The sequence below is a fragment of the Pholcus phalangioides genome, unplaced genomic scaffold, assembly GCF_987345545.1.
Source record: "Pholcus phalangioides strain wild (caught in Gottingen) unplaced genomic scaffold, Ppha-v1.0 ptg000040l_1, whole genome shotgun sequence".
Classification (NCBI taxonomy): domain Eukaryota; kingdom Metazoa; phylum Arthropoda; class Arachnida; order Araneae; family Pholcidae; genus Pholcus; species Pholcus phalangioides.
This window is the reverse complement of record NW_028301626.1, coordinates 2,863,743-2,935,831: the sequence shown is the minus strand read 5'-3', so window position 1 is coordinate 2,935,831 and position 72,089 is coordinate 2,863,743. Positions and strand designations below refer to the sequence as shown.

Genomic DNA, 72,089 nt, shown 5'->3' with positions numbered 1-72,089 from the left:
ACGTCGGTAAGTATGCAGTAAATCACTCAAGTGGTCTTGAAGCATGCCTCGACCACTCGAGTGATCTGAGTCCAGTAGAGTCACTGGATATGTTTACAAACACAATTGTGTAGCTCCGCAGTAGATAGGTTATACAAAAAGGAAAAATGTGATTTTAAGTGTCGTGCGATGTTTCCAGTTTGTGAATGTGCACTGTTTTAATGATTGAGTATTCTGATGGTATTGTCAAGTGAATCGGTCCAGAAATCGAAACTAACGAGTCGTTGAAGATTTCGAGCAAAACTACGAGCTTCCCTATGGGTAAATAATATTATAACGAAACTTTTTTTTGACTGGAGTGATCTGGAAATATGCCAGGCAGCTCTCTAAGAATACTGCCAATGTACCACGTGCCACTTGAGTGAACTAAAGGTGCGCCGCGGATCACTCAAGTGATTATGAAATGCGCTTGGAGGTCACCGTATTGATCTTGTTCTGTGCCGTTGGCAGCTTAAATGACCTGGGAAATATGCCTTGAGCAAACTAATGTAATCTGGAAGGGTGCCACAAAAGTCACTCAAAGGATTTGATCATTTGTCGTGGGCCGAGATTGCCATTTGGCCCGAGGGCGATGGATTGAGCATACATTCGTTAAACGGTAAAAACAATGCAAAAAAGATAATCGAAACTTGGATAGATTCAGAGATAATATCAAAACGGCAAGTAAATCAATTTACAAATGACTGTAACCTAGAAACTCCACACTTAATGATATCCTTAGCTATTAAGACTTCTTTCTCAATCCCTCTGGTGTCAGGGCGAGAATAATTAAGAACGTTAATGACCGAATATTTTTAACAAATGTCAAAAAAGCAAGTTGAAAGCATAATACAGATTTCGAGCATAAATTGCATTTTTTTTTTGTCAGGTTCCTTCACTAACTACCCAGTACAAGTCGAATGTCTTTTTACTGCGTGAACCTGACAAGTTGCCCTCGACGATATCCTCATATTTTTCTTATTACTTAACGTCTCTCCTCGCACGTTACATATAAATATATATTTCCTTGCTCTTCGCATTTAACGCGGCACTGGGAAACCTCATACAACAGAAAATTATTATTATTATATATATTTTTTTTTTTATAGTCTCTAGAGATGTACAAAGAGGAAGGAAAAAAAAGTGTCTGACGGTAAACGCTCGAGGCGAAAAGACTGTGGAAAAATAACTGCTGCTTTCATTACTGATGGGCTCCTCGGGAGCCATTGCGAGTTTTCCACGCAGTCGTTTATATTTATCTCTGTACTCTCTGGCTCTAGCGGTACTTTGTTATTATTATTTTTCTGTTTCGAGAATCCCTGATAATGATTAACATCTTTCTTCTTTTTTCTTTCACCCCTCATAAATGCATGTGCCGACATGTACAAGCATATTATTATCGTTATTGGAGAAACTCGAAAATTATGCAGTTACATACATACGTTCTTTGGTATATGGTCTGAGTAGAATGAATAGTGGGTTGAATTATGTGGTTTGATGTAAAATTGGGAAATTTATGAAGGCAAAAAACCTTTTCTCAGGTGCAAATATTTACCTTCTTTCAAATAATCGTACTTTTCCACAGAAAGTATATCAGTTTTGCTGTTTTCAAACTATGTTATGGATAAAAATAGTTTTAATAATGTACCGGAAAACATTATTTTAACACTGGAAAGACAAACGGAATGTGTGTGTGACCCCACGCGCTCTTTCTGCTCCCATATCTCATGTAAGAATGAACCAATAAGATATAAAATTTCTCGACTTTCTCCGGATTATCATGTTCTTGTTGTATATTACAGCTTTTTAGATTATCTTCTTTAGCGCGACGGAGATATGAACGAATATACCTAGAAACACGGAGGGGAGTCACACTGACGCTCCCATGTACTTTAGAACACATTCACCGTATAATAAATACTGCCAACGTTGTCACAATTGATTTTGCATGACCAAAATTCTTCTGATAGTTTCTTTATGCATCGAATGCGGTGTAAATCCCATTCCTGAGACATTTCTAACCTTCATTCTTTTCTGCAGATGTCGGTAAGCAGGTGTCACAGCTTTTGTTGTCAAGTAATTTTCAGACGAATTGTTTGTTCGGCAAAGTAGAAATATCCCCGTGCTATTACTATGACTATCTCATAATCGTTGTAGAACTGGGAAAAAAAGACGCAGATTCACCGATGGGAACATTTTTCAGAAGTCAACAAAGATTTCGTGAGAAAAATACAGAAGCAGTGGTGCTGGTATTGCCCCCCCCCCCAGAAGGGCTCCAGCAGACAGGGCTCTAGTACTGCGGCACGGGACAATTCTCATAATACTTTTTTGCTTTTTCACGCTATAAATTATAGAAGGGACAGTGAAAAGTGACCGTGAAGGGCCCACAAATGATAACAGCCTATAGGCCCCTGCTCCGGGATTAGGGCTCATGGGTGCTGGTGATGAGAATTTAGAGGACAAGGAAAACTACCCCAGGCAAAACCTTTGTGAAGTAAGTAACAGTATAGAGCAGTGGTTCTCAACCTTTTTTTGTCCATGACCCCCTTTCAACCATTTCTCATTCCTGTGGCCCCCTTGCGAATATGAATAATTTTCTACTTCCCCTTCCTTTCTTCCCCTCCCCCCCCGGGCCCCCGTTTTCCTATTAGAAGATTATTATTAAAAAATTGTCGGAAGTATAAATATTTTTGAATTTAATTAATATTTTTTATTTGATTAATTTTTAATTTATGGAAATAACGAAAAAGCAAAATAAACATAATAGAATAAAGTAAAAATAGAATAAAGCCCTTGGGATCACAAAGTGTCAGTATCATCGTAATGTTACTTTTTGTGAAGTTTATTGTTTTGTGTTTTTCTCAGTTTGATTTGTGTTTTATGTGTTGTGTCAGTCCAATTAAAAAAAAATATTTTTAATCAATGTAAACTCTGCGCTTGAAGACGGCACAATGTCATCAAGTTACTGTACTGGATGAAATTTGTGTTATTTCCAAATTATTATTTTTTGTGTGTAAAAGATTATGGTTTCATTGAGAAATGTTAGTTGTAGATTCCAAAATACGCATTTTTATAATGATAAAAATCGCAAAAAGTGGTAGCAAGCCGTTTTATTAATTTTATTCTCTTCCTGCGGATAAAAGTAGTAACGAGGGAGTAGCCACACAAATAAATAACAATTGAAAAGTTCAACCTTCCACATCGTTGTCAACAATAATACATGTATCAAGGATATATATGTTTATGTTGTAGCCCTACTATGAATTAAAAAAAAGACTAAAATGCGTGTGAAAATTTTTTTAAATATTTGTTTGAACCATTCATTCCAGAGAAACCATGTACGCAGTGACAAAACTGTTCGTGCGAACATAATAATGATTCATTATCAGTATTTCAAGTTCATCGGAAAATATAAATAATCAGATTTTCAAATAAGAAAATTATCAGTTCGTTGAGTTCAATTTCGATACGGTGAAAATCTGATATTTCATTGGATGTGTGACAAGCTACCTTCAAGTAGCTTTTTGGTTCATAATGTGACCGCTCTCTCGCAGACGAACGAAGCAACGTGCGTGTTGGCTTAAACACAGCCCAATATTTCACGTAACAGTCCGTACTATATTTAATATACAGGGCGCTTAGGTAACGGGGCATATGGCATTTTACTGGAGAACCATTGGTCCTAGGGGCATACTTCCAGTTGGAAAAAGTACCCGAATAATGTGTAGTACTCAGATATTTTATTCATGTTGCCAGAGGGTTACAGAGTTATTAAAATAAAAATTTTAACTTTTTATGCGGACACCCCTGTGCCCCAAAACCCAATTGGAAAGTTGTTTCCTGGTATCCGACAAAAAAATTCAACGTGTCTAAGTTCAAATTTTCACTGAGATATTCCAAGAAAGTTGGAAAAAAACCATTAAATGAGGGGAAACCATTTTACCTAATGCGGTTTTTTCCCAAATTTCTTCAAGTATTTGAATTCGCATATCTCGGTGAATGTTGCACTTAGAAACGTGAAATTATTTTAGTTGGCTCCGGCAAAGACAGAGCAACAACTTCTTAATTGGGTTCTTTGGCACACGGAGACGGTATAAAGAGTTGTTTTTTATTTTATTTTATAGCTATACAACCCCTTACAACATGAATGACATATCTGAGTTGGACACGTGATTTGGATACTTTTTCTAGTTGGATATGTCTCTAAGATTAATTATTTACAGGCTCACCAGTAAAGTGCCATACGCCTTGTTACCCATGCAGCCTCCAAATACACGTAAAAAAATTGTTTGAGACGAAATACAGTCAACTCTCATTGTAACAACTACCATTGAAATGGGAAAAATATAATTTTAACGAAAACTTTTCTAATCCCTCGGATAGGTTTACATAGGAACAATATAAATATCTGGAATTCCTTTGTAACGAAATTTCCTTATTACAAAGTGATTTCTCGGGTCTTTTGGAGTTCCTGTCCAATGGGGTTTGACCAAAGCGTATTAATAAAGGGTCTTTAATACGCTTTGGGTTTGACTTTATTTCCCCCAAAAAAAAATCTGACATTTTTCCAGTAAAGTAGTTGAACTTCGGCAATTTGATCCGAAAACAGTCTTTTTTACAATGATTATGTCCTTTTCACTTTTATAAATTTAGGAAGGAAACAAAAGGAAGAAAGGGTGGGGAGAAAAAGAAAAATGGCCAAGACAGGCTCGGTTGTGCGTAAATGCCTCGAAATTCCATTTTTGCGCAAGAGGATTCGTGCCTGACTCTCAGTTTTAAATTCTAAAAATCTCCTTCGACAAAATTTCACGTTTGAGACGTTTGACTACGGTAACGATTAATCTCTATATATAGTTTTCAATATTAAAATATTTCATTTATACGAAGCACAATTTCAATTATTTGACATTTTCATTTTGATTCGAACTCCAAATCTTTGGCATTTAGACATCATTTCTAACTATCAAATCCAAGCAGTTTTTGCAGATTGTGAAAAATGCGTCGCTGAATTGGTTTTGCATGCGTATTATCAACACTAAAAACCATAAATTTTAGGTTGACAGATACAAAGAGACGCATTAAGCGGGTTATGGACATTTCAAAGTGAAGACTTACGTGAGAATTTATTGCACTTTTTTTTAGAAATCAGCAGACGCAGTGAGTCTCTAATAAACGGATTTAAATTGCTTTAAATGTAGTCATACGCCTTTTTAGAATTTTTTTTCTAATGTCCACAACATTGTTCTTGCAGGATAGGAAAATTGCATTGAAATTATTTTGGATGTTGCAGGCCAGTAGTAGAGCAGTTAAAAGGAAGCATTACAGTATCCATTGAAAAAACTTTAAAGATGTGGTGTCAATCGTAATGAAGTCCCAATACAGGGGCGACTCGAGCTTACCTGCCGCCCGGGTGCGAAGCCTCGTGTGCCACCCCTACTGGCGACACTGCCAGGAGGCTGATAGGACTTCGGTGAAGGGCACCTGGAGATAAACTTGATTTTTTTTCAGAGGAAAGCCGCACATCATTGTTTACCATGCAAAATGTGCGTGACCATACGTCCCACTTTTGAAGTAGAAAATGTTTTGTTTTTGTTTTTTGTTCTAGAATTATTTTACCATTCTTAATAAATGCCAGATAACTTAATCCTTGAAAGAGCACTTATTTCTGAGAACCATCATCACTTATCCTGCAAAGATGATATTTAACGGGGTAATTTTTATTAAGAAAATGTTTTCAAAGGTGTTTCTGGTATTGCAGGGGCCGCGGACAAGTGAAAAACCAAATTTTCCCTTTGCCTTCATTTGACTATTGTGGATCAAGTTCTGAGTGAGGTTCCTAGGCTGGGATCTTTTGCAGCCCAACTCCTAGTCAGATTTCTCACGGCCCCTTCTATAGTTAATTTATAGCCTGAAAAAGCCAAAAAATTATGAGAATTATCCCGGGCTCTTGTGGGGGCCATGGGTGAGGGAACCAAAATGCACACATGGCCCTTGTAATAGAGTATAGGGGTTGCGCTTGGCCATGCGACCCATTGCGGCCACACGGGGCACCGCTTAAGAGGATGCTAAATCCGGGCTGAATGGGTAAAAAAAATTCCATTGGCCAAAAAAAATCTGCCAAACTGTCGGTTCTGGAGGGCTCAAAATCCAAAATGAAGGGCCGAAAAAATGTTTTGTTAGGAATTGTTTGGATAAATTGTGAGGGAGGGGCATGACCTTCTAAGGGTAGGGCTGACAGTGCTCCAGTTTGAGGCCCGGGACTAAATCCTTATAACTTTTATTTTTTCACTCTATAAATTAACTGTAGAAGGGGCCCCGTGGAAAATCGGGCATGGGCCACATGAAAGATTCCCTGACGCAGGAGGTAGGGGCTATGGAGGAAGCAATAGGTAGGAGGAGCAAAAAATAAATCCCACACGGGTACAGATTTTGTCTCGAGCCGCTCCCAGATAGCTTACATTCTTGTTTCTGGTACTACGATCAGAGGCCTTGTCTATTTTCTCAACGTTTCCGTTGTCGAGGTATAGTATGACTCAAAAGCGTGATGTCGTGAATTTTTACTGTGTTCAATTTTGTTGTCTTAAGTAAAGTCTACGCTGCCACCCCTTACAACCTGCCGTCCCCCTTGCACCCTCGCTTAAGCCACCCCTGTCCCAATACATTATCACAGCAATGTAGTTTTAAAAAATTAAATTTCGCTGGTATTTTTCCTCATGTATGATTTGGTCTCTTGGAGTTCGTTATAACTGAATTCGACTTTATTTCTTTTCAGCAGAGGTAATGGATTGGCACCCCCTTTCGAAATTCATAAAAAATACTCCAGAGCAATCATTCTATATCTGATTTTTATAAATATATTCCCCATCAGACCACTCAGTGCTGGCTGAAGATAGCTTTGTGGTAAACTAGATGGCTATCCATCTGTAATTGCATGAAAACGATGGGTTTTTTTACAATTTAGCTTTCGTTTTTCATTCATCTACATTTTGGATTACATTTACTACCAGCACTCTAAAGAATGTCAATGAATGGTCAACAGATCTTTGTCTGCTTTCTTTATGGCAGCCCTCTTTGAATGAAAAGTCTGAACGCATACAATTTTCTGTCTTTACAGTTATTCCATTTTGCTTAAATCTCTTCTATAGTTTGTGTCAGGGCCTATACTATCACCCCCAAGTCGTAAAACCACCAAGATTACATGAAGCACTTTTTTTATTTCCTTCCTCATGTTGATGTTACTTGAATGGGGAAAAAAATTTTTAGTCAGTGACTAAAAAAAATTTAATGTCACAAATTTCTTCGAGGCCCACCGTATCAGTAGCCGTGGCTCCCCTTTTGCAAGATTTTCATCCGTGGCCCCCCTGGAATACCCTAGGGCCCCCGGTTGAGAACCACTGGTATAGAGCATTATAGAGAATGGATGTGGAAATCAGAATGAAATTGTACCACCAACAATGCCTCAGTTATTGCAAAATGAAGTGCCACTAAAAAGAATAAATACAAAACACGTTGTAGCCACCAATGTCCAACATTGTCTTACAGCCCAAACGTCAACTGATTTGCATAAAAAAAATAGGAGATTTCAATTATATCCCATCTACAGCTTACAAAGGAACTGCTCCAAATGAAAGCGTATGAAATATTGTGGTCCTTCCTTGTCAATAGGACGTCAAGGATTCCAAAATATTTTACGAGAAACTCCATTGCTTACAGACACTGATCACACATCACTGAAACTACGTGGTTTTTTTTTTCTTTTCAGATCGAAAAATCGACAAGATCGGTTAAAACCCTTCGGAAAGAACGTCGTGAGGTGAGTCTAGCTGCAAAAAAAAAACATAGACAAATCAAGATCACACTCGTTGATCCTATTCAAAATCTAGACGCTATGTAACACTGAAATACATCACTCAAGTTACCCGCGGGACATTCCCAGATTACTTAACTGATCCGTGGCATAATTACGGATCACTTGAGTGATGCGTGGCGTAATTCCAGAGCACTTAAGCGGCCACATTTCCAGAGCACTTCAAAGATTCGTGAAACATTTAGAGATCACTAAAGTGGCTCTGTAGGGGATTTATCAATAGGTAGAATGTTAGTTCAGGTGCCCCATGACTATCGAAAGGTTTTTTTCCCGTTTTTGGTGCACCGAACACAAGATCCCTCTTCCTCCTTGTCATCAAAAGTCAGCCCCCAATCGGAAACCCCCAACCATGATGACGTAATACTTGAATGACCCCCTTAAATGTATTTGATAGTGCATTCTGTTTTAAATTAAAGCTATTCTGGCAGAAACAATTTACACACAACCGTTTCTGCAAAAAGGATACAGTAGAACTTCTCCATAACGGACATCAGTGGGACCAACACTTTTTCTCACCAACGGAGGGTGTACGAGTGGAACCACGTTTATACGACTTTTACATTTATACGACGATTGGCTTCGGTCGCAATGGGTTCCTATATGTTACTGTGTGTGAAAGTGATACACCGGTGGTTATGCATAATCATTAATCGTCTCCGAAAGTTTGATTAAATTTCACTACATTTGTCACTCTTACCAATGATTATGCATCATTCCCAGTTAAAGTTGGAAAGTCTGATTGATGAAATGATATGGAAAAAATGTATAACCTTTCTTCTCTTCATTAAACCAATTAATTATTTTTAGCCGTACATGATGCGTGCATTACACATATTTTGCAATGAAAATTAAATTAAACTAAGTGTGAAGAATAAATAAACTTTCATAACAACATTATCAGTTTTGGCTTTCTTCACTCGTGTCAGCATGTGCAAACAAAACCCACATTACCATTCAGAATCAGCATCCTGGACCATAGTTATGTTCAGTTCATCAAGTAATTAATTGACGGATTATCATATTCATCAATACGATCAATATTTATAATCACCGTTGAATATGATAATTTCTCGATTTATGAACAAAAATTCACAAATTAGAGTATGGGGGAAGAAAATCAGAGTTTACCTATTTTACTGCCCGCTATCTAGAGTGTCCGCTAACTGGGAGTGAAATACATTAAAGCCCTATTGTACGGGATCGAGGATCAGACAAGTGTCCGTTAAGGGAGGTTCTACTGTAATAGTGTTCAATATGCTCCTATGAATGATAGAGGGTTAGAGATTTTTAGTGAAACACATACTATTAGTATCCAATGAAACAGGTATTTTCTGTAGATTATGCTGAGGTTAACTTGGAAAGTAAAGTCATGTTACCTCCATCGGGACTCGCCCCCAAGCTCTCTTGCATACCGTCTACACCACTGTAGACACGATCCTGTCTTCCTTATTTCACGCACCGTGGCGTGAGGCGCTGAAGTATAGAGTCATTAGTAGCCTCTCTTAACTTCAGCAAATGACTCCTTGGTCGGACGGTAGAGAGAGATCGGCGTCTTTTTTTTCAGACCGAGATATACAGATATTTTCGATATTATCATCGTTTTAATTCTTTAATTTTCAATTATCAATTTTCAAATATTAGTACAGTCGAATCCCGTTTTAATGAATACCGTTATAGCGAAAATCTCGTTTCAACCAGAACCTTTCCAATTCTTCAGATAAGTTTTTATAGGAACAATGTAAAAACCTGGAATTTTCCTTTGTAACGAAGTGATTTCTCCAGTCTCTTGGAGTTCGTTATAACGGTCTTCTACTGTACTGTTATATTGAAGCAATATGATTTTCATACATCCCGGAAAAAGAATATATATTTTTCAAAATACTTAACAGAAAATGTTTAGAATTATGGACGTGTTGAAAAGTGCAGAAATGTCCATTATATAAAGTTGTCTGAAACATTTTTCTGAACGATGAATTCCGAAAGTATTTTGATAATAGTAACAGTTTCGTTGAAATTTTAATGAAAGCAACGTAATCGTGTTTCATGTTATTTGAGGAAAATAACGAATTTTCATGTTTTTTCCGAACGAAAGGGACTTTTAACAATCTCTTCAATGAATATGAGTTTATCTGTTACGCAATATTTTACGCAACGATACAGGATTACGTTTTGTAAACCGTTTATTTTACCAAAAAAATAAAAATTTTGAATTTTTTTCATTAATATTTCGTTGCGTAAGTTTCTACTTTCGGCAATAGTTATCATTTCATAGTTTCATCGAAATAGCTCCAAGTTCGAAATTCACTGTAATTCTAGAGTTAGACCAAGAATGGAGCATAAAATAACATTTCAGAAAATGTGAATTATGTTTTTAAAGAATTTGAGTAATATATGGTGAAAAAAAAATTGGAATAAAATAATAGAATTTTTTTTTAGAAAAAACGATAAAAGAAATTAAATGCAATGATGAAAAAAAATTAATGAAGATGACCAAGAAATAAGTGAAATGTAAGATGATAAAAAGAAAAATTATGAAAAAATCCTTAAATTTGAAAAAAATATATATCATCAAGAAAAGATACAGGAGATATATAACAACAAACATTCTCAGACTAAAGAAAATTTCTTGGCCAAGATAAGTATTTCAGTGCAAATCACACCTTTTTATACCAATTGGTTGATTTTTTATGAGTTTTTGAAACATGACCAGAAGTTTGTGTCCACCATATATATCAGTGATTTCCAGATTTCCCAACGTGGGCGTTAACGCCCTCTGGAGGGGGCGATAGAATGTTCCAGGGGGGCCGGTAGAAGCCACGGGTGTAACATAGGATCCTATGGGTTAGATTTCGTTGGAGGGCGATGAGGCAACGAAGGTTGGGAAACTATGATGTATATCATTTTCACCACTTTTTCATCATTAAAAAGTAGTGATACTACTTCGGTTCATTTTATTTTATATATATATCATTTCACACTTTTGCATTTCAATCATTTTGTTTCTAGTTTTTATTTCTATCAATATTATGTTGAACTCGCGTGCGATGCAAATTATTCTGTGTTGATTAGAAACTCGATAACAGATAGCTCTATGATCACTAATCAGAACACACATACTCTGATATCCCCGAAATAAAGAACTTTACCATGATGTATAAAATCAGTCTTCCAAAGAAACAAACGAAAAAATAGAAATAAATTAGAAAAAAGAAAATTCAATCATTTTTCCACGATAGTCAAATCTCATCACCACCGTCATAATCGTGATTATCATAATCATCCTGCCAAGAAGAAATTCTCACTCCCGAGAAAAATCTCACGAGTTTCTTTCCAATGATTACTCCGGGAATTCGCAAACGACCAAACACCTTCTCCTTGGATTATGGCGAACCCCAGAAACTTCGTATAAATAATAATTTTCCCCACACACACACATATACCAAACAATACAGAAAATACCCCACCTCAAATCAAGAAAATAATAATATAATAACAAACAAGAGCAAAATAAAATAAAAAAAGGCAAAATCCCATACTAGATACAAGTTTCGGGAAGAGTTGGATTGACTCATTAGTTGGATAGGAAAAGAAAAAAATAATAATAAGAATGCGTTATCTCTCCCAACGAGATAAATTTATCTTCTTTTATTATACGTTGTCTCTTGTTCTTGGCGATTCTTGGACGTGTTTGTATGTGTTCCGTAGTTAATGAACTGCAATTCCGTGTTTATGAATACGGAGCGAAGAGAAATACGACGTTGTTTTTAGAAATAAAGCCGAAAATTGTAACTCAGACAACTAATAGACGAAAAACTAAAAAAAAACAAAATGGCTGTACGGATACTTCCTTAATGAAACAACAAGGAGGAAGAGAACGACACCCTCTATTTGGGTGTTCTTTTCCTATATTATTAGTATTATATTGTTATTTTTCTTATTTTTAATTTACTTCATTTTCCTGAGTTTTTCGTCTTCGTCCTCCTCCTACTCTTCTTACTCTAATTTGCGTGGAAACAAGGAAATAACTTTTCCTCCTTCTAATGAATTCCAACGGCGATGATTTGGTTAGTTTTAGGTTTCCTCGTCGTTGTTGTGTGTTGTTTTTTTTTTTATCATTTATTTATTTGTATATTTTCTTGAGCAGTTGTTTCTCGGAGGAAATTTATTGATTCGTTAAGAAATATGGTTTTCAGGGGGGTTGGAGGGGGGGATAAGAAAGAACATTTTTACTGCAACCGGAAAATTTAGAGAAGATTCAATTATTTTTAATGAATCGCCTGGATGCTGCTATAACGGTTGAGAGAATAGTTTCGGTTTCGCGATGTTGGGTATTACACTGCGTGTATATATATATATATATATATATATATGTTCAAGGTATTATGAATCCAATTTTACTCAATTATTATTATATTATTTTATTGTTGTGATGAATGGTATTGGATGATGATTTTTCTCACGGCTGGGATTATTTTTGATGGTTTAAATTTTATGATGTATAGATATTGAAATTTTCATTGTGTATACAGTAGGGATTTGAAACTGAAATACCGTAATTTTTCCTGCGTATATTCTGTTGGGAATTAATTGATATACCGGTAATGAAATCCTAAGGAATGGAAAGGGTTGTTGGTTGTGTTTCCGTAGAGAAAATGCCGATTTTTATAATTGAACTGGGTTTTCTAACGCCATCTGTGAATGTTTGAAAAATTGTATTTTTACAAATTTATTTTTCTCTTAATAGTCTTTTTCATTCCTATTGTAATATCTCGGAAAGGCAGCTGCAGGTAATACGGTGAGAATACGTTTCTTCATAACGTATGATTCATGGATTGCATATAAGAAAAATATGGTACATCTATTGATTTAGTAGACTGTCGATTATTTGACACTTGGAAAACAGTAGAATTTTTTTGTATCAACATAAAACTGTAAGTATGAGCACTGTAAATAAAAATGAATGACTCTGCTGTACCATTATAACCATCATAACTAACTCATCACAATTGGACGAGGGTATAGGGCAGTGATTCTCAAGGTGAGCGTTGGGACCTAATTGCCTAACATATCTAATCGCTCAATGTAGAAAAATCAAATAATACTTTAGATCATTGGTTCACAACCTGGACTCCACTTGTGGTCCTGGGATATTCTAGGGAGGGCCACTGGTGAAAATCGGATGAAAGGGGAGCCACGACAAGTGGTGACGTGGATCATAGAGAGCTGTTAAGAAATAAAGCTCTCCGGTGAAATATGGTGGGAAACAATGGGATTACTTTCACAATCCAGCAGAGCTGACTATTTGAACAGGGCCTGGAGCATGACCTGTAGCCCTCATGTTGGTGCTTCCAGTCGTGCATGGGGGTCTAATCAGGAAGCATCACTTTGCCCTGGGACCTATGATTTTCAGGTGACCATGCACACAACTCACACAAGCAGGAAACTCACTGAACTCTAGCCCAGGGTAATGCCCCAGTAGGATCGTTGGACCGTCCCGTATTTTACACAAGCTTTTTCTATAGTTTGTCGCCTGAGAAGGATGATCACCCATCTTCGGGATCCGTGGTGGGCTCAGGGTACCACAGGTCGATATTTTCCATAAAATTTCTGTCATTTAAATTTAGTTGTGATCAAATTCATTCCGATAAATTGTGTCTCGCTCTTCATTGAGGGTGAGGAGCCCCGGGCAAAACAAGGAGAGGGCCCACGAGAAAAAAGTAATCCAAATGTGGGGGGGGGGGGGTTCACGGGAAGAAAAAGGTTGAGAGACACTGCCTTAGACCATGATTTGTATAACAATGCAGTTGCAAATCACGGTAAGCGAAAAATCACGCACTCTGTCACGAACTGAACATATACAATGTATCACCATTTTCCTGCTGCAGTATAGAACTAGTATAATGTATTATCCCTTTGTATAACTTGGCCTTTATCCTTATTTATTCCCTTTCTGCTGATTATGTATTAGAAGAAGAAGGTACATCCAACTTTCCCCTTTTATTTTTTCCTTCTTCTTCTCTTCAGTACAGCCTGTGGGCAATTATTCTTAATGAGTGGAAGGATTTGGGAAAACGCAGAAAAAGGGGGAAAAAACCGGAAAAAAGAAAGACAGTGGGGGTAGGAAACCATTATCCTTTCTTACCCCCCGCCCCCTTCCTTTCCTTTCCCTAAACGACCAGAAATTATCTGTAGTGAAAGTAAGAAATAGTTTTGCGTCTATTAGCTTGACGTTGACTATTGATTTCCTTGCTCTCTTTTTTCCTGGTTCTCTATTTCCTGTATTTTTTTTTCTCCTTATTTTTAGTATTCTGGTAGAAAAAGGGTTATCTGGGATCTTTTAGGAAATGGTAAGAAGAAAAATTCGCTGGGGCCAGGATAAGCGCGCATGGTGTAAGAATAAGAAAGAAAGTAAGAAATTCACGAAAGAAAGATCTTAATGTCTCCCTTGATTGTCGATCACTAGGTGCGTTGCGAGTTAAGTGTCAGGTCAATAAATGGTGACACTTTCACTGACTTAGGTTAAGTTCCCTTGGGATTAGGCTCTCACGGAATGTATATATATATTTATTCACTTTTTTTTTATTCCTTGCGCATTCCTTGCCGTCACATCTTCGAGTCTGGTGTTTTTTTTTTCCAGGTAGTCATATACGTAGGTACTACTTGGTGATAGTTTGGTTAACAAGTGACTCTTTCCCTGGTGGTAATAATTTTGAAAATTCATTTGATGTGAACGTCTTGATGCATCCACTAATAATTCTGATATAAGTATCTGTTTCATCAATGTTTCGTAAATCAGTATATTTACAGTTTTTATTGATTTGTAGCAAGGTGCTAGCTGTTAAGATTTTGTTTCGTTTTTCCGCCAGTGTCCAACAATGAATTTGCTGTTTCTTTTCTTCAAGCCAACATTATTTCATTCATTCCAACAATGAATTTTGCTATCAGTATTCTTTTCATCAATGAATCAACTATCAGTATTTTATTCATGAATGAATCAACTATCAGTATTTTTGTTCATGAATGAATCAACTATCAGTATTTTTATTCATGAATGAATTTTGCTATTAGTATTTTTATTCATGAATGAATTTTGCTATTAGTATTCTTTTCATCAATGAATGAGGTATCAGTATTTTTTGTATCTTTGAATTAGCAATCAGCATTGTTTTCCTCGACGAATTGGCTATCAGCATTATTTTCATCATTAAATTAGCTATCAGTAGTTTATTCATCAATTAATGAGCTATCAGTAGTTTATTCATAAATTAATGAGCTATCAGTAGTTTATTCATAAATTAATGAGCTATCAGTATTCTTTTCATCAATTAATTAGCTATCGGTATTTTATTCATCAATAAATTAAGTACAAATATTCTATTCATTAATGAATTAGCTATCAGTATTCTATTTATCAATGATTTGACAATCAGTATTATTTTCGTCGACGAATTAGCTATCAGTATTATTTTCGTCGACGAATTAGCTATCAGTATTCTTTTCAGCAATGAATTACCTACCAGTATTCTATTTATTAATGAATTAGCTATCTGTATTCTATGCCTCAATGAATTAGCTATCAGTATTATTTTCATCAATGAATTATCTATCAGTATTTCTTTAATCAATTAATTAGCTATCAGTATTTCTTTCATCAATTAATTAGCTATCAGTATTCTATTCATCAATGATTCAGCTATTAGTATTTCTTTCATCAATTAATTAGCCGACAACATTCTTTTTATCAATTAATTAGTATTCTTTCTTAATTTATCAGTATTATTTCTTAATTTATCAGTATTCTTTCTTAATTTATCAGTATTCTTTCTTAATTTATCAGTATTATTTCTTAATTTATCAGTATTATTTCTTAATTTATCAGTATTCTTTTCGTCATTGATGTCGATATTCAACAATAAATCTGTTTCGCATATATGTACTGTGTTCTGCAATGCACAACCGTTGTCAATAATCGTTGGAGAAGTGATTCACTATCATTATCCGTAAAAATAAATAATCACCACCAATGTTCAATTAAAAATTGGATCACTGAATACTCTGTTCTAGAAAAGAACCACTACCGATATTCTGTTCAAAAATGAACCACTCTGTCAATATTCTATACAAAAACGAATCACTTTCAATGTCCAGTTTAAATGAATATTCTGTTCAAAAATGAAATACTATCCATAATCTGTTCAAAAATGAAATACTATCAATAATCTGTTCAAAAATGAAATACTATCAATAATCTGTTCAAAAATGAAATACTATCCATAATCTGTTCAAAAATGAAATACTATCAATAATCTGTTCAAAAATGAAATACTATCAATAATCTGTTCAAAAATGAAATACTATCAATAATCTGTTCAAAAATGAGCTTGCTATCAGTTATTTCAGTAAGCAAAGAGCTCACTGCCGTTTCATGTTGAAATATGGATTTATTGTTTCCTGTGCAACGATGAATCGCTATCACTGTTGTGTTAAAAAAAATGAACTTTCTATCTTTGTTCTGTTCAACAATACATATGTCATCAATGTTCTGTACAACAATACATTTGTCATCAATGCTCTGTTCAACAATACATTTGTCATCAATGCTCTGTTCAACAATTATTTTCCCATCAATATAGTTTTCGACAATGAATTCGCTACCAAGATTGAGTTCAATATGGACTTTCCCGCCAATATTTTCTTGAACAATGAACTCACTGTAATTTTCAATTCAACAATGAATTTGATGTCACTATTCTGTTCAACAATTTCTTTGCTATCAGAATTGTGTTTAGAAATGAACTTGCTATCGATGTTACGCTCATCAATCAAATTTTTCATCAATATTCTTCAACAATGAATCTCGCATATTCATTGTTGAGTTGTTCAACACATTCCTGATAGTTCAAAAATATAAAAAAGCTGTCATGAATATTCTGTTCTATTCCATCCGATGGCAATAAATTTGTCATGAATATCATGCTGAACAATACATTTACTACCCATAAAATTTTGTACTACCGTTTCTCAAAAAAAACAAAAACAAAAAAAGCATGTTTTTCAACAATCATGAAATGTATCACCTCATCATATTTTCAAGTTTATTCATTTATTTATTTCATTTATTTACAACGACACCACAAGGCATGCAATGCACGGTAAAAATAAAAAAGGTAATGATATTTTTTATTGTTACCTTTGACTCTCATTCTCGTCTAAAGACTAAATTTATTTCTGTTAAGATCAATCTATTTTATAGTCATTTTGTAAGTTTAACAAATTTTCGAATTCACAAACAGTTCACTTCAATAATTGTTATTTCATTTTGATCAACCGAACCACGATGAAGTATTTTGTTTTCGAGATGAAATAATATGTATCGAAAATGCACTTCCAGTAACTATTCATATCAGAAATGCAATTAATTAAACAGAATTCCATCGAACAATGTGTATCTCTGGTAATATTAAGTTACGACGGATTTTTTTGTCAATTATTTGTTTATCTCAAAAAATTCGATGCTAATATTTCGTATAATACCCAATAGCAATTAATTTTAAAACAAAAATTAAAATCTTCAGATTGGTATCATATTTTCCATCATTATCATTAATATCCTTTCTTTATACTAAATAAAGAGACTAAATAAACATTATTCGTTAAGATGAAGTTCCGAACATCAAATTTTCACTATTTTTTTCTTTACGAAAGAGAATTTTAGTAAAAGAGATAAAAGCGAATCTAAATCGCAGTTTTGCTCGGAGGAACACGTTTATAGGCCAATTAAATATGCTGTCTTATTTAAAACGAGATTAAATTTTCCTTCATTTCCAATTCTTTCAAATATCCCGAATTTGAAAAAGAAATAAAAATAGTGAATCGACAATAGCCTCAATTTCATGTATGATTACTATTCCTATTTTGAAACACGTTATAAGTTCAAAATAAACTTAATTAAAATTTCTTTTCTCTGAATTTCTTTCAGAATAATAAGAAAATAAGAAATGAAACAAATAAAAAGTGAAATGTTCTTTATTCTCTAAAATCACGGATTTCAAATTTCAAGAGAAAAAAAAATTGAATAAAAAAAATAATAAAACGCCGTTTTAATAACTTTCTGTATATTTTTTTTTATTTCGTATTCTTAAAATGAAATTGGTCGTACTGATGAGAAAATCCATTGAAAATTTTGAGGGAAAAAAATTGAATAATAATAATAATAATAATACTAACAAAGAAAAGAAATTCCATAAAGAAGATGGGATTTTGTATGTACTTTTATATATATAAAAAGATGAGATGAATTTTTGCTTGCGTTGTAAGAAGAAGAAAAGATGTAATAAAGAGAAATTCTAATCACCTTCAGGGGAAGTAATTTCAATCAAAAATAAAATTTTCATCTCCAAATTTCTCCTGTTTTTTTTTTCTTCTTCTCCTGTGAAGTCTATCTTTTGTCGGAATCTCTCTGAGATTTTTTTTTCATTTCCATTTTGCCTCTTTAAATCTTCTCTTAAGCACACACACATTTGGGTTATCAGTTGGTAATCATGATTCTACATTTTTTTTTTTTAAAGATAGATATATTTTCACTTATTTCGAACAAGTCCATTTCATTTTCATATCGAAATTTCTCAGAAGTTTTTTCATTATTTGATTATTATTTATTTTCATGCACAGTCCAAGTTCTGTTATATATTCTGAATATTTTTAAAGACTTTTTTCTTCTTCTTTTGAAATTGAAAGAAAATTATTTTTGTGATATTTGATAAAATGTATGGATTGAAAATTTATTAGATATGATTTTTTATTTAAAATACGTGCATTGTTTAATTGATATTTGAAAGTGAATTTAAAAAAAATAAAATACAGAAATATGAGAAGTTTTGTTTTTTTAAAAAAATAAAACTGTCTATTTCATTGAAGTTTTTGATAAAAAGTTCCCGATTTATTTTGAAGTCGTTTACCATCTTTAGATCTTATTGTGAGCCTTGAAGAATATTGATAAGATTTATATAAGAATAAGATTTTGTGGAGTCTGTACTGTTTAATACTTTGGCGACCGATCATAATTGAAAATAGAGTTTCCATGCGTTAACGTGGCATTATTATGTATAATACAATGAAAGGACAGACACTGAAGGAACGTGCATATTTTTTTAGTTGAAATTGAGTAACGATAAGAAGAAAAACGGATCAAAAGTTTTTCATTTTCCCTTTTGCATCTTCTCTTAAGCACAAACACATACATTAGGGTTATCAGATGGTAATGACGATTCTGAATTTTTTCCCTCTTTTAAAGATAGATATATTTTCACTTATTTCGAACAAGACTATTTCATTTTCGTAGCGAAATTTCTGTTTTTCTCGTTTTGAATATTATTTTTTTTCATGTATAGCTCAAGTTCACATTATGTTCTATGTATTTTTAAAGAATTTTTATTTTCTTCTCTTGAGATTGAAAAATTATTTTTTTGAGATATTTGATAAAATATATGAATTGACAATTTATTAGACATACGTTTTTCGAATTTTGCGTTGGTAGATCGATATTTAAATGCAAATTTAAAAAAGAAAATCTAGCAATATACAGCTCTTTTACTTTATTTCAGTAAAACGTTATATTCCATTCAGAAATCTTGATTTCTTTTGGTCATTTATTATGTTTTAGATCTTTTGATTCTTAAGATCTTGTTGATCTTAAGTCTCATGTAAGACTTTTGTAAGACTTAAGAAATTTTGAAAAGAATATGTGCATTGATATTTGACTGTGAATTTAAAAAATCCAGCAATATGATCATTTTTGCCTTTTTAAAAAATAAAACTTTGTATTTAAACTTTGATGAAAGTTCTCGATTTATTGAGAAACCTTATTGAGAGCATTAAAAAGAATATTCAAGAGATTTATAAGGATAATGTTTTGTGACGTCTGTAGTGTTTTAGACTTTGGTGACCACTCACTATTTGAAATCGTGTTTTTATACATAAACGTGAAATCTTTAGGAAGAACACAATAAGAGAGAAAAATTGAAGGGATGTTCATTGAGTAATGATTGAGGACAATCTTCTTACTTAATCAGGATATTAAATATTCAAAAATTTCATTCTGTGATGCTATTAATATTTTTTCAGAAATTTAATTTCAACTTTACAAACATGCCAAACTCTCGAAAAGATAAAAAAATTGAAACTAGATTTGACTCTTTCTGTTTTGAAATTTCTATTAGTTTCTTATGCAAAACATTTGATGAAAGAAAAGTTTGGATAAAACTCAGAAGTTAGCTTCTCCTTAAAGTGTACTATATTGCAGAAAAACGTATTTACAATGAATTTCTCTTGTTCTTTTATTGCCAAACATTATTGCAAACATAATTTTTTATACGAGAACTGTTAAAATTACCTTTACTTGATTATTATTTTATCTTTATGTTTAGTCCAGGTGCTATTATGTTCCGAATATTTTTTTTTTTTTAATTTTCTTCTCTTGACATTGACAGAAAATTGTTTTTGAAGTATTTGATAAAATATGTATGAATTAAAAAATTTATTAGATAGAATTTTCTTCTCGAGTATGTGCGTTTCTGGATTGATATCTGAAAGTGAATTTTTTAAAAAAATCCAGCGATAAGATCATTTTTACTTTGGTAATTAGGATTTTATGAAAAGCTCCCGATTTCTTTTGAAGTCGTTTACCAACTTTAGATCTTATCGTGGAATATTGATAAGATTTATAAGAGTAATATTTTGCGAAGTCTGTTGTGTTTAACACTATGACGTCCGGTTGCAACTTAAAATAGAGTTTTTATGCTATAAACAGGGCATCCTTAGAGAGAAAACAATGAAATAAAAAAAATGTTTGAAGAATTAGAGAAACAAATTATATGCATAAAATTTTTTTGGTTGGAATTGAGTAGTGATAAGAAGATAAAACGGAATGTTGAATATATATTCTAAAAGGCTTTAAATTTTTTTTGCAAAAACCATTGATTTTTTTCAAAAAAAATTGATTTTGACTGTAGAAAAGTAAGAAAATCTTGAAAAGACACAAAATTAAAATTATGAATTGACTCCTTCGGCTTTAAAGTATTTATTGGTTTCTTTGAGTAAATCTTTGCGGAAGAAAAATTTGGTATAAAGATCGTATATTGCAGTAAAATCTTCTTACTTTTCAACGAATTTCTCTTGTTCCCCCTTTTTTTAAAACAAATATCGAGGCAATTATTATTTTTCATACAAAGGGAATTGTCAGAATAACCTCAAATAATCTTTATTTGAATATTTTCTATCCTCATGTTTAATATTATGTCCAGGTTCTATTATTTCCAAAGATTTTTAAAGATTTTTTTCCCCTTCAGAACTATAGAAAATTATTTTAGAAATATTTGATTTAATATTTCTAATATTCATTAAATATTTATTAGATGTGATTTTTTTTCTATATTGACATTTCAAAGTGAATTTAAAAAAAAAATCAGCAATATAAAGTACTTTCAATTCATTTTAATAAGCTTTCCAATAAAAGTTTTGATAAAAATTTTCTGATTTCAGTCTTTTATCATCTTTAGATCTTATTGTAAGCCTTTAGGTATATCGACAGGATGCATAAGAATACTATTTTTTGGAGCCTGCAGTGCTTACAAGCTACTGACTAGTCACATTTTAAAAAATATTCTTTATTTATTTACAATAACTCCAGAAGGCATGAAATGCACTAATACTGGGAGAAAAAAAAATAGTCAGAACGGGAAGCACTTCGCATACGGAGTCAAGTCGAAATCCTCAATAGCGGAAGCAAATCTTGCGTAGGAGGCACATACAAGTTCCAATGGAAGACTGTTCCATATTCTCGCCACACGGCATCTATATCCGTGGAAAAAGCAATCCCTTCTAGCCGTTGGTATTCTTATTTGGAAGCGATGCCTACGTAGGTTAACACGCCTGTCTATGATCTCAAAGAAAGGCTCTCTCGATGGTAGATAAACAATTTGGTGGACTAGTTTGTAGCACATCTTCAGATCTGCAGCGATTCTACGCCATTCCAGCGAGTGTAAACCCAGAAATTGAAGTCTCTGGCAATAAGATAGACCGCTCATGCCAGGTATTCGTTTAGTAAACGACCTCTGTGGCTTTTCGAGGAGCTTTATGTCCTTGATTTTGTAAGGGCTCCATACTTGCGAACAGAACTCCAGAGACGGGCGAACGTACACACAGGAAACATATGACAACTTATGCGCATCACACTTACGGTATGCCATACATAACATATATGAAATTCTATTAGCTTTGCAGACTATGCTATGATAATGATCAGTGAAATCCAGAATGCGGCTCATTGCAATACCTAAATCCACGCATGTATCCAATTGCTGTAACGTTTCATTACCTAGTTGGTAATATTCAGGATCGGTGCGTCTACGTAAATGCATTGATCCACTTTTTGATGATGAAATAGGTAGCTTATACTGACAACTTCACTGTAAAATTTGTTCGCATGCAATTCTTAGACCCGTAGTGTTTTCCACTGTAGAGAATAATTTCACTTCATCAGCGAATTGCAATAGAGAGATGGGTGACACAGCTTGAGTAATATCGTAAGTGTACAAAGTAAATAAGGTCGGGCCTAACACCGATCCCTGGACAACTTCGCTTGGCACCTGACATTCTCTAGACATCACGCTGGCTACGCGAACCTGATGAACTCTGTCTGATAGTAGTTCTTGAGTTATCCTCACAACTCTATCCGGAACCCCCATGCAAGCTAGCTTCCTCAGTAGTAGCAATCTGTCTACTTTATCAAATGCCTTTTGGAAATCCACGTAAATTACATCAATCTCTTATCCAGAGTCTATAGCACTCTCCCATATATCATGACAAATCAACTGCTGCACTGGTAAGTTATTCATAAACGTTTTATCCTTCGGTAGAATACAACAAGAGAGAAAAATTGAAGGGATTTACATATTTAGAAGAAAAATTAAAATCAAGTAAATATAAAACAAACGTAATCTCAAACTTCCTAAAACATTTTAATTTGTGATGAACAAGCATTAATTTTCATGCCAAAAAATTTGATTTTGACTGATGAAAAATGTTAACCCTCAACTGGCTGGAGGGGCATTTTGACCCCATGCATCACTCAACATGCCACTCCGTTGAGGAAAAAAAATGCATCCAGTGCATCCTGTTATCAGTACCTTTCAAGCATTTTGTTTATAAGTTCTTGACAAATTTATGAGGTTATTCTATTTTTTCTTTCAGTTATTTCATTCGTCAAAGTTTCCGTTACCTCACCATTTGCGTAAGACATTTTTTTGTGTCTAACGGCGATCGAAATGACGTATCGGAAGAGCGCCAGTTTTCTCGATAACGGTTTCAAATTAATGGTGAAGCATCGGATATTCGAGGTGAGCATGAAGATAGTGTTGTTAGTGAATTTCACGTAAGGTCTGTGTGATCAATATTCGAAGGTGTTGTTTGTGTGCAAGTACTGTGCTTCCGACTTAGAATAAGGCTAATTTTGGTGTTTGTGAAATTATAGTAAATATTATTTTAATTTACAAATTTTATTTTCTGAGTATATTTTAATCATATCAGTTCATTTTGTAAATCATGAAAATTGCGTTCAAAAAAATTTAATATATAATTTTAAAAAAAATTATAAAAGTCATGTATTCCTTCATTATTTTCGAATGTGTGTCTTAATAAAAGAAAAGTTTTGAGAAAATACACTGCTCAAAACAATTAGGGGAGCACATAGTTTTAACAAAATTACGCAAAGATGTATACCGATAAGTAACATAAAATGAATCATCCATAATTTAAAGCCTAGCAGGAAACGGAAGAAGAAAACTTCATATGCAAATCAAAGTTCATGACGTCAAAAACCAGAAAAAGGAGATAAGGGCAGAAATCGGGATGTCGCAGAAACGTCTGTTTTACTGCCGTAACTGTGAAATTCGATTGCGCAGTATTTTTTTTGGAGACAAGGTGATTTGAGGATGTCTCAACAACGTGATTTACCGGAATCCATGGCATGGCGTGTTATAGGCAGACTGGAATCCGGGAAAACACAACGTAGTGTCGCGGACGCTGTTGGAGTCTCCAGAAGTGTTGTTGCAAGGCTGTGGAATCGATTTCAAGAAACAGGAAATGTTAGACGTCGACCAGGGCAAGGTCGGCCACTCGCCACTACAGCAACTGATGACCGGTATATACGGTTAACAGTCCGTCGAAACAGAACAGAGAATGCTACGCAGCTACAAAGACGGTTGCTCTTGGCAACAGGAAGAAGGGTGTCCAGACAAACAGTACGTAATCGGTTTCATGAGGGAGGGCTCTATGCACGTAGGCCAATGGTCTGCATTCCGTTGACCCCACGCCACCGTGCGGCCCGAAGAAGATGGGCTGCTGAACATCGAGATTGGGAGCAACATGATTGGAGCCAAGTGCTGTTTACAGACGAGTCCCGATTCAGTCTGGAGTGTGACACCCGACGTGTTCTGGTATGGAGGGACTCGGGCACTCGAAATAACCCCGCATTCGTTCGTGAAAGGTCACAATACAGACGAGCTGGTTGGATGGTATGGGGTGGAATCAGCATAGGCGGACGTACGGACCTGCATATCATTCGGAATGGCACTTTGACGGCCCGAAGGTATGCAGACGAGATACTGCGACCTCATGTCATCCCTTACGCTGGAGCCATTGGAGATTCCTTTGTTTTCCAGGATGATAATGCCCGACCGCATAGAGCTCGTCTGGTGGAGAACATGCTTGAAGCTGAAATAATACAGCGTATGGAATGGCCAGCGTGCTCTCCTGACCTGAATCCAATGCGACGACGCATTGCTGCGCGACCAAGGCCGCCTGTTACTGTCCGAGACTTGCAGATTGCACTTCTTGAGGAGTGGAACCGTATTCCCCAAAGTCTGATCGATAACCTCATCGCATCCATGGCAAACAGGTGTGCAGCAGTCTTAGCTGTTCGAGGAGACCACACGCCCTATTAAAACTCATGCATCATGTCTAAACAGTATTTTTTTTATCGTTTACATGTAACCAAATTGTTGCCCTAAATCATCTTTTCATGTTTTTTCCATATTTTCAAAGAATTAAAGCTTAATTCCAAATTTTTTTACGTCTTTTTTCTGTATTGCGCATTGATACACGTGTACTATCCATTGTACGCCAATACGTGGCTGTCTCGCACGGTTTTCTTCACTTTTTTGCTTGCTCCCCTAATTGTTTTGAGCAGTGTATATTAAAAGAAATTTGAAAAAAATATATATTTCGTGAATTAATTGACAGACAAATGAAGTCATGTAAAAAACTCATTGCTTTCATGAAGATTCTTTTTGTTGATTTTAAAAATGCATTAATACTTGCTGGGGTCAAAATGGCCTTACGACGCTAGTTACGAGCAGCATTTTCACAACGCCAGTTAAGAGTTAAAATCTGAAAAAACACAGTTTAGAATCTGCTCTTTCGGTTTGTTACCGTGTTCAAGAACATAATCAAGGGAAAATTTGCATAAAATTACAGAATTGCCTTCGCTATAAGGGCATGTAAAAACTGTGAATAACTTATGTTTTTTTTTAATACCGAATACCACGGAAGATTCCATTTTTAATACTAGCAGAGAGTTATTGTACCAATTCGGATAAAATTTCTAGTCCAACGAATGGCCAAATAGGTTCTATAGGAAAAAATAAGAAAGCTCAAATAAATTTTGTTCTATTTATCTAATAGGCATTCCTCTTTTTCTCGAATATGATTCGTTAATAAATGGAATAGCTTACCTCCGGATGGTCGTGAATTCTATCACAATAGACACGTTTAAAAAGGAGTGGGATAAATCGAGAAGCAATTCATACTTAGATGAGACAACCATATACTTTTTTAATATTCATTATTGGTTTTTCTTTTGGAATATAAACTGAAGAGCCAAAAAAACTGGTACATGCATGCGTATGCAAATAAAGAGATATTCAACCAATCAGAGTACGGCGCTGTGGTCGGCAACGCCTTTATAACACAACAAGTGTCTGGCATAGTTGTTAGATCGGCTACTGCTGCTACAATAGCAGGTTATCGAGATTTAAGTGAGTTTGAACGTGGTGTTATAGTCGGCCCACGAGAGACGGGACATAGCACCTCCGAGGTAGCGATGAAATTTGGATTTTCACGTACGATCATTTTGAGAGTGTACTGTGAATATCGGGAATCCGGTAAAAAATTAAATCTACGACATCGCTGCGGCCGGAAAAAGATCATGCAAGAACGGGACGACTGACGAGAATCATTAAAAGTGACAGACGTGCAACCCTTCCGCAAATTGCTGCAGATTTCAATGCTAGGCCATCAACAAGTTTCAGCGTGCGAACCATTCAACGAAACATCATCGATATGGGCTTTCGGAGCCGAAGGCACACTCCTGTACCCTTGATGACTGGACTGATCGCCTGGGCCCGACAACACCGACATTGGACTGTTGAGGACTGGAAACACGTTGCCTGGTCTGACGAGTCTCGGTTCCACTTGCTTCGAGCTGATGGACGTGTACGGGTATGGAGACAACCTCATGAATCCATGGACCCTACATGTAAACAGGGGATTGTTCAAGCTGGTGGAGGCTCTGTGATGGTATGGGGCGTGTGCAGTTGGCGTGATATGGGACCCCTGATACGTCTAGATACGACTCTGACAGGCGACAGGTACGAAAGCATCCTGTCTGATCACCTGCACCCATTCATGTCCATTTTACATTCCGATGGACTTGGACAATTTCAGCAGGACAATGCGACACCCCACACGTCCAGAATTGCCTCAAAGTGGCTCCAGGAACACTCTTCTGACTGTGGACACTTCCGCTGGCCACCTAAATCCCCAGACATGAACATTATTGAACATATCTGGGATGCCTTGCAACGTGCTGTTCAGAAGAGATCTCCACCCCCTCATACTCTATGGACAGCCCTGCAGGATTCATTCGTGTCAATTACCTCCAGCACTACTTCAGACATTAGTCGAGTCCATGTCACGTCGTGTTGCGGTACTTCTGCGTGCTCGCGGCTGCCCTACACGATACTCATTCATTTATTCATGCCCTACACGATATTAAGCAGGTAACCAGCTTTTTTGGCTCTTCAGTGTATATGTACTGTTATATTGGGTTGCTGAATTTTGGTTATACCGTCGACGCTCGTTTTAACGACCCCACATAGTGGCGGTCATTGCATTCTAACAACCGGTAGGATAAATCCCAAATGTGTTTTTACAGAATGACTAAAATATATGTTTTACTTTCGATATAACGACCCTCACAATATTTTTCACAACAACGACCTTTACAGACGTCACAAGTGGAGTTCCTCAGGGAAGTGTCCTTGGCCCCATACTTTTTTCACTTTTTATCGACAAACTCGATCAGGGTATCGATTGAATTACTAGCAAATTCGCAGATGATGTGAAACTAATGGGGGTAATCGGAAATGAAAGCGATAGGGAGTTGCTCCAGACCAACTTAAACAAGATTGCAGCATGGGCAAATGAATGGAGCATGACGTTTAGCGTAGATAAGTGCATGGTCGCTCATTTTGGTTCGAACAACCCACGGTTCTCTTACGAGTTGAATGGTGTCAATATCCCGGATGCAACTAGGGTCACCGATTTGGGAATTCTCATTGACGACCGACTTAAGTTTTCTGAACATTGTTCAGCGGTGGTCAAAAAAGCGAATAGAATGCTTGGTCTCATTTTCAAAAAGGTCTCTTCGCGTTCTCCTAAAGTCATTCTTTCGCTTTTTCGAGGCTTAGTTCGTCCTGAACTGGAGTATGCTGTAAGGTTTTGGAGACCATACCTACAGAGGGACATAGACTTGGTTGATGGGGTGCAGAGAAGAGCTACGCGTGTCCTTATTGGCACACGGGGCTTGAGTTATGAAGAGAGACTTCATTTTTTGAATATGTTTACATTGGATGAACGCAGGTGTCGAGGAGATATGATCGAAGTGTTCAAAATTTTCAATGGGATGGATAGGATGGACCATGAACTTTTAGTACACCGCCAATCCACTGCTTTTACAAGGGGACACCAGTATCGATTGGTGAGGGACAATGCAAGGTTATGGTGTCGCAGGGAATTTTTCTCTAATAGGGTTGTTAATAAATGGAATAGCTTACCCCCGGAGGTAGTAAATTGTAACACAATTGACACGTTTAAAAAGAAATACGATAAACATGTTGGGGTAAATCGAGAAGCTCGATCCATTCTTAGAATAAGACAACCATAAATATTCTTTATGGGCATTGTATAATATTTTGTCATGTGTATATATTGTTTGTAATTTGTGTTAATTGCATTTTTAATTGGGTTGCTGTATTTTTGAAACATATGACAACCTTTTTTTTATGGGCATCTTTTTATCAGCCACCTCGTTGGGCATTTTGCCTGTTGTGGCGTTGTATTTGTATTTGTATTTGTATTTAACGTGCGTTTTCAACAGGACGAAGAGGGTCGTTATATTGAGCGTCGACTATATTCGACAGCCATATTTGTTATGGACTTCTTTTCTCAGCAACCACGTTGGGCATTTTGCCTGTTTTGGCGTTGTATTTGTATTTTTTATTTATTTGTACAATCACAATTTTTTATAAGTACTTTTACTTTTCAATTACCTTTAAAAATTTTAATGAGTTTTTGACTCGCCCTATATACAGGGTGTCCTATAAGTTATAGTGCGGCCGTTATCTCATCAAGCGTCCGTCGTATAGGTGTGATTTCCATTTAAAAAGTGCTCAAATATGCTCAAAAATTACCGTTCACCTGTTTTGAACGTGGAAATACAGTGTGTCACAAAATAAAAAAAAATCTAAATTTTTATACTAACTGCTAATTAGAAAGTTGGTGCCCTGTTTCCTCTTGAGGTCAACAAAAAAAAATTTCAAGTCTCTAAGCGCAATATTCGCTGAGATACTCAAATTAAAAAATTGGAGAAATGTTGGAAAAGGACGGAGGAAATAAAAGAAAGGAGCGTCGTGTCCGTTTGCTTTTGCTATGCTTTCATAACTCCGATTTTTTAATTCAAATATATTACCGAAAATATTGCACTTAGAAACATGTATTTTTTTCTCTTTTTGCCGCAGGAGATACAGTGCAACTACTTTCTAATCAGAAATTAGAGGACAAGGGGACCGTATCAAAATTTAGATGTACTATTTTGTCGCACACTGTATTTTCACTCTCAAAACTTGTATAGGATCGTTTTTGAACGCCTTTTGAGCAATTTTTAAATTGGAATCATACCTCTACGATGGACGGTGGATGAGGAAAAACACCGCATCAGAACTTATAGGACACCCTGTATAACGGCATATGTAAGGTTAACATTCTATTTGCACTATATAGTTAGAGTTCGATTAATTTCAAAATTTAAAATTTTGGTTAAAAACATTCGAGGCTTTAATCTCACGAAGTACTTGGCTTTTCCTTCAAAACACTTTCTCCAAGAAATTCGACCGCAAGCGAACTCGCGAGAAGCAACATCTCAATCATCTTAAAAACTATTGGCGTATCCGCTGAGCTAAGTTACATCCAATGCGATCACGTGACTCCGCTTAATATTAATCAGATCTTCCGAACCCAAATTTCGTGATGGATCTTCGAGTCAAATTTCAAAAGGAGCTACGATTAATCATTGGGATCCACTTGGGGTTATCAAAGTAATTATGAGTCTTAATTAATTATTGCAAACACACATAAAAATCGATATCTTCGCTGTTAAGTTCATTTTCGAAAATTACTGCATTCGACGAAATTCCGAGAAGGAAATTGAACATGAATGCTCGAATAACAGAGCGAAATCATACAGAATGTTTTTAACCTTTCCAGTGTTTCTGACGTAATATTACGTCGGGAAACCATACGTCGGGATCCATATGGACGTCTTATGGATCCTTAGGGATTCCTGATTCTATATATTCTGTGGCAGAGTGAAATCAGGAATCAGAAATCTATATACTGTATATAAAATTGATTTCCTGTCTGTCTGTCTGTGTGTGTATGGGTCAGATCGACCGTCGCCACATTTTGCATATATACCAAATGGGACCCGACTTAAACGATAGGTTACATTAAAATTTCGTCAGAGCTGGGCAAATGCCTGAAACGGGTGAAAAACTGTCGGGAAACAATGGTTTTTGGGCCTCAACAATCACTTTCCGAACGCTTACTTTGGGCATCGTGGTTCCCTAGCAATGCGTTTCAGACGTTTGTATGCCTTTACGATGGTTTGTCACTTCTTTAACGCTGCCACTATATATGTGTATAATAATTTATGCCTTTATAATGGTTTGCCACATTTTCAATACTCTCAGCAATGAGGCTTTTTGAATAGACGTCATAATTATCATCAGCATCGCTGTGAGGGTCGGGAAAAGGGTGATCCTCACAGAAATCAGTGTTAAAATTGCCGATTTTACTGTAGAAATGTGGAAATATTGAGGGATTTTCTGTCACATCAATAATTTTAAAAATTCTATTAAAACCTCGATTCTTGAAATATTGAGTTTGCTTAGAGAGATATACGAAGCCCAGGAGATTAAATATTAGGTAATTAAATGCCGGACCTACTTTTGAGTTGGATATCCAGGCAATAACATTGATTTCAACTTTTTTATTTATATCTTGTCAAGCATGAAAATTAATGTCTCCGTATTGCCTTTTGATATTCAATTGCATAAATTCATGTGGGTTAGGGTATTTTGAAATTAATTATGGGCCCGTAAAAAAGTACACCGAAAAAATTCTACAGCTTTAATTAAGCATTTTTGCGGAAGCTTCAACAGGCAGATGTGGATAACTTGTAGTTCAAGGGGTAGGGGTAGGGCAGGGGGGGGGAATCGAAACACTTAGCGCCCCTTAAAAAAGTAAAAAAATATATATATTTCTACGTTTCTTTAAATCTAGATTTGTTTCTTTCATGAGTCGCGCAGGAAGTCGCCATATTGGTGAACTTAGACACGGTTTGCCTGTCCCTCAAAGAAAGGGACGTGATCCAGAAAGCCTCATTAAAGAAAACTCGGGCAGCCCCGGGTATTATTGCTAGTTCATAATAAATGCAAGAAATAGTTTCAGAATTGATGAAAGTTCCGAATTTATTAAAGAAATAATCCCATAATTGATGTTAATTCAGAATTTCAACAGTGATGAAAGTTCAGAATTCCAGAATTGATGATAATTCGGAATTTATCAAAAAACATTCCAGAATTGATGGAAATTCAGAAATTATAAAATAATAATTGAATTCTAGAATTTTTTCTTTCTAGATGAAAATGTAGATATCTATTTGAAGAAAATTCTGAATTCTATAATGCATGAAAATTCGGAATTCTATAATGGATGAAAATTCGGCATTCGAGAATGGACATAAATTCAGGATTTATATGAAAAAAAAATCCACATAATTCATGAAAGTTCAAAATTCCAGAATTGATAAAAATTCAGAATTGAGGAAAAATCAGAAAACACAGGGCCTAGTAAAATATGTTCAATTCACTTACTTTTCTTCATTAATAATTATAAATCGATCACAGACTATGAATCTATAGAGGTAGGGGGAAGTGCGGGGGACCCTACTGGCATGTCTAATATGATCGCCGCAATCCCGTTCTTTTCAAGACCTTCCGCGATACTGTAATTAAACGTCCTTAATTGAAAGAAATGACACCGAGAAGCTAAAGTTACGCCACTGTAACGAGCTTGATATAATCGCATACCGACGACCCAGAAAAGACAGGTAGTGGGTGAATAATGAGTGAATAAAATAATGATAATAACCAATGAAGGGGGGAAAAAATGTACAGTGTATTCCGTTCGGAGGAATAAATTAATGAATAAACCTTATCACTATTCAAATTTATGGGGCGAAAAATTTTTAAGATTCCTAACAAATTAAGCTTTAATTACGTTCGGTAACGAAGAGATGGGTACGTAGGGAGAGAGAGAGAGACAGAGAAGCTGTCTCCATCATTCGCAATTTTATGCATTTTAATTAAAACTACCGCGGCGTATTACACCGCAAACAACGCAAATGCACATTCGGGTAGGTACAGGAGGAAGGACGGACAGAAACGAGGCTGTTAGGCCTAACGCGGCCGACACCAAACAAGGGAGGGTGAAGAGTGGGCGAAAACAACTATGGTGAATAGTTGCGGAGAATAAAAGGAATTGGATAGAATGGAGAGATAGACGAAATCTATGCCATAAAACGCTGGTAGGTGCCCCCCCCCACCTTTAGTGATTCATACCCGCTATCATCCGCAACGTGTCAACGTTTATGGCGCCGGCACAAAATATTGTCCTCACGGCAATTAATTACTGGGGACACATTGTTTTAATTTTTGGATTCCATCCTTTCCATTCACCACCCCCCCCCCCGGCCTCCTCATACCCTCCCACCACCAACTTTAGGAATTTCCCAGGGCCGTAGATCGCGCACCAGTGAATATACATACATACATACCATACCCATGGCAGCAGCAGCACAGGGCAATGACAACAGGAATTATTGCATTTTCCCATGAGAGAATTCCACGAGGGCGAATTTTTGTTTAAAGAGAGAGAGAGAGAGGAATGAGAGTTGAGAGATAATCAAGATTATTACCGGGAGGGCCGTTAATTAATGAAATTAATTAGCTGTGAGGATTGCTGTAAAATGTTCGGAAAGATTGAGCGCTGAGGGGTTATATTGGTGGAGGGGGATTGTGTGATTGGTTGGTTACCTTTCTTCAAAGACAGAGGCCAAGAGTTGAGGTATGAAAGTATGCGGGGGTTATGTATGCAAAATAGATAATCTAATCGCGTCGTGTAAATTTCTGTTTAAATAAATATCATCTTGGATATAATGGTCTTCGTTGTAAGTATATATTTCAAGGAAAGATTAGAAGATCTCTCTCTCGCTCTTCTCCATTTTTCTGCTCTCCTAATTTCAGTGAGTAAATCAAGTGGATCGTTAAGACGGGATTAAAATATTTTAGAATTTTCATAGACCTCGGATTTATTTTATGGCTGTAACTATGTGGAAATGAATCATTGGAGTTTGGAATGGTGAGGTGTGTTTTATGGGGATTTCATTCAAATAATCGAGTTTCTACTAGGTTTTGAGTCATCTCGTCGGGGGGGTTAAGCATGTCGTCTCTAGAAGGGTCGTTTTAACGATTTTGGTATATCGTTCAGACGGCAACAATATAACCTGCAAACCTACGGTCAGTGTTTACCGCATATAAGGGCTCTTGCTGGGCTGGGTTCATTCGCAACGTCCGACCTTCAGAATTAGCGCATACCTTTAGGGGCGGGATGCGTAAACTCGATGAGCTTACCGTATTTAAGGAACCCCATTTCCCTAAAATTTGGGTCCCAAAAATAGGTAGGAATACTTATACATGGGTAAGGAACCACACAAAGGTGCATGATACCATGGAAAGAATTAAACGTCTAAAATGGAAATGGGCTGGACATATTGCAACAAGACGGGACAACAGATGGACCACAAGTATTCTAGATTGGTACCCCCCGTGGTGTTAAGGCGTTCCCCACGCAAGATGGATTGACGAGATCAGGAAAAGCGGCTGGAGTCAACTGGATGGCTAAAGCGTCAGACAGACCAGAATGGAAAAATTTACATCAGACCTTCACATCCAGTAGTGGATTGAAAATGGTTGTCGATGATGATGATGATGACGACGAGTATTACAGATGGGCATCTGACACAACCATGTCCTACCCCTGAGGGTATTCAGGTAACTTCGTAAAACTTGTGACGGCACCATCCCGTTAGTATAACAATAATCCTACTCAGTATAGATCCGACTGGGCGAAACGGAAATTAATCCCGAGTCGAGAGCCTACGCAGCCAGGCTCGAGGGGTGCCCGTTCGGCGTGGTGGTAAGATGATCGTCTACCGCCGTTAAGGTTGCTGTCACGGGTTCGAACCCGAGGGAGGTCCTAGATAAGATATTTTTCCGAACGCGCACTTGAGGTGACCACCAATAGACAGCTCCTTCATTTCCAACCCATCTCACAATTTGCAGTAAATTGCAATATAGCGATGAGGTGACGTTGGTGTTTGGTGAAGTAGTAGGTTCGAGGGGGGATGCCAACCTCTTAATGTGCGTCGTGCGGTATTTGGCTAAAGCTACAGAGTTGTATCCTTCAACCACTGGGCTTAGTGCTACATCAAGCTGTGAAGCCCTACCCTACATGCAAGGGCAAAATACCCAACAGCAGGGTAAAACTAAACTGTCTCACAACGGTCTTTTTCTCCAATAGGGTTGTTAATAAATGGAATAGCTTACCCCCGGAGGTAGTAAATTGTAACACAATTGACACGTTTAAAAAGAAATACGATAAACATGTTGAGGTAAATCGAGAAGCTATCCATTCTTAGAATAAGACAACCATAAGTATTCTTTATGGGCATTGTATAATATTTTATCATGTGTATATATTGTTTGTAATTTGTGTTAATTGCATTTTTAATTGGGTTGCTGTATTTTTGAAACATATGACAACCATATTTTTATGGGCATCTTTTTATCGGCCACCTCGTTGGGCATTTTGCCTGTTGTGGCGTTGTATTTGTATTTGTATTTGTATAATACAGATATACCTTATCGACTTTTTTCTTGTCTAAATTTTAAGCCCAAAAATCAGGGGGTTCCTTAGATACGATAAAATACGGTATATTATGCATATGTAACGCTAAATGTAAAATAAATCGGTTATTTAATAATCACTGGTTATTATGCATACTTACCAATCCGTCTTCTTATGTTGTTATAAATACTGAAAACACTTTCACCGGAGATTGTGCATGCATAATAACTAAGTGTCATTGGTAAATTTGAATACAGTGGAACTTCGGTTAACGAGCTTAATTCGTTCCGCGAACGTGCTGGTTGTACGAATCGCTCGTTATTCGAATCAAACTCCTCAATAGGAAATAATGAAAACATGGATAATTCGTTCCACAACTATTCATTCACATAAAAATCACTAATAAGAACGGCATTTAATCAATAATAATACTAATGGTGTATATATAATACAATGAAATACATATATTGGACGAGCCAATGAATTTTCACAGATATTGACCTTGGGCAGCGCCTATCCTGGGCTAGAAATTAGTGAACTTTCCTCTTGCGGGGAAATCGTCTCAATATCATGGGTCCCCGGGAAAAGTGCAGGGTCGTCTTAAAAGCTCCATCGGCTACGCCCCCCCCCCCCCTGATACAGTAATTTTTCTAAGACCCCGTACTTGGATTGAAATGTTTCTCTAGTATGGTATTCACATATTGAAGCTCTCGTAAATTTTGACCAAATAGCGTTATCATGAGCTTCCTTTTCAAATTTGAGCCCCATGGGCCATTCCAGGTTGGGCCCACGTATTAAGACGGCGCTGACAAAGTGTTCTGGGGTCACCCGTACTTGGCTGGAGAGAAAAGTAATGGCTTACGTATTAATTACATCCAGAACTTGTAGTACCAGATCTCATTATGTGCCCCCCCCCCCCCATAGATATAAGGGCCCGGGACCTGCGGATTTAGATGGTCCTTGTTCCATGCTGTGCTGGATTCAGAAAGTATTACCATTTTCTCCCACCATAATTCACTTCAAATCTATTACCTCTCTCTGAGGACCCCTCTTAAGAACTTATCGTGATTCAACTTCATCTGATTTTCACCTGTGCTCCCTTCCCCCCCCCCATAATATCGGGAGACACTAGAGGGCTATATAGCATTATGTTAAGAACCACTACAATGTAACATGTTAATAACATAAATCTTTGATCTGAAATAACATCTGCTGCCACCTACCGTATAAAACAGATATAATTTTTCAATTGACATTGGTAAGAGGTTTCTGATTGGTGAAATATATTGAAAAAATAACACAATATTGTATAATAAAATATTTTTATAAACAATAATATATATTAAATTATCAAATTTGTTTCAAACTTTTAACGGTTGATAGTTTTATAAAGTAAAATAATACGAGTACTTTTCTAAAGTATAGCCGTCCTTGCTTTCATGAGGACACTGTTTGATTCTGATTTGTATCCTGTTTAATAAATCACTCATTAAAGTGAAAGACGACCGCACTTGACGAAATTTATAATTATTGAATTACTCCACACAAACATCAAATGATAAAATTTTTTAGTGAAATTTGATAAATCTATGTATATTATTGGTTTTTAAAATATTGTGAATATGACACAAAAATGTTTTGTTACTTTATCACGCTATTCAGAAGCCGGTCAGCAAGTTTAATCAGAAAATTATAACCGTTTCATTCGATAGGTGGCAGCAAAAGATTTTTGCTTTGCATGTTATATTATTTGCGATTATACTATTTTTATACCTTGCGAACTACTTCCACAAATGGACAAGCGCTGAAGGGGGCCACACACACAGAAAGAGAGGAGAAGAATGAGAGCTTTAAAGTGAAATATGTACAGTATATATAATGTAATAACGCCATAAACAAACATTCGATACGATAATCTATGCAAATTAACTTACTCTAAACAACGAGAAAGACGAAGACTATCTTGTGTTGGACGATTTACGGACTCACTGTTGTTTTCATTCTTATTCTTTTTGTGTGATTTTAAAAAGAACTTATCCAATGACACTAGCTTTTTGTCTCATTTGTAGGATTTCTCGGAGACTGGAAATTACATTGTCATTCGAAAGATTTATTGCTTGCTTCACTGTGCTTCTATTTCACTGGTACTTTTCCACAGAATTTTGCACGCATTCTCACATTTTACACGTCTCTCTAATCACATTTGAAAAGAGAGGGACTCTTCTCTCTTCCTCGGAAAAAGATACCTTCAATATAAGCTCTTGCTGTTGCATCAACCACCCTTTATGAAAATATGAAATGTTTTTAATGGCGCCTTACTCGGTACGCCAAAAACGAGAAAAACGTTTCGATAGTTTGTGGGCACCTGAACTCAAATCCTCCCTTATTGATAAGTCCGCTACAGACCCACTTTAGTGATTTCTAAATGTTTCGCGGATGCAAATGATCTGGGAATGCGTCCGGGCCGCTTAACTGCTCTGGAACTGTGTCGCGGATCACTCGAGTGATCTGTGAATGTGCGACGGCCCTACTTGAGTGATGTGAAAATGTGCCACGGGCCGCTTAAACGCTTAGGCATTGTGCCCCAGAACATTTCAGCGATCTGTAAATATGCAGCTTAGTTCATTTTTACAAAATTAGATTTGAGGGGGCAGGCCACGCAAGATAATCGGCAGGGCCACATGTGGCCCACGGACCGTTTATTATATGTGGCTTACAGAGGGTGGGTTTTGAGTTCTTCAAATTACATTGAATTTAACAGAAATTGGTTATAATCACATAAAAAAGGTATTTTTTCATCCGGAATTTTAACTTTTTTTTCCGATTAAAAATTAAATTTTTGATCATCGGGGGGGGGGGGCGGCACAAGCCCCATATCCCCACTACCTACGTCTCTGATCCGATCCCACCAATATACATTACGATTAAAATAATATTAATATTAAAATAAGATTAGGACAAAATAATTAATTTACATATTAAAAATTTGTTTTTCGTGTGTGTTTCTGTATATTCCCTATAAAAACCTACGATTTTTGACAGACCACGGGCCCAATGCGGCTTCCGGAGTCATCTGACGTGGCCCGTGACCTCAAACCTAGTTTTACAAGGACAACCAAGCGGCACGTTTACTCAAGTGGCCCGCAACACATTTGGAAGTCACTCAAGTGATGTGGAGCTTCACCACGAGTCACTTGAGTGGCCCGCGACACATTTCCAGATCATTTATGGTACCCACGGAATATTTACAGATTACTTAAGTGAGTCGCGACACAGTCCCAGATGTCAGTCAAATGACCCACCGCAAGTATACAGATCACTTAAGTGACTCCACGGTACGTTTTCAGATCCCTTAAGTGACTCCGCGGTGCATTTTTAGATCCCTTAAGTAACCAGAGGCAAATTTACTGATCCCGTAAGTGCCATACGTCACATTTTCAGAACAGTTAAGTGACCTACGGTGCTGTTACAGATGACTTGACGGAGTTGGTGCACGCAAAATTTTCCAAAAAATACACATTTTTAAATTTTATGAAATTTTTTTGCGTCTTACTGTGTTAAAATTTTGTTCTAACAGTACTAAAAATATTTTTTTGAATATTTTAATATAAACTGCTGGCAGGCATTACACGTGCTAATATCTTTCACTGAAATGCGTTTTTCCTCAAAACTAAGTTTTTTGTTAGATAAGGAACAGTTTTTCAAACACCACTCATTCAAATGTCTTGCAACTTTCCCTCAACACTATGGCGTTACGTACTTTAACACGAGCTTTCAGAATTTTAATAGTTGGTTATTTTCTTGAATTTTAAGCAACTTTTTCGAAAATCACCAAAATTTACCCATATTTTGTGCCTTAAAATTTTTTTTTAAATAATTTTAATAAAAACTCCTCGTGTTAAACCAATTCTAAAGGTTGAGCACCCTTGCATTATAGCAGCGGTTCTCAACCGGTGCTCCGCGGAGTTCTTAGGACTCCTTGTGCACTCTCAAGGGGTTCCGCGGCTACTCGAAGAAAATAAAAAACCAGTAAAATTTAAAAAAATTTATTATAAATATTTTTAAATAGTAAAAATGAATCAGTAACTTTGATGAATAATTAAAAATTGGTCTACGGGGCTCCGCCACAGAATTTTTTTACTAAAAAGGGCTCCACTAGTCAAAAAAGATTGAGAACCGCTGCATTATGGAAATTCAAATGAAAATGTTTTCAAATGATAGGCTCTGTTTGATTATTCCCGTTATGTGTGTGTGTGTGCGTGTAAAAGATTCTGTAAAAGAAAGTAATATTCTGTAAAAGAAAGGGAAGCACAACAGCTCAGCAGTGTGGACGGAGTTCCTCTTTCCTCGTTTCTTGTCACAGTGGAGGCGTTGTATATAATTTGTATATATTGTGTGTATTTTTCGCCGGGTCGAGGTAAGTAACTCATATATTGTGTATTTAGATCATTCGAATCTTCTACCTCAACATATGCCGACTTCATCTTCTTACTTGGCCCACAAGTCTTCTCCTCACTTCTTTTGAAATCCCAGGCTGAGGTCTCCATCCAGCCCTTATGTGCCGCTGGGCGCACGTGCAATTTCTCTCCCTGCACATTGGGTTCAGTTATCCATTTTTAGTCAAATGGCTTGTACGTTACATCGACTTGATCATAGAAGAGAACGACGCGAGTGATTTGATACTTGCGAGCACGGGGCGAAGGGGGGCCACTACTATTAATGTTTGCTAATTTTTCCGACTATCCTGCCTCTTTTGATGTAACGGAAGTCAGTTGCTTTGCATCAGTCCGGAGTTATGAGCGGTTCTATCTAACTATCTAACCCAGTGATTCCCAACGTGGGCGTTAACGCCCCCTGCGGGGACGTCTTCTAAAGCTTCACAAGCCATGTCCATTGTTAGAGGAAACATTAGTCCCGGACGCCTTCGAGCAAAAAACTATAGGCTGGACCTCGCATCCTGCAGAATCTCTGCAGGCCAATCAAGTATTAATGGAATCTTCGGAGGATGATACACCTGAGGAGAAATCCGTCGTATATTACACGGATGGCTCTAAACTGGAATCAGGTACAGGAGCTGCCTTTATAAAAACCGTGGGAACGGAGATCGTGCATAAATGGGCTGCTAAACTAAAAGAAAGTAATTCAGTATATCAAGCTGAGATGCTCGCTATATTTACAGCAGCTCTGGATGCAGCTACAAAGAGGAGGCAGACTGTAATAAGATCGGATAGCCGTTCAAGTCTCCAGGCCATTCTAAACCCGCTCTCTGAAAACGCAATGGCGAGAAGGATAAGGAGTATACTTGTATCTCACCCATCAATACGCATCTCCTGGGTAAAAGTCCACAACGGCCAGTGGGGAAACGAGCTTGCGGATGCGGCGGCCAAAGAAGCGACCAATACCGGAGTCTTTTACGACGAACTCTTATATCCAGCTTCTCACGCAAAATCACTCCTCTGGAGGGACATGATAGCAAATTGGCAATTGCATTGGGATATGCCGGAGGCGTCAGGAAGATCAACTCATGAAGTTATGAAGAAAGTAGATACTAGGAGCAGGGGCTGGTCACGAGAGCTCATCTTATTTGCCACCGGTCATGGGCCTTTCCCGGCAACCTTACATCGCTTTAAAGTGATTGCCAGCGATAAATGCTCTTGTCTTGAGCCTGGCACGCCCCTGCACTACGCCACATGCTGTCCAGAAACGATGCCCTTTCACTTCTGTTTGCCGGCTGCCCATCTACACAGACCATGGATGCTTGGCATACTACGTCGAGAGGAATCAAAGGAAAAGATAAGAAAAATGGTGAAATTCCTTGAGGAACATCTCGAGAAGATAAGGGATCCGTCTCCTCCAGCTCCTGCAACTCCGGTACCAGCGCCGGTAAGGAGATCGCCGCGTCTTTACCCTGACAGTGCGCTGGTGGCACTGTTTGCGAGCGAGGAGCAGGATGAATCCCAAACCTAATTAATGACGTCTCGGAGAAATTAGACTGACTGTATTGAACTGCCGCAGTGCAATGAGGTGCTCTGCCCTTCTTGTCATTTGATACAATCCTTGATCAATCATATTTCTGATTGCGCCTTTTGCGATACGAATTGTATACAACTTTCCATGATTATTTATTATCCGTGCCCGTTGCACTTTACTTTAACTTGATTAATTTTATTCTTCGATTTACATAATTTTTGATTTCCTTGCACTATACGTAATCTTTGACGTATCAATAAATTTTGGTTTTACCGTAGATGCCCTGTTTCCCCCCTCCGGGGGGGGGGGCGAAGTGCTTACGTTGCTTCTTGCGACAGAGCCTGGGTGTCTCGCGGTTTCTCCAGTTTCTCCAGTGGCGGGCGGTAGAAGCTACGAGTATAACATAGGATCCTATGGGTTAGTTTTTGTTAGGGGGCGATGGGAGAAAAAAAAATTCTCAAGAAGGGGGCGATGGGGGGGGGGAACAAAAAAGATTGGAAAACTTTGATCTAACACTTGCGTCATAGGCACTTCCCTTCCACAGTTATCTTCCTAGTATGCGGTTTTTCTCAGGCACCCAAACACACTTGAGTACTATAAAAGTATTTTTTTTTTCCTCTTCCAGTTTCCTAGTTATTGTTTCTGGAGTATTCCCAGTAACGCATCGTAAACACTATATACTCTGTATCTTGTTTTTTCCAACAAGTTCTAGCTCCCACCCACCCCCCCCCCCCTCCCATAACAAACAAATGAGCAAGCGGAGTACTGCATACCTCACAAATCTGCATGATCAATTTTCTGGATACCGCACAAGCGTGAGTTATTATATAGGTGAGGGGGATAACAGCTCGTTTTCTTGAAACCGTTATCCCAAGTTTTTTTTTACTTTTTTTCTTTGTTTCCTTACTTCTCCTTTGATTCTTATTTTTTTTCCTGTTCCAGGAACCCATTTTTTTTTCCCCTACCTAAAGGCATTCCTATCTCACGACTTTGCCTCCACACAACCTCCATCCCGTTATCTTTCACAATGTTCATATAACTGTTGCGGAGCAACCCTAACGATTCAAGAAACCCGAGACTTTGGAAAAATGTCCTCCTTTTTTCCCCTCTCTCTCCTGGTTTTTTTTTATATATATTATTCTCCAGGACGTGGTTGTGTTATATTGATTTCTTTCGAGAAGAAAAACGAGTTTTTCAAGGGTAAAAAAAAACGCACACACACACACACACACCGGAAAACCAGGAGTTATCGGGGACAACGAAACCCGGGGAAAAACAACAGCTAAAAACTTGGACGGACGAGGGTTTAAAAAATAAAAACACGGAAAATGTTATTTTTAGGAAAATAATGCACAATTTTTTTAGGAATTACCCATTTTTTTTTTTGAAAGATTTAAAATTCTTAGATTTGCAGAAATGACAATTATTGAATCGCAGAAAAAAAAAATATCTTCAGTAATTACTTTTTTATTAATGAATCAATTATGAATTGTTTTTCTAGGAAATATTTTTAAGCTTCCAAAGAATCAATGCAATTTATCTAATGACAATTCCCTAAAATTAAAGATTATTGAAGATTGAATATAAATACATCATGTGTATATATATATATATATATACAGGGTGATTCAGAAAAGATGGTAAAAACTTCAAGAGGTGATAGTACACACCAATACAAACAATTGCCATCAAAGAATGCATGGTTTAAAATGAAACGCGCTAGCGTGTTCCGAAACGGCCGCTCCGCAAACGGCATTCCTGCTGGAATTTATCCGGAGAAAAAAGAACACTATGCATGCAAATGTAACCTGGGGAAGAAGAGGAAACCGTATGCAAAATTTTCGCCACAGTGAATAAAAGGTGCGTACGCCAGCCCTGTGAAGTTATCCAGCTACTTTTCGCACAGTTACCGATACAAGCGCGCAAATGTTTTCGGATTGGGCAACCGCGTTTGAAGAAAACGCTCACTGTACATTCGTACTGCCCCTGTGGTACTTTCGTTTGCAGCTCCATAAATGAAATGCGTGTCTGCTTTTTCAGTATTTCTGAAATGCGCCATTATTCCGTACGTTATAACTGTTAGAACGGTTGCACTCTGGAATAACCTCACAGGTCTGGCGTCCACTCCTTTTATTAACTGTGACGCAGATTTATAGCATGCGGTTTCTTCTTCTTCCCTAGGTTACATTTGTAAGCATGGCGTTATTTTTCTCCCGATAAATTTCAACAGGAATGTCGTTAAACGGAGCGGCCTTTTCGAGAACGCTCCAGCGCTTCATGTTACACCATGCATTCTTGGATGACAATTGTTTGTACTGTTGTGTAATATCACCTCTTAAAGTTTTTCCATCTTTTCTGAATCACCCTGCACATATTGTTTATAATTTTTTTGATTGCATTGATTAATTGGGTTGCTGTATTTTAGGTAATATATGTCATCCGTACTTGTTATGGGCATCTTTCTCTCAGCCACCTCGTTGGGCATTTTGCCTGTTGTGGCGTTGCATTATTATTTGTATATTCTTCAATTGATACAATATTTAAATTGTTTAGTCCATATTTTGTAGCATTTTGGTCTTTCATTAGATTTGGCAACGACACTGCCCTGATAATTCTCTAGTCAGAATTATTCACAACTCGAAGGAGTTGTGATACTACTGAATCACTATATCTACGGGCTCCGCGTTCAGTAATGGTGGCCCTATAATTAACATAATCCTGGGTGTCTACTAGCATTTTATTTTGGTCCTGTAATCAGACAGTTCAGGCATTATAGTCCATGGTAAAGCATGGACCGTGTTCGGTATGAAATAAAAAAAAGGTAAAAAGAAAGTCAACTGGAGCTGCAATACAAGAGGTGCCTCCGTCACATCGGAGGGCGCGCACATGTTGAAAGGTTACTGTAATTTCACGAACGTCTGCAGCAGCGACACTTATGTGCCTAGACAAAAAGAAAAATCCAGGCAGGACATATCGGGAGTAGATGGTCAATTTGTCGCACTCAACTTGTCGCGCTCAACACGTTGCGCCTCAATTTGTCGTGGTACTAATTCTTCGCAGTGCCATTTCGTCGCGGTACAAATTTGTCGCAGCTCCAATTTTTCGCGGTACAAATTTGTCGCATTGTCAATTCGTAATGACGTACATTTATCGCATAATCAATTCTTCGAACCGTCGATTCTTTACTGTACATGTTCCACGCAAACTTGTATGTAGGTTTTGTCTTACACGTGAAATAAGAAACATGAAGAAAAGTGTACACGCAGTTTATTAAAAATAATTATTTGCTGACATTGCGGAAAGGTCATCAAAATTAAAATTTCAATTGATATTATTTATTATTTAATTATTGTAATTACCGCATCAATTACATTTAAAAATTGAAATGTATATAAAAATTTACTTGCATTGAAAAATTTAGTTATTAAAAAGTTTAAATGTTAAATAATTAGTTTTTCCTATGATAGAATTCCAATATTATGTGGAAAAATTTCTGTGTTTATGATATTCCCCAAATTACAGTGCTAGCCTCTCTTTATCTGTAAACTTCTATCCGTCCCATGGGCTCGAGAGTTTCTTTCCCCCCCCCCCTTCCGAGAGTCACCAAGTCAGCATCTCCATAAGAACCCGAAATATTGAATTTAAATTATAATTCGATTAAATTGATATTTAATTCCCACCGTATAAGCCACACTTCCCGCTTTTTGTTACGATTTCTATTTCGCGCAGCGAAGCGAGTTGGGCTCAGATCAAGGGTAGAAATGTACGGTGCATATGAATGACGATTCGATGTGAGCTTTCGTAATGCCCACAGAATGAGCACCGACAAAGGCCATATAATCGCCATTAAGAACGACGACTATAGGTCATTCGCATATCTTTGACTGGCTTGTGTGAATACTTTCACATAATTTCCATTAGTGTCTAAGTGGTAGTGGCGGTTGTTGTTCTTGGTTGTTTTTTGGCAAAAACATGGAATATTGCAAAATTGAACGTGGAAATCATATGTTGGTTTGTTTGTGTGTGTTTTTAAACGTTTTTTCCCCCCACATAATTCATGTTTCGAAATTAGAAATAAGAAATTATTGCAATTGAATTATTAATTTTGAAATTGATTATTTTAATTGATATTAATAATTTTATTTATTTGAATTTTTTGTTGTATCATAAAATATAAATACATGTTATATGGATGACAAAAAATAATGTAATACATTTTAAATTAGATTGTTTGAATTCGATTTTTTAAATTGAAATAAACTGAAGTTTTTTCCTACGTACCGTTAAAAAAAAAAAAAAAATTATGGTAGTTTAAAAAATGGCATTACACGTATTATTCTATTAATACATCAACAGCCCTTTTTACTGCGATATATTCACGTTATATAAGTGTTAAAATAAAATGATACTCTAAGGCACTTAAAATAAACAAAGGTTTAGATACTGTCGAGTGCTTATATGTACGATATGAATTTTTTTTTTAATTAAAATTATCTTTGATAAATGTAGGCTATAATCACAGGCGGATTTATAGCTATTCAAATCGTTCCCCCTTTCTAATTCATGTTCTTGATCACCAATTACTCAATTTCGGTTACGTCCTTTCACTTGAACTTGTCATCCTGGGATAAAGCCGCGTACCCAGGAAATATTCCTCTGGGATATAATCCTATATTGTTTGATAATGTTAAGGGGCCATTCAAGTATTACGTAAGCAGATTTTTAGCCATTTTTGACCCCCCCCCCCTTTGTCAGCAGGTTAGTTAATTCGTATCTTCAAAAAAGGGTGGTTTATGACGTAAGCAACCTTCAAACCCCCCTCCCCCCTTGTCATCAAAGGTCAGCAAATCCGAACCCCCCCCCCCCCCGATGCTGACGTAGTACTTGAATGACCCCTAATTCACATGTGTTGAAAGAAGAAATTTTTACTTATCGTTGACTGGAGCCGTATGACAAGAGGTTACATACAATGGGCTGAATAAAAGTCTTTTTACTGAGAGTTGTTACTTCAGAGTTGAAAAAAAAAAACCAAAAAAAAAACATTGTGACATTTACAGTGATGTCTCTGACACCACTGCAAATGTCAATGGTTAAATGTCAAATGTCTTTATGGAATGGGTATGATCACCCACAGAGAATTAATTGAGAAATCAAAATTTCCTACTTAAAGATTAAGACAAGAACCCACAAGTTCCGGACACTTCCGGGGCCCCTTGGTCAGTCAAAGGCGCCAACATGAAGAAAACATTGGGGAGGGCTGAAAATTGCCATTCATTCCGCATATATGAGGGACTCAAACGTGTACGCAGGAGGCGGAATGGTACATTGCATTGTATATTCATGAGTAATTGGGGTGGGGTGGACTGAAATGGCATCAGCCCCCAGGTTCTGGTCCCTATGGCTGGAGTGTCTGAATATTATTTCGGCATAATAATACAAAGTGATTTGAAATGTACATTGCATTGCAAAAAAATAGTTTAAAAATCTGATTTTTCACAGCTGTTATATATAAAACTTAGATACATTGTCAGTGAAAAATTCCTCAAATATGTATTCTCTGCTTGATATATTCAATAGTGAATAATGAAAATTGTGCTGGGGGCACATTGATCTCAATCTTTATGTGCGTCCCCACGCCCCTCGCTGCAAAAAATGGAAATCCCGACATAAAGCGGGAAGCACGGCTTATACGGTGAAAATTAAATTTTCAAAATTTATTTGATCCTAATTTATTATCCTGGTGTACTTTCCAACGTCCCTCGATGACTTCAATTAATACTTTTCTTCGTTTGTTAAAAATTAAAATATAGATGGGGAGGGGGAACATTTCCAATAAATCAAACAAAAAAATTAGTTAAATTTTTAACTAATACTAATACAGCTAAAGCAAATAACCTGTTTATAAGACCACAACAAACATTTGTATTTTAAAGCAATTCAAATTTGTCGTGACGAATTGACATCGAGAAGAAATGACTCCGCGAAAAATTTGTACCGCAGCGAAATGAGTCTCCGACAAATTTTCACCTTGACGAAATGAATCTGCCACAAGTTTGTACCGCGACGGAATGAGTCTGCGGAAAACTTTTACAACGACGAGTGTGCAGCACGATGAATTTACGCTGCGACAAATTGAACGTGACGAATTTTCACGCTACAAATTTAACGCGACAAATTGAACGTGACGAATTTTCACGCTACAAATTGAACGCGACAAATTGAACGTGACGAATTTTCACGCTACAAATTGAACGCGACGAACTGTCACGCGACAAGTTGAGCGCGAATTGACCTAGACCCCAGATTCGGGAGATCTGAGAGGCCAAGCGACATGAATTGCATCGACGTACTCTGTTGATGCATTTGCATCGAAGTATTGTTGATGCATTTGCATCGAAGTATTGTTGATGCATTTGCATCGAAGTATTGTTGATGCATTTGCATCGAAGTATTGTTGATGCATTTGCATCGAAGTATTGTTGATGCATTTGCATCGAAGTATTGTTGATGCATTTGCATCGAAGTATTGTTGATGCATTTGCATCGAAGTACTGTTGGTGTAACAGATTATACAGATCTATGCACCAACAACAAGCTAGCATAATAAAGGAAACCAACATATCAAGATAGTAATGGGTGACTTCAATGCCAGAATTGGAGAGAGAAGAAATGGCGAAAGCTCAGTTGGAAGTCATGGTTATGGTGTACGAAACGACAGAGGAAACCGACTCGTCGAATTTGCAGAGAGCGAACAGTTATGTATCATGAATTCATTTTTTAAGAAGAAACCCCAAAGAAAGTGGACTTGGAGAAGCCCAACTGGAACAACTAGTGGGATCGACCACATCCTATCTAATAAGAAGCATATGATCCAAGACTGCAGTGTTCTCAACAAAGTCAATACAGGACGTGATCATCGAGTGGTTAGATGCAGAATAAGGCTTAACACTAGAATGGGAAGAGCGAAACTTATCAAAAATATAAAAACTGTCATCGATATAAATTCCAGTTAGAGCTGAAGAAGCGATTTGATTTGCTGTATAACACCACTGAGGATGAACAAGATGTCACCACGATGAATAAAACTTTAACCACTACCCTAAAAGAAGTCGCTGGAGAAAAATAATTCAAACCGGTGAAGAAAATAACAGAAGAAACAAAAAAAAAATTATGAAAGACCGGAGAGAACTTCAGATTAAGAAGAATGACCCTAAATCAAAAGTGGAATATGAATAACTTTGCAAGACAGTACGAAAGCGGATTACAGAAGATGTCAGGAAGTTTAATTACGATATTGTAAGGAAACCATTGGAAGATAATAGGAGCTGAAAATGAGCGAAACGAAAACTGTGTGTTGGGAGAAAGGAAATTTTTGCACTAAAAAGAAAAGATGGAAGCATCACAAAAGATGGAAATGAAATCATTAGTGTTGTTGAGGAATTTGTAATACTCTATACAAACACGAAGAACAGGATCGGGACAGAGGAAAGGGAGCAGAAAGAAAAGGAAATCAAGCCGAATTTGTACAAGTAGCACCTGTGCATAAAGAGGAAGTCTACAAGGCTATAAGATGCATGGAAAAAGGCAAATGCCCAGGTGAAGATGGGATTTCAATAGACATTATTAAAAAACAGGAGAAGAACTTGCCAGAATGCTTGCTGCCTTGTTCACAAATTGTTTCACAAAATCGGATGTGCCTGAAGATTGGAATAACGGAATGATGGTTATTCTTTACAAAAAGGGTGAAAAAGAGGATATCAAGAACTATCGACCAATCAGTCTCCTATCAGTAATTTATAAAGTCTTCCCCAAAGTGCTGACATATAGGCTTGAATCTAAATTGGACGAAGCTCAACCAAAAGAACAGGCATGATTTCGAAGTGGATTTAGTACAATGGATCAGATCCAAACAATCAGGAAACTTATAGAGAAACATAAGGAATACAAATTACCATTGTTTATGGCCTTCATTGATTTTGAGAAAGTGTTTGACTCTGTCTTCACATCTGCTGTTGTTAAAGCTATAGATGTAATTGGGGTAGAGAAAACTTACATCAATATCATCAAGAAAATATATGACAAAGCAACTGCAACGATTCGGTTGGATACAGGAAAAACAAAGATTAAACTTAGAAAAGAAGTCAAACGGGGTGATAATATCTCACCAAAACTCTTTACCGCTGTTTTAGAAGAAGTATTCAGAAAACTGGATTGGAATAAAAAAGTAATTAAAATAAATGGAGAGTTTCTCAACCATTTGCGTTTTGCAGACGAAGTTGTTATTATCAACAGTAATCCAGACGAACTAGAAGAAATGATACAAGAATTGGCGAAAGCAAGTATTCAGGTGGGCTTGAAAATTAATCTGCGAAAGACTAAAGTTATGTTCAACCCCTTTGCGTTGAAGAGGACAATCTTGCTCAACAACACAGAGCTAGAAGTAGAAAGCTATGTATATCTGGGACAAGAAATCACCATGGATAACGGAATCATTAATGAAATAAACAGAAGGATTAGGATTGGATGGGGCACTTTCGGCAAAAACTGCGTAATTCTGAAGAGTCACATGCCATTATGCATGAAAAGAAAAGTTTTTAACCAGTGTGTGCTACCAGCACTGACTTATGGAGCTGAAACATGGACACTCACAAGCAAGACGATACAAAGGCTACAGACAACACAAAGGGGCATGGAGAGATGTATGCTGGGCATCAGAAAGAGATACAGAAAACGAATCACTTGGATAAGGAAGCACACAAAGGTATATGTTATCATGGAAAGAATCAAACGTTTGAAATGAAAATGGGCTGGACATATTGCAAGAAGACAGGACAACAGATGGACCACAATTATTCTAGATTGGCACCCCCGTGGTGTTAAACATCCCAGAAGGCGTCCCCACGTAAGTTGGATTGACGAGATCAGGAAAGTGGCTGGAGTCAACTGGATTACCAAATCATCAGACAGAGCAGAATGGAAAAATTTAGAGGAGACCTTCATCCAGCAGTGGATTGAAAATGGTTATTGATGATGATGATGACTGTTGGTGTAAATGCATCGGAGAAATAATATTTTAGTACAAGATATACAGAAGACTGGATGTTGTGAAGATATTTATTATTTTAGATGTTAATTTTTCAAGGAAGGAAAAAACTCATCTCTGCCTCTACCGGGAGTCGAACCCGGGTCCCTCGATTGTCCCGGGTTCGACATTAAAAAATACAATACAAACAATTGAATTTGATAAATAGAAATTGATTGTTGAAGCATTGTTTCAAACGTACTGTTAATGCATTGTTGCAGAAATACTGCTGCTGCATCGGTGCGGGAATATTGGTAATGCATTTTTTGCAAAAGTGTTGTTAACAAACTATTGCAAAGGTACCATTTTTGCGTAGTTCCAAAAATACTTTCTTTCAAACCGAACATGACTCCGGTAAATTGCCATGGGCAATTCACTACCGACGAATTGTGCTGGAAGTGTGTGCGTGTATATCTAACAGTATGAGTGGGAATCAAAGTGTCCTGTGTGAATTTTTAGTTTTGTCCATCTGTGTGTATTTTTAATTGAGAGTGAATTGGGAACATTTGTGTACCGTTGTAGGTCAGCTGCTCTTCGTGGCGAGACGGCGAACTCGGCACGAATTAGTGCCTAGAAGTTGTAAACCACAGAGTTTCAGAAATACCGTGGCTTCCTTCTTGCAAAGATACTTTGTTGCTTTTTCTTTCTCTTTCTCTTGTGGGTAAACAACGGGGATTAGCGAAAAAAAAGAGGGTGTTTGCAGAGGTGACCAGCAAATACAGCTTCCGGGATTGTTATCGAGTTGGAGTACAGAATCGGCTGTGCTGTACCGTCTTACCACTCCGTCGTCGCTAGAATCGGTCACATTTCAAATGATTGACACCTAGAAGTTTTTCAGGTGAAAGCCAGTAACAACTGGTGCTACTGGTACATCTTGCCAAGACAAATCTTACGATGTCTTGCTCTTATGAATACGGCTTCAGTTTTGAGTACCAGACTGGATGTCTGGTTCAGAAGCAAGGTACGAAAATGTGCATTGATGCCCAAAATTGTGGCCGTGTAGAGCATGCAGCCTCATTCTTTCTTTTCATTAAATTTCCTAACATTAAGTTGATATTTAGTTATCGATTGCTTCTACTCCTTTTTCTACAAGAAACTGCCAGAAAAACCAAATTTCCCATCATCCGAATAATCGCTTTAGATCGTTCCCTCAATAAATAATCGTTAAAAAAATGAAGTTCGATGTGATACAGACAAACGAAAAAATATCTTTTAATCCCTTACTTTGGAGAAGTGGGCTGTAGATAAATTGGCCGTCTGTGGAGGTTCCCATTACTATTGTTACATTGATACTCGCAGTATAAAGAACTCGCTCCGAAGAGGTTTTCCGTAAAGCCAATAACAGGAATATACTTTACATTCATATATGTTAGAGTATTTATACTCTAAATCCGCTTTGGATGCCTCTTTTTCATCACAAACTTCGAAACCGTATTCGATCCCCCCCCCCCCTAAAATTGTCTCGAACTTGATCGCGAAGTCCAAAGTCTCAAAGAATCAACCTCTTCAAGTAGATTCTTGCACACAAAAGCCTCTTTCTCTAAAAGTGCTCGTATTTGTGAAAGAAAGAAAAAAAAAAAAAGAAGTATATTTCATCAGATTTTCATTCATGAAAATCCAGAAGAAAAGGATTTCAATTCTTCGCGGGTGCGATGTTTTCTGAATAGGAAAAACGTGTAATTTACGGCCGGCGAATACATTACACTTTCCTCTCCTCTTCCCTGTTATTTTTATATTTGACGGTAAATTTGGGACGTTATGCAAAGCAGTTCTCGAAAGAAGAACGAAATGAGCTGCAGACGCTCTCTCTCTCTCTCTCACACACACACACACAAACACCACAGATAGATTTACTGGCATGCATACGAAACATTTCCGTCGTCGCAAGAATCATAAGATTCGACTGAAATGAAGAATTACAAATGCGACGATCCCTTTTTTTTTTTTATACAGTATTTTTTTTTCCCCCCTCACTTTTCCAGATTGTGTACTCTTCTATCTTTTCTCATTTGTAATTGTAAAAGAACTGTAGAATTTTTTTATTTTTTATCCCGTTTCTTTTCTGTCCGGGAAATCTTCTGTCGGTACCAAACTCACGTTCCCGGACAAGTAATGCGTCTCGAAGAAATTCTTCTCCAAATTACCACTTTTTTTTTTTCGGTTTCTTTCAAGATTTCCAGCCGCCACCACTTCTTCGGCTCACACTCAACAAATTCTTGTTCCCTCTCTAAAACGTGTAGACGATGTGCATTTTTTCCACTTGTTCTTACCTTCTTTTTTTTTTTTTTAACTGAAGAAAGAAGTCGAAAAGGACTTTTCTTTGGTGTAAAAAGAAAAGATCTTTTGAGAGAAGTGTAGAGATACACACAATGGTTTGTCGCTCCATGCATAAGAAGATTTGTTTTCTACTCCCCCTCCGCTTTTTTTTTTCCCTTAGATGCTTGTTTAAAGTGGAAAGTAAGGATTTAAAGGATATATACTGGTTTATCCTCTTTTTTTTTTCTCTCCCAGATATATTTGGAGAGTTTTAAAGGAAAAATAAAATAAATAAATAAATCGAGTCTCAAATGTTACAGTCCTTATGCTAATTTTTTTTGTTCATTCCTTTTTCCAGGAGCGACCGTCTTTTCTCGGCTTCGTTTGCTTTCCATATTAAGGTAATGTTCAATATCCACAGACGCACTGCAGATCTAGCGTATTGCAGTCGAAAGCAATGCGAAAAAGAGAAATTGCATGTAGAGATAGTCGTGTATTTACAGGGGCAAGGGACTTAGCGGGCAAGTTCAGCGGGGGTGCGGCAAATTTGAGGAATGAGTGGCCAAGGAAATTAGCAGAATGAGTGGCCAAGGAAATTAGCAGAATGAGTGGCCAAGGAAATTAGCAGAATGAGTGGCCAAGGAAATTAGCAGAATGAGTGGCCAAGGAAATTAGCAGAATGAGTGGCCAAGGAAATTAGCAGAATGAGTGGCCAAGGAAATTAGCAGAATGAGTGGCCAAGGAAATTAGCAGAATGAGTGGCCAAGGAAATTAGCAGAATGAGAGAATAGCGGCGAAATTTGTGTAAATCTCGATAAATCCGTTTAAGACAGGACAGAGCAAGGAACTAGGTCATTACATGACCAAACGAGTGACGTACAGAGCAAGGGGCCTGGTCAGTGAATGACCTAGAGCGTGTGCAAGCATGTGATTGACCAAAACCACATCATTCATTCAAAGAATTATTTTGATTTTTCTTTTTAAGATGATTTTTCTGATTTTACTTTTTGATTTTTCTTTTTAAGATGATTTTTCTGATTTTACTTTTTGATTTTTCTTTTTAAGATGATTTTTCTGATTTTACTTTTTGATTTTTCTTTTTAAGATGATTTTTCTGATTTTACTTTTTGATTTTTCCAAAAAAAAATATTTCTTGAACCATTTGCAATTGGATCGAATTTCACAACTGATTCTAATTTGTGTACTTTTTTCTTAAATTTCAGGAATATGAAAAATATTGATAAACACACACATACTAAATTTTCCAATTATGAATACTGAATAAAATTTTGCATAATATAAAATAATTTTTTTTAATTGTAACTACTATTGTTAAAAACTATTTCGTTTGCTTTGGGAAAACCAATTCCTTCTAAATGGTTTGGATGATATACAGTATGAATATTCGGCTATTGTGTGCTGCAAATGAATGAACAAAACAACACTATTGTTTTGAAACTGCTATTCATGTAAGAACCATTAGGAAGCTATGATTTGTCCACCTATTCATAACACGTTGCATTCCGTTCAACATTTTTTTTTCATTTATTGGAACGATATTAACCTAAGATTTTTAAAAATATTTCATGCAAGTTTGATTCCTAAAAATATTTCATGCAAGTTTGATTCCTAAAAATATTTCATATGATTCCTAAAAATATTTCATATGATTCCTAAAAATATTTCATATGATTCCTAAAAATATTTCATATGATTCCTAAAAATATTTCATATGATTCCTAAAAATATTTCATATGATTCCTAAAAATATTTCATATGATTCCTAAAAATATTTCATATGATTCCTTAAAATATTTCATATGATTCCTTAAAATACTTCATAAACTGTGTGTGTGTGTGTGATTCCTAAAAATACTTCATAAGCAATATTTAATAAGCTATGATTTTTGAAAATACTTCATAAGCTGTGATTTCTAAAAGAATTTCATAAGCTTTGATTCCTGAAAATATTTCATATGGGCTATGATTTCTAAAAATATTTCATAAGCTATGATTCTTTAAAATATTTCACACACATAAGCTAAGATTCCTAAACATATTTCACACACATAAGCTAAGATTCCTAAACATATTTCATAAGCTAAGATTCCTAAACATATTTCATAAGCTAAGATTCCTAAACATATTTCATAAGCTAAGATTCCTAAACATATTTCATAAGCTAAGATTCCTAAACATATTTCATAAGCTAAGATTCCTAAACATATTTCATAAGCTAAGATTCCTAAACATATTTCATAAACTAAGATTCCTAAACATATTTCATAAGCTAAGATTCATAAACATATTTCATAAGCTAAGATTCATAAACATATTTCATAAGCTAAGATTCCTAAACATATCTCATAAGCTATGATTTTTGGAAATATTTCATAAGCTATGATTTTTGGAAATATTTCATAAGCTATGATTTTTGGAAATATTTCATAAGCTATGATTTTTGAAAATATTTCGTAAGCTGTGATTTCTAAAAATATTTGTGTGTGTAGCATGTGTGGTGTAGCAGTAGTAGGTAGGGCCTCCCTGGCTCGGGGATCCATGATGTTCTTAAGTTAGCCACCTCGTTGGGCAATTTGCCTGTTGTGGCGTTGTATTTGTATTTAAAAATAATTCATAGCATAAGTGTTCAAAATTTTCTAGCTTTCTGTGTATATATCTTATCTGATAATAACACATAGACCTTGATGTGTTTGACAAGAATTTATAGGCCATGATTCTGTTCGATACTAACTTATAGGCTATGATGTGTTCAATAATCATTTACGTTATTTATTTAAAAACAATTAAAAGGCGCTTACGTGTTCAAAATTCGTTTAGCTTTTCTGTTTAACGATAGTTTAACGGCTATGATATGTTTAACGAGTAAATTTCATTTTAAATTTGAATACCCTATGATTTTGTGCTCGTTATGATTATTTGATATTGCCACGATTGAGTGCCTAATTTATTTTTCAGCTCAAATTGGCATTTTCAAACTCGTTTCTTCTTTGAATAGCCTTCGGACACTGAACATGTTTGTATACATGTTACGGTGAAAGTTGACCCAACCAATGTTTGAAATTCTGTGGACATTGGTCGATAGTGGCTGGAGATCCCTAATAATACCGATATAAATCTATAATATGTAGATATTCCGATTTATTTCGCCATTAGGGTTGCCCTAGCTAACGATAATTATAAATTACACAAATAATTGTTGGAGCCAAAGATACAGATAAGATACCTGTTTAACACTAGTTCATAGGCTATAATTAGTATATTAATTATCACGAATAAAAAATACTCCACTTTAATTATGATTCTGAACTATGCCTTTACTTTGGCCAAGGATGTCCATCCTCTTCGCGAATTGTCTGTCCAATGCCCGAATTTCGTACATTGTTCACGCAGTTCGCGAACTGGCTGATTCTGGTCTTTGGCCGTAACCGTATAATAACAATATTGGCCGTTTATATCGACAACACCTTTCTTCTTCGTGATCCAAAAGAATATAGACCGTAGAGAAAACGTTCCAGTCGCATATAAGGTTTTTTTCCCTCTTACTTTTATTCAGACTTATAGACGTTTTGGTGACAGAATCTGTGTACGTGAACGGTATTTGCTGTTTTACGAAGGTTTTTTTTTTTTTTTTCCTTTCTTTATTGGCGCATATTATACTTGGGTTGCTGCAACAATAAATCAAAGGATATTCGAACTTTTTCTGAGACATTTGTCAAGAGCATTTGCTGGAATTAGAATTTGTTTCTCAATATATTTTATTTTTTTCCCCTGCTTTCTGAAACATTTCTCTTCGTTTTTATTGCTATTATTCCCGTTATACATTTTCCCTCAGAGGAACGGAAACTATTTCTGCACTAAATCCTTCAGATCTGTTTCTGACGCAAAAACAGTTTGAGAGGCTAAAAAATAAAACGAAATATATGTTATTATTTTATTTTCTTCTATTTTTTTTTTTTATTCTTTTATTTCAATCATTCTTGGACCTAATACGTCTTCTAAGAAATGTGTGTTGATTTTGTCTTTATTTTTGTTTTCGCTTTAGCGCAATTTCTCATCCGTCCTCGCTACAGATGTTGACCCCGTACGGAATCAATAAAGCATCTGTTTTACTTGAAAAAAAAGATTTATTTTCATTTTATTTATTTTTGAAATGACAAAATAAAAATTTTGTATGAAGTGATCGATTTTTTTTTTAGATTTTCACGCGGATTATTATGCGATACGAACGTTCGGGGAAATTTATACACCGAACAACATGGGGATCATGTTCAGAAATGTCATGAACGAGGCTAATAGTGTGTGCAGTGTTGGAAAATATATTTAAATGTTTGGATGGAAATACTTTCGATGTTTTTATTATTCAGCCAATGGAATCTGAATATTGCTTTTCACTGCCAGATATTGTTAATTATAAAAGAATAAAGATTATGAATATAAAAAAAAGAAATATGGAAAGGAACAATATTATGATTGAACTGAAAACAATTATTTTTTGTATACAAATATAAATAGAAACTTTAGCTGGAATATAAATACAAACAATGATTTCAAAAGAAATGGAGAGGTTAATTTGAAAATACATGGAAGCGTTAATTTGAAAATTAATACAAACATTAACTTGGAAATGAATACAAACGTTAACTTGGAAATGAATACAAACGTTAACTTGGAAATGAATACAAACGTTAACTTGGAAATGAATACAAACGTTAACTTGGAAATGAATACAAACGTTAACTTGGAAATGAATACAAACGTTAACTTGGAAATGAATACAAACGTTAACTTGGAAATGAATACAAACGTTAACTTGGAAATGAATACAAACGTTAACTTGGAAATGAATACAAACGTTAACTTGGAAATGAATACAAACGTTAACTTGGAAATGAATACAAACGTTAACTTGGAAATGAATACAAACGTTAACTTGGAAATGAATACAAACGTTTATTTGAAAACAAATACAAACGTTAATTGAAAATAAATACAAACATTATCGAAATAAATACAAATGTTAATTTAGAAATACATACAAACGGTTATTTGAAAATAAATCATCATCATCAACCATTTTCAATCCAATGCTGGGGGGGGGGAATGAAGGTCTCCTATAAATTTTAACATTTTTCTCTGTCTAATGATTTTGCCATGCAGTTGACTCAAGCCACTCTCCGGATCGCGTCAATAAATCCTGTTTGGGGAAATCTTTTAATATGCATAAAAACAAACGTAAATACGAAACATTGACAACAATAAATGTGAAATACATAAGCAAAAGCAGATGAAAACGTAGATATAAAATTGAGTTGAGTGTATTACAATAGAAATTTAATCACATTTTCACGGTTGAGAATAAATCCATTCTTAAGAAATGAAATGAATTTATATAGAAGTAAATTCAAGCTTTGAATGTGAATGAAGATGCCAATGAAGCGTAATTGCCACAAAATTTTAAATATGCATGTAATAATAATAAGGCAATTACATACATAAGATACAAAATATACATATGTATATCATTAATTATAAAAAAAGATACAATTTTCGTGTCTCTTTTGAGTGATTCACACATAGAAGTGTTTCTAAATAACATATTTATTCAATGTTTATCATTTTGTACCAGTTATTGTTAGAAAAATCACTTATTGGACGACTATTTCTTAATGGGTGTTTAGATGTTGATTATTTATTTATTACATGTTCATTAAACTTATAACATATCGAATTGTTTTTATTGCGTTATTTCAGATTACCTATTTAAGGTAGCAATTCTCTCACGGAACGTTATAATGATGAATGACCAAACTTCGAAACATGTTATACTATTCCAGAAGTTTTCCGTGACATTCTCTCTCGCCCCATTGAAATATTCTAGGATCGACAGACGTCATCCATTGCCATGTTGAAAGTTCGAGTTGTTCGTCCGACTGGTTATTATGCATATGATTTTCGGTGTTCCCACGTATTATCTCCACGGGGGCGATCCGTCTGTGTCACAAATGACATAACCTGATGCCTTGTATATATATGTGTGAGTGCGCGCGCGCGGAGTTCAGTTCGAGAACAAGGAGATGTTGGTCGAAGAAACATTTCGGCTCTCGTGACGGATGATTTTAATTAAAATCCCCGAACGGAACCGATTAGTTGCATATTACATTGTATAAATGCAAGAACAGGTCAGTGCCGCTGTCATTGACGGGATACAGATGGAGGCTCTTGTTACACAGTGGGACGTATGCATACGCACACGCAATCATTAGTTTTCGTCTGAGGGATAGGATATCATGTTCTGATTTCTGATGTTAACATATTATAACATATTATATGATCATGTAAAAAAAGTTTTTTTCCGCATAACTGATGTATGGATATCATAAGCATTAACTTCCGACTGCTTCTATTGAGGTGATGCACGATTTTGTTAGTCAGTTATGATTGATTTTTATATTATTATTGCTTTTTGATATTGCTTATTGATTTTTATATTTTTATATTATATTATTATTGCCGCCTGGCAGTCCAGTGGTTAGGGAGCTAGCTTCTGACTGTGCAGGTCTGGGTTTGAATCCCGGGTCGGGCATGAATGTCTACTAACACTAACAAATTCCCTGGACAGATCGTTATTATTATTATTATTATTCAGAGTATGCAAAATTGCCCACAAAATTATGGCCTTTCTTTTAATGGTAGAAAATGGTTTGATTTAACGAGTAATACAGGGTTTGTACAAGTGAATAACACTATTAAAAAAATATATTTAAAAGAAACAAACTAATTTTTTTCTTTATTTTCCATATATCACAGTTTACACTATGAGTTATAGTTTTGAAAATGCAAACTTTTAAAATCGTGCCATTCATTTATGTGAACACTGTCAGCGTTAGAATCGAAAAATAAAAGTTACTTGGCCGTGGGACCAGTGAATACGAGAACCCACTGGTCCATAGACATCATGACTGGTCCGTTAAATGAAATCGGTTCTAAACAATGACTTATATTCTCGTAAATATATTATGATTCACGTGACTCAGATATATCACCAAGAGGTGCGAAAAGTCATAATAAACATTTAGAACTGCAGTCGAACTTTGTAAAACCGACCACTATTGATTCTGTGGCTTTATCGATAAGTTTGGAGGTTTATAAAGAGGCTTGTGTTTTAATTAAATTTTCAAAAAACATTCTGCAAAAGTTATTTGCTACTAAATAAACAAATAAATATGTAAAATTAGAGATAAAATGACAGAGAGAGAGAGAGAGAGATAAGACGTAAAATTAAAAATAAATTGGAAGAAATCGAAGAGAAATTGAAAAAAAGGAAAATAATATGGATCAATGAGGAGGTCGTTCTCAAGGGGAACCCCCCCCCCCTACATTGCTCCAAACTGCAAAAATGTTTCTAATGATGGTAAGCCTAATAGGCATAAATTTATCATCAGTTCCCCCCGACATTTTTGCGATAAACAAGCTTTGGAAGTTAAAAAGCAAATATGAGAAAATACAAAATTATAACCAAAAAACATGAAAAATCACATGTGAGTGTTAAAATGTTCAATTGATATTTACACAAAAGTGTGTTTAAAAGTGGAAAATATAAAAATTGAAGAATGAAATGAATTAAAATGAAACGTACCAAAAATTCGACATTTCAAATTTCGTCTTTAAACCACGTGGCATGAGTTCACCCACTTTTTGTCCCAGACAGAAAATATATTAGGCCTACCATCGTTAGAAACATTTTTGCAGTTTGGAGCAATGTGGGGGGGGGGGGGGGGTTCCCCCCTTGAGAACGACCTCCTCATTGATCCATATTGTTTTCCTTTTTTTCAATTTCTTCCAATTTATTTTCATTTTTTACGTCTTCTCATATCATCTCTAATTTTATAATTTCGAGTTATGTGTATAAAGCTGCCTTTTTGGGTGCTACACTCTGACTGTCGAAGTGTTTCAAATAAATCTGGTTTCTTTCAATTGCTCTTTTATAATGCATGCTATATATATATATATATACTGATATATATACCTATATATATACTGATTTGTTTGCTAAATTTCAAAGAGCAACATTAATTAAAACAAATTATCTTCATAAATGCGCATGTTGTTTTAGCATATTGAGGAAAAAGTAAGACATTTTCAGGTGTCAAAGCTTCCATGTCAAAGCTTCCATGACAAACAAAGAAAAGACCGAAATGGACTGTCTATGCACTCTCTGGAATAAGGGAATAAGGGATAAGGGGGGGGGGGGGGCATTAAAAATTTACCACCCACTTTCTGTCCCGCACAGAAAAGATGGCAAATTCATTTGATGAATGCTGAAGGGTTTAAAATCAGCTGATATATTCAGAGCTCAAAATTATATTCTAGCGCAGTAGTAGGCATGGCAAGCACGTCCTGGAGCAGGGTCCCTCGGCTGGGATCTTTTGCGCCCCCCCCCTCCCCCTTCTCGGTCAGACATTGAACGGGCCCCTTCTATAGTTAGTTTATGGCTCGAAAAAGCAAGAAAACAGGGTGAAAATTGTCCCGGGCCCCAGGGTTAGAGTCTTGTCAGCCCCGTCCTTGCGGAGCCTATGGCGGTAGGGTGACATGCAAATTTCGGAAAAATATTGAAACATCGAATGGATGCTAAAAAGGATTGAGGCAACACTCAACACGCATGCTCTATAATGCAGCAAAATCATTTAGGCCCATAAATGTTTGAATTTCGAAATAGACATGGTTTTTCAAATATTTTTTTTACAGCAATAAACATTTATCTTTCGACATTAAAACGGCTAAGCCAATATGGTGAAGGGGGGGGGGTGAAATTTTTCGCTACTGGTCCCGCGGACCACCACAATTTTTTTTTCTTGGTGGCCCGATCGCTTTACCAGTTGTCTCGGACCAGCGGATCACCAATGATTCCGAACGCTGGCTGTATTATGACGGTTCTTTTCACCTTTGCTTTGCGTTGCTATGTTATTTTGCATCAATCAATCAACGGAATGCAAATAGTAAATTAAGTATGTATGTGTTATTACTGTCGTAAGGCAATATAAAATATTTGAGCAAAATAGTAGCAACTTGTCTAATGAAGTTATTTTCGTGAAAAAGAAACCCTCCATAAACTATTCCCGCGTTCTAATTTGAGGTTTAAAATTTTGATAAAATACTATAATATAATCAAAATTGTTTATTGATTCAAATTACAATTTAACCATTTTTTGACCGCTTTTCCAATTTTTTGGTTAAATGATTACTCTGGTGATTTAAATAATATATTTGAAACCTTTTAGAAAATAAATGTCTTAAAAAGAAACTATATTATAATTTAAACCCATATTTTTTCAAAGGCTTCAATTATGTTATTTATTAAAATCATCAGCGATATTTTAAATGAAAATTACGATTTGATCAAAAATTGGAAGAGCTGTCAAGAATGGATAAAATGGAATTTCAATTGGAAAAGAATGTTGAATTTCTTCTAGTATTTGTATTTGATGAGAAATTTTTCAGCCTAAAAACTACAAATTTTTCTCAAACAATAATTTACAATTTAAGTTTAACAAAAATAACTTTCTTTTCCTCAAAAAATAACTTCATTAGGCAACGTTACTCACCGTTACCAATATCTTGCCTCAATATTGTTAGTGAATTGTGGCATTAATGTCACATACTTGCTTAATTCGTTTTATTCTATTTCCAAATAATTATACATAAACAAACTTTTTAATAAAAATGAATTAGTTAATTTCACTATGATTAAAACAATCATAAAACTGCGTAAAGTCTTTATGTGATAAAAAAAAATATTATTTTTTCGAAAATATATCAAAAGAAAAAAATTCAGGATTAAAAATTTGGATAAAACTAGAAAAAAACAATAAAAATGATAATTAAAAGAATCATTAAAAAAATTAAATTTTTATCGAAGACGAATTTTAAGAGCTCTATAATACTCTTTGTACATTTCAATTCTTAAAAATTCTTACGCGAAGAAATATGTGCCAAAAAAAGTAATAAAAAAATTGTAATGAAAGTGTAGTTTATACTAGAAACATGAATAAACAATTATAAAAAAAAATATTTTTCTCTTCTTTTTCTAATATCATAAATTAATGCAAGGTTTTTTTTTTAATTTTTATTTATTCCAAATAATAAATGAATAAATTGCCGGCAAACGGTGAAAATGTGATGCAGCGCGTTTTCATTTTGGTGACTTTCGCGTTTAATACCCGATTCACCATTTTTAGAAGTTCGAAGAAAAAGAAATGCTCTGCAGAATATTCAAAATAATGAAAAGAAGATGAAGAAAAGAGTGCGAGATCATCAAAAAGAAACGATCCGAACGATGATGTCCCTCTCGGCTATCCATACAAATGTTTTTAACAAAAGGTTTTTATGTGAGTGACATCACATCTGTGATGATAAGTCGCCATCTGTTGGCATTGCCAGCAATTGTGAGCTTTGGCCTGAGTTAGGTCCGACCGTTCATGTACGATCCCGTTCAGTGCACACGAGCTCCAAGGAAAGATTGAGATATTCGTTGCCTCTGTGGTCTAGTGCGTTCACCCGGAAAGTGAAAGGACGTGGGTTCGGTACCGCGCAGGGAAAGTTGAATTTTCTCTCTTTCCAAAAATATATCTCTTCGCATTAGCCAGCTGTAAAAAACCTTTGTAAGAAGAGCGATACTTAAAAAAATCGTACATTAGTTTTTAAAAAAATCAAGGGGACACATGGAATGTTCAAATTAAAATTTCTTATTACCTGTATTTCCTGCTAAAAATGCTTTAATGACATTTCAGTATCAATATAATAACAATTTCAGGTCTCTTAGTTTAGAAAAGTATGTGTTTCAACCAGCTTGGCACTTTATTTAGACACCAAGAGGTGCCAAGCTGTAACAGAAAATTTTTGGTAATTTTTTTGTCCACTGCGTCTCAAATTTCATTGAAAAGAATCATTTCTTTTATTTTGTGCTACAGCGCGTTTTCATTTTGATGACTTTCGCATCTGAATACTGTATTTTATTTTGTGCTACAGCACAAAATAAAATAAAATAAACTAGGCATATATCACTGATTTGCAGCATGCATTTTGCATCATGAGAAACCGTTAATGATTATAAAATATATAAACCTTTTTTTATTGCACAAATTTGCAAATGTTTCACAATTTTCAACATTTTTTTGAAAAAATTATCATGAAAATAAAATCACATAGTGCAATGCATGCTGCAAGTCATTGATATATGCCTACAGAGAAAAACAATCATGACTCTCAATGAAATTTGAGACACGGGACAAAACATTTAAAAAAAAATGTCAGTTTGGAGCCTCTTGGTGTCTAAATAAGGCGCCAAGCTTGTTGAAACACATAATTATTTTTTAAACTAAGAGACCTGAAATTATTATTATATTGATACTGAAATGCCCAGTAACCATTTTTAGCAAGAAATGTACAGTAATAAGAGATTTTCATTTGAACGTCATGAGTCTTCTTAATGCTATAAAAACTTGCTAAAAGAGGAGTCAATCTGACCCTACTTGTAGATGACCCTACAAAGAGTTGAAAACACCTCATTTCTTCAAGGATTGACATGCAGAAATGCTAAAGTCGTTTGTGGTTGCCATAAACCCGTGTAGTGACGTTATGGGTTGGCCAAAAAACTGTCATCTAGTATCCGGTAGACCCCCCCCCCCCCACAAATAACTAACCGATAATTAAAAGCTCGTTGATAAAACGAGCAAAAAATTAACAAATTGAATTACAAAAATTACAAAATTAGAATTACAAAATACCTTGAAATTATGACCAAACTGGCATCACGTTGGATTTTAAATACAACACAAATATTCTTGGTTTAGGATCGGAGAAGAATTGAACCAGCAAAAAATAAGTGTTCTTACTAACAAAAGAAAAAAAGAGGGGCTGTGGCATAGACACGGCCGTAAGTTGCCTGGTACTGTAGGTACTGGGATATAATGAATTTGGTATCGAATTTGTCCTTAAGAATATACAACGATACCAACGTTGCCTCTTTGTGTTGCGAACTCCTTGAGTTATAGCGTAAAACAATATCGTTATGAATGCGGGACTCGAGCCTGGCATCCAGACCGGAAAAGATATTGAATAAAACCAGAGTAGCATCATATCGGATTTGATTCAAAATTACCTATCGGACTGCACCGTTAGATCATGCTTGCGTTGTTAACCTCTCGAGATATAGCGTAAAATTCGTTACGAAAGGGGGCAGTGAGCCTTTCTTTGAAACCGAACACGGTTCGTGCTCTATCGCCTAACTCTATCGTTCTGGCAAATTTTAGCATATATCTCCAATTGATGCTCTATTTTCAGATTTGGGCCTATGGAAAAACCCTTCCAACAGAGGACAAGATGAGAGGAGTTGGTGTTGCAGATCAGCTGATGGTTGAGGACAGAGTACGGTGATGAAGGCGGATGGCTCGGGATGTTTTGGTTGGTGTCTTGCAGGCGATCCGCCAGGGCTCCTTGGCGGCCGACGGGGGTTTCCGGGGACTTTGGGGTGTGATTGCCGCGAGTCAGAGACGATGGGGGCCCCGGCGGTGTTGGGTCCTATGGCTTACGGGCCGGGGATGCCTGCCGGGCCCGAACATCAAGAGAGTTTCTCCAGCATGGTCCAGCCGCTAGGTAATCTGCTTTAGAGCTGGACCATGTTTGGTGTTAGTGTTTGTAGTCCTTTGCGTGGGTCGGAGGTCGGCCCGTAGTCTTGGTGGCTAGCGGGGCTTTTTCTTTTTTACAGCATGGCCGCAAGCTAGCCTGCTTATATCCCACAAGGGACAGAGCGGGGAGGGCCATGTTTGGTGTTTGCATATATCTCCAATGGGGCTAGACCGTGGCGGACTTTATTATACAAGAATAATAATAATACATGAAATTAAAACAACGCACAGATACGTCGATTATATACAAGTAGAACATGTGTAACGTAACGCAGAAAACACGTAAAGTGAACACCGAAAAAAAAAAATTTACAATACATACAAATGGGTGAGGGGACTCACTGCATAATGGGTGCGCACTCTTAAGAAGCACATACGCCGGATCACGATTGGGAGTAAATCCGGGGTTGCCTGACCCTTGTGGATCTTCTTACCATTTGTCGGGGGGAGGGGGGGTTCTACGTGGTCTGCATTTCTGGTCTTTTATTTATTTATTTATTTATGCGTGGACAATCTGCGGATTCATCTGCAGTTAGCGTACGAGGTCAGCAAGCTGTCTCTTAGATCTCTTCCTCTGCAGTATGCAGCTCAGAAATGGCGTGTGCATGGTTTCAGCCGGGAAATTGGAACTGCCTGGTATGTTAGCAAGCTGTCGCATAGCGGAGAGTTGTCCCTACTTTTCGACATGCACATTTGTCATTGCAAGCTATCTCGAATCAGGTCGTGAGCCTGGTGTCCAGACCAGAAGAGGTATTGAAACCAGAGTGGTATGATTGGGTTTGCGTTGATGTGATCTACCCGTAGACATACAGAACACTGATATATTCTGAATACTTTCCGAAGTATGAACATTTAAATGATTTCGTTTTGCAATTTTTTGTGAATGCACCCAGCATCGTCAGATGAATTCACGTCAAAAAAGGGACAGCAAATATTGTAATTCACTCGCTAAGCTCCAAGAAATTTAACAGTGTAATAATACCTTCACAAAATAAATACACTTTCTTTCCAGAATTCTCAGAACAATGTGAACGACCCTCCATCCTGAAAAGAACATTGTGTCACACTGTTTTTGTCCCGCAATTTTGACTAATTCAAACACGTAACGTGGATTCGAAACTGCTTCGAAATGACGTTGGATGCACTTTGTTTGACTCTTAAACATAGAGTTTCATAAAAATCGCTCTGGACCGTTGGAGAAAAGAAAAAGTCATTACACACAGAATTTAATTAAAAATAAAATTGTTCATAACTTCGAAAGCCACGCTCGTGTATTTAGTCGCTTGAAACAACAAATTCTTAGAAGAATGTAATAACATCCATACAAAAAAACAACTTTCACAATCCTTTTGCTGTCTAAGGTGCATTTATTTTAATGGATTGCCGAAATCATACATTCACAAACAGCATATTATTTTTATCTGTAGAGTACTTTTCTTCTATGAAGCAGTACGTTTATGTGCTGCGATCCCATCCCCCCCCCTCCATTAATTGCAAGAAATAGCCAAATAAATAGCTTTTCTTTAGCTTCGTTCAATGAAAATTTAAACATCCGCAAAAGTGAAAGACAACCGTCGGAACAAAGAAACCTCGGAGAAAAGCTTTTAAAACCCCTTTGAGAAAGGGGACTTTTGTAGCTTTCTAAACAGAAGGCCATTCTCTTAAAAGTAATGGTTTGCTTTTGAAGCCACGAATAGTTTAAGTCACCTTAAGAGAAAAGGCTTTATGGCATTGAAGACTCGTTGATTTCAACTACCTCCGTTCGTCTTTTAATGGAGCTTTCCTTCTTTTAATGAATTCAATGAGCCTTTAGCTCTTTTTTATGTCTCCGTAGATAGATATTAATGGATTGGAATGATGATGAAAATAATAATAATAATAATAATAACCAATAATTCGTTCGTTTTCTTTTTATCCGATCCATCATTATTGCTGCTGTTGAAAAGCATCGCTTGCGTCAGAGATGAATTATCTTTAATCCCATCATGCGAATTGAATTTCGCTGCATTTATGTTATCATTTTGCAATATTTGAAAGAAGTGGCTGATTTACCAGAAATGTCGGATTTTTTCGTCCTTAAGACGTCGTCGAGAATGACGAAAAACATTTCATATTCCTTTCTTGTTTCCTATAAACCATCCATTATGGATTACTATATTGATATTTTTTCATGTAAGAAATAATGTATTTTAATATCATTTACTTCACTTAAGAAAAAAGACTATACTTAACTAAGACGTATCATTACCATGTACCTTCCTGAATCAGACATTTCATGTTCCGCGGCTTATTGCTAAATAAAAGAAGAATATGACATGACTATTATTTATGACATGAATGTCGCTCTCCACTTGTTAATACAAGATATACGGAAGACTGGATGTTGTGAAGATATTTATTATTTGAGATGTTAATTTTTTAAGGAAGGAAAAAACTCATCTCTGCCTCTACCGGGAGTTGAACCCGGGTCCCACGATTGCCGGACGAGTGCTCTGACCACTAAGCTACAGAGGAGAGAGAGATTTTCCTTCGCTAGAGCGTATATATGCACGTATATATGTTCGTATATATATATACGCTCTAGCGAAGGAAAATCTCTATCTCCTCTGTAGCTTAGTGGTCAGAGCACTCGTCCGGCAATCGAGGGACCCGGGTTCGACTCCCGGTAGAGGCAGAGATGAGTTTTTTCCTTCCTTAAAAAATTAACATCTCAAATAATAAATATCTTCACAACATCCAGTCTTCCGTATATCTTGTATTACTATTATTATTATCAGGATTATTACTATTATTATTATCAGGATTATTACTATTATTATTATCAGGATTATTACTATTATTATTATCAGGATTATTACTATTATTATTATCAGGATTATTACTATTATTATTATTAGAAGGTGCTGGCTCAATCATCTAGACCTAGATGATTGAACCAGCACCTCCTACAGATAGAAGGCCTGCCATAAACGTCATTCAGACTAGTTAGCAAGTTTGCCACATTTTGAAACCCAACATCCTATTTCGTTTCTTCTTATTTTGGCGTAGAATCTTCATGATTGGCTCACAAACAGGGCCGCAGCTAGATGCTTGGTCACATGGGGCAAGTGCGCGTTTTGGCGCCCCCTTGTAATGTTGAAGGTAAGGTTTGAGAATGAAATTTGCGCCCCCTCTGGTCCAGCGCCCGGGGCACGAGACCTCAATGCTCCCCCCCCCCCTAGTTGCAGCCCTGCTCACAAATACCGCATAGTGATGGGATGTGGGACATAGAAATCGCCAATTCTGAGCTCGATCATTTCTTTTCCGCACAAAGATGATACTGGTACGAGGAGGGGAATTTTTTTCCCTGAATATTCTGAGGGAAAATGGACTACTTACTGACGTCACAAGCAGCGTGCGGGGGGCCTTCTATCTGTAGGAGGTGCTGATTGAGCACGTTACTATGCTGATCATCCTCGGAAAATGGGAGTACGCTGAGGGTTAGTGGGATTTATCGTAGTAAAAGTTATCGTTGCATTGAAAGGAATTTCCAAACGAGATTCGGAAAAGACCGTTGTCGAGGGGGGATTTATCGTTGTACTGGGGTTTCACTGTATTGATATCTTAATACATTTGAAAGATATGAGTTTTCGTTGTGCTTTTCCCCTGTAATCAAGGAATTGATTATCGACATTTTTCTGATATTTTCCATATTGAAAAAAAAATAGCTTCACCCAAAAGCAATATATTTTTCAAAGCGTCCCGAATTTTCACAAAAAACTCCTATAAAATATAAAGTTAGGACGGGAAAATCACTGCGGTATTTCGGGGAAAAAAAAGGACATGAAACATATACTGGGAAAAGCAGGTAGGACGAACGAGGAAGTCATTAATACATCACGTTCCTCCCACGTCCATCTAAAAAAGCATTTCGAGATGTTCCAGATCTGATAAGGCTAACCTCAATGTCCAATCTCCCTTCGTTTGACGTAATAGAGCTCCTTTTCCCGTTTTCCCGATATGTCTTTTCACTTTAGCCATCAAAAGACAAGGATAGGTTCCGTGTTAGGATCACTTTCCATGAACAGATAAAAAAAAAATACGGTGTACCTTAATGAAAGGTTGAGGTTTGCGGATGTCCACGAAAAGAACGAAGCTCCAGGGAGTTCCGATCAGTTTATTTTCCCCTGCAAATCATTTTTATATGCAAGTTATACACAGTATATAAGGGAATAACAGTGCAAAGGATACTACACTACGTAATCGCGTAGGGTATCGATTCATTGATCATTTCTACTTGAAATTAATTTTTTACAGATCTATTAAACTCAATTAAAAATAATAGTATATATAGTCTTTGAATTGGCTTCAAATTATTGATTATTGACTTCTCTGTATGTGATTAGGTTTATTAAAACAAACCGTGTGTAAGAATCTGATATAGAAACCTCAAAATTTTTTTGTTATAAATTGCGCCTATAGATGCTGCCATAAGTGGCATTATCATAAGTAGGCTGTATTTAGTGGATAATGCAAGCTGCCCTCGTTGCATTCACATCAAAAGCGATTTAAAATGTGCACCTTTAACACAACACACATGTCGCAAACGAGGAATGAAATTGTCAGTGACTCTCTGTAGTGTCACCGGAAATCGACTCACAAGCTTGACAATAGCTCCAGCTCGTCGAGTGTTAAAGGATTGTTGCGATAAACAATGTCCTTCAGTGTGCCCTACAGAAAGTAGTCGCAGGGGGTGAGATCGGGTGAATACGAAGGCCAGTCCATGCCTTTTTCTTTAACTGTCGAACAGTCCAACGCAATAAGTCTATCATCGAGTCAAAAAACGGCTTGCGTACGGTGTGGGTGAGCCCCATCTTGCATGAACCGTCGTGCATGGTCGATCGTCCAACATCGCTTTCTGAATGGCGACAAATTGTTTCAAAAGCACAATATACCGGTTACTTCACCGTTTCTCGCAGGAAAAAGGGCCCCAATGACGCCTTTGCAGAAGATTGCAGCCCAAACGGTAAGTTTTGGGCAATGGAGTGGTCGTGCGTGAGACAAATTTGGGTTTTCGGTACTCCAAGATCCCCAATTGTGTCCGTTAAGGACACCATCCAGATGAAAATGCGCCTCGTCTGTAAGCCATATTCGGGCGACGTCAGTCATGTTGAGCCATCATTCACCTTTAGCGAAATCCTCTCGTTGTCGTTCGGTTCGAACTGGTATAGCGTTCGGCATTGAATCTTGTACGGAAACACGTGTAATGCGCAGGATTCTGTACGTGCTGAATAGCGTGATTCCGGATTCAGCTGCAAGTCTGCGGACAGATTTATGCTGATGACGCTCAATAACTGCAGCAAGTGTCGTTGCATTTTCAAGTGTAACGACGGAGTGGGTGGGACCCACATTTCCGACTAACGCATCGGCCACGTTGCCTCTGTGAGCTATTAAAACTTTTTTGGCAGCTCACGAATCGTTTTCCCATCAGGGCTTTTTGCGACTTGAAATTGCGTTTGAAAACTTCTCCTTGTGGCAGCAGGGCTGTGATTTAATCGGTGTTACTCCAGCTCAATAAACATACGTTCTTCTATGGAATACATCACTTCCGCAATTTCTTTCACTGTACGCTAATTGCGGTCACGTTCGCTGATCGTTCTCGTCGTCTGAGTTTTCTTTATAGTAATGCCTCCTTTGGCACCATCTATCGGTGCAAAGTGTAACTAGAATTTTGAGATTTCTGTATCAGATTCTTACGGTTTTTTAATAAACATACCACTAGTTTCATGCTTCTATCTATCACTGTTTCCGAGTTATTTATTTTCAAAATTAGGGGTCCTTTGTGAAACACCGGGTAATACCCCCGCTGAAGGTATGGGGTAAATTCCTGTATTCAGGTTGACAAAATGTTAAAAAAGAAAATCATTACAGCTTATGATTTTTAGTATTACTAAAGTAGCACAAAACAAACACACACACACAAAATGAGCAAGATGTCTGCATAGAGAGGAGGGAATGGAAATTTTAAACACAGTGATACTGTATGAGGGGGGTGGGGGTCTATCCGACTGCTATGTCCATTTTAGTGATACTATTATCAACGGAATGAAATGACTTTTTAAAAGAAAAGGAAACTGAGCGAAAGGACTGGATGAACTTATCTAGAATATTTTTGTTCAAATATCGTTCTTCACTTCCTGTATCACGGTCACTGAGAAATACTCCGTCGTCTACTATGACGTTGCAGACGAACCAGCTGTTCATTGCCACAATTGGACTACATAGAGACCAAACTTTTGAGACACATGCTAGAAATCTGGTGAAAGTATTTTTTCGGGGTTGTTGGGCACCAATTCGTTTTCCCTTATCGAGAAAAGAAACTGTTACTAAAATGACTACTACTTAACTATACGTACATGCGCCTCGCAAAAAAATACCTCTGAAAAATTTCTAATCTCAACTAGTTGCCGCATGCGAGAAGGTATTGTGCGTGGTCTTAAAGTCTTTATATTTTCTTAATTATGACTATTTTGTAAATATTGGTGCTGCCATCTGTCTTCCATATTTGAAGGGACAACTAAAAACCCTGAACTTTTTAGGTCATGTAAGTGTCGTGTTTAAGGTTCTATACTGAATCGCATGACTTCGTAGAATAGGAAAACGGCTCGCATTCGCATCCTGAAGTTGGAGAAGAACAGAAAACAAATTTAAGTCGACCACCATTGTGCCGTCAACAGGGTTCGATCACGGATGCTCACGACTGGAGTCCAGCACGATGCAATATTACTGGCGGCTTTCAACAGAACTATGAAACAACGACCTCAGACACAGCTACAACTACTTAACCAAACCAAAAAAGCTAGGCCATGGGGCTGGGTGGGAATGAAGCTGCTCGGCAGACGGCCGAGTGGACCCCACCTGTGAACGCTGCATATTGTCCTGCGGTGGCAGAGTTAATCTTGTTTGTATGTTAATACGCTAATCTCATACTGTATATTATATTCGTAGCTATTTAGTATTTGGTCATTCCCAGCTGGCATCGCAGCCGATGCGTCTGTTTTATGGCACCGGCCCATGTTAAATATCATTGTTGTGATTATCACCCGCCAGTAATGGTGGGCTTTTATGATTTTCTTAAAATAGAAGAAACGCGGAGGTGGCGTTGTGAGGGGAGTATGGGAGGTGGATCCTGGGGTTGCGGCTGTGGTACCCTGGCTGTAAGTACCCTGCTCTCCGGGCCTTTACATCGTCCGGTTCTCCCAGCATACTCACACCCCTTGGGGCAACCAGCTTCTATCTCCTATGGAGACAGAGCGGGAGTATGTTTGGTGGTGGTGTCCTCATCGGTGATATAAGCTATTTATCCCCAAGGGGGGGGGGGGTGAACCATTTTGGAAAGACCGGCACAAACAAAATACACATGATCGGAAATCAAAAGGGGGGGGGATACAAAGAAAAGGGGGAAGGGATGTGAAATTAACAAAAATATAACACGATTAATTCCAGGAAACAGTGTTCCATTCATTTAAATCAACCACGAGGATATTATTACACTCTACAAAATAACTAC

General features: G+C 36.5%; 1 protein-coding gene across 1 annotated transcript; it reads left to right on the top strand.

The window, feature by feature from the left end:
- Positions 1 to 39,517: 39,517 nt before the first annotated feature.
- On the top strand, positions 39,518 to 64,289 carry LOC149065270 (uncharacterized). The gene is made up of 2 exons (XM_089254129.1): positions 39,518 to 40,159; positions 64,197 to 64,289. The coding sequence occupies exons 1-2, from the start codon at positions 39,518 to 39,520 to the stop codon at positions 64,287 to 64,289; spliced, it is 735 nt and encodes a 244-aa protein (XP_089110255.1).
- Positions 64,290 to 72,089: the final 7,800 nt, after the last annotated feature.

Bases quoted from the DNA above. Each gene is read 5' to 3' on its own strand.
- LOC149065270 (XM_089254129.1), top strand. From the start codon at position 39,518: ATGGAATCTTCGGAGGATGATACACCTGAGGAGAAATCCGTCGTATAT. The intron at 40,160-64,196 runs GTGATTGCCAGC...CTCTATTTTCAG, and splicing joins CAACCTTACATCGCTTTAAA to ATTTGGGCCTATGGAAAAAC.